We start from the raw sequence: 72089 nt of genomic DNA, 5'->3' as shown, positions 1-72089 counted from the left end.
TGAAATGGTGGAATTTGTTGCCACACGTGGCAGTGGAGGCCAAATCATTGAGTATATTTATGGCAGCTGTTGATAGAATCTTGATTAGTCAGGACATGAAGGGATATGGGAAGAAGGCAGGAGATTGGGGCTGAGAGGGAAATAGATCAGCTATGATGAAATGTTGGTGCAGGCTTGATGGGCTGAATGGCCTAATTCTGCTACTATATCTAAAGAAACTTCACTGAACACTATTGATATTTTGCTGCCTGGATTAGAGAATGTGTTTTATGAGGAAATGTTGTATGAACTAGTGGTTTTCTCATTGGAGCAACAGAAATTGAGAGGCAACTTGATAGAGCTGTATAAGATTGAGAGGCATATATAGAGTGGACAGCCAGCACCTTCCTCTAAGGTCAGCTATTACCAGTACCATTTAAGGTGAGTGGAGGAAACTTTAGGGGAAATGTCAGATGTTTTTTCACATGGAGAGTGGCTGGTGCCAAGAACATGCTGCCCAGGGAAGTCATAGAGCCAAATCTAACAGGGACACTTTAGAGATTCTGAGATTGACACATAGGTGAAAAAAGTATGGAAGGCTGTGTGGGAGGGAAGGATTAGATTGATCTTGGAGTAGGTTAAAAGGTTGGCCTACATATACGAGGGGTGATTGATAAGTTTGTGGCCTAAGGTAGAAGGAGTCAATTTTAGAAAACCTAGCACATTTATTTTTCAACATAGTCCCCTCCTACATTTACACACTTAGTCCAGCTGCCGTGGAGCATACGGATCTTGGACCTCCAGAAAGTGTCCACAGCAGGGGTGATTGATAAGTTTGTGGCCTAAGGTAGAAGGAGATGAGTTATACAGCTCTCGTTACATGCACATGCAGTACAACTCTTTGAGAAATTGTGCAGAAAGTTTGAAGTTAATAACTCATCTCCTTCTACTTTAGGCTACAAACTTATCAATCACCCTTGATGAGTTATTAACTTCAATTGGAGGATTTCTGGGTGGCGTAGCTAGAAGGTTGCCCTGGGTATTACTCTAAACTGCAACCAGAGATGAGGCTCTGATTGGGGACTTTCTGAGTTACTGGCATGGGAGATTTAAATGCTAAAGTAGGACAAGGTGCTGATGGAAATACCATAGGAAAATTTGGACTAGGGGAAAGAAATGAAAGAGGTGAGAAATGGGTAGAAGGGTGCAAGGTGAATAATCAGGTCATTATGAACACCTACTTTAAAAACCATCCAAGATGCTTGTGGACCTGGAAAAGTCCAGGTGATAACACTAGAAATCAAATTGACTTTATTACTATAAGCCAAATATTTAGGAACTCAGTGACTCAATGCAAAACATATCCAGGTGCAGACTGTAATAGTGACCATAACCCAGTAGTATGTCATGAAAAAGTAAAACTTAAAAAACTAAAGAAGTAAAAACCTGAACAATCCCTTGACTACTCACAATTAATTAAAGAAGAAAACTTAAAGACAAAAATTTACAGTTGAAGTAAGAAATAGATTTAAAAGTCTAGAAATAGAATCTGTTGAAGATGATAGCAATCATGTAGAAATAAAATTTAACTCTCTAAAGGATGCCTTGGTAGAATCAGCAAAGCCAGTGATTCCTAAAAAAGAAAAAAAAGCACAAAGAATAAATGGATGACAGATGAAATCAAAAATCTAATGGAAGAAAGGAGATAGAAGAAAGCAAATCCTATAGAATATAAGTCCTTGGATAAAAAAAAGTTAAAAGCTTATGTCAAAAAGCCAAAGAAGAATAGTTAAACCAGGAATATGAGCAAATAGAAAGAATCCCTATTACTGATCCAAAAAGGTTACAACAACAAATCAAGAATATCACTGGTAAAAAGCTCCTCTGTTCTTCAGGTAGATGTTTGAAAGCAAAGGACGGTACCATTATCATGGAAAAAGATGAGATTATGAACAGATGGACTGAGTATATTCAGGAATTGTTTGAAGATGATTGAGGTGAAAAACCAGAAATTAAGAAAAACATTGAAGGTCCAAGAATTTTAAAATCTGAAGTTTGTAATGCAATAAATAAGATGAAGAAAGGAAAGGCAGCAGGTCCTGATGAATTAGTAATAGAACAAATTATCGCCCTTGAAGATTATGGAATTGAAAAACTTACTGAATTAATCAATGACATTTATGAGACTGGAATAATACCAGAAGAGATGAAAAAATCGGTACTTATCACTCTTCCTAAGAAACCTGGAGCAATAGAATGTGAATTACATAGTACCATAAGTTTAATGAGTCATATCACCAAGGCACTTCGAAGAATTTTGATGACTAGAGCTAAAAGTAAGATACAAGCTGAAATAAGTAAAGAACAATATGGTTTTGTGAAAGACAAAGGTACAAGAAACGCAGTATTGATGTTAAGGATACTATCAGAACAAACTATTCAAGTGCAAAAAGATTTGTTTGCTTGTTTTATCGACTACACAAAAGCATTTGATAAAGTGAAGCACAGTAAGTTATTTGAAATATTACAGAAAATTCTAGATCTAGATTCGAAAGACCTCCGCCTAATCAGAAATCTGTACTGGGAAGAAACTGCCGCTGTAAAAGTGGATAGAGAAGTGAGTCAGTTTACGAAAATCAAGAGAGGTGCTAGACAAGGGTATGTTTTCTCCCCTGATTTATTTAACATGTACAGTGAAACAATATTACAAAAAAATAAGAGACATCTTGGGAATCAAAGTTGGCAGTGAAAACATCAATAATTTCAGATATGCAGATGACACTGTGTTAATTGCAAGTACGGAGGAAGAACTACGAAACGTAATTGATATAGTTGTTGAAGAAAGTGCAAAAATGGGTCTATCTATTAATTACAAAAAGACAGAATGTATGGTGATATCCAAAAAGAAGGAGAAACCTATCTGCAGACTGAGAATAAACGGGGAGGACATAAAACAAGTACAGAACTTTTGCTACTTAGGATGCTGGGTGACATCAGATGGCAGGTGCAACATGGACATCAAAAGAAGAATAGGGATGGCAAAAGACACCTTTACGAGAATGAAGAGTATACTGACCAATACTAAACTAGGCATGACAACCCGCCTCAGAGTACTGAAATGTTACGTTTATCCAGTAATGTTATATGGCTCAGAATGTTGGACAATATCTAGTAACATGAGGAAACGAATTGTAGCAGCAGAGACGTGGTTTTTGAGGAGGATGCAAAGAATATCATGGACGAAACAAATATCTAATGAGGATGTCATGAACAGAGCAAACACAAAAAGAGAAATAATGTATGAGATCATGAAAAGGCAATGTAACTTCATTGGACATGTGATTAGGAAAGGGGAGTTAGAATGCACGGTAATTATGGGAAAGATTGAAGGGAAGAAAACAAGAGGAAGGCAAAAGCAAATGATGATGGAGACAGCAGCCAGAGAACTGGAAATGAATACCAATGAATTGATCCACTTTACCCGAAACAGGAGTGTGTGGACCACAGCAGTCAAAGCTCAAACTGGGCACAGCACCTGATGAAGATGATAATAGCTAGAAGGACCTATTCCACACTGTATCTCAATAAATAAATAAATAATAAACCTGATTCTGATTCTAATGTCCATTTAAGAATTAAAGATATACATGGACTAAGATGTTAACTGTCCTGTGCTATCACCAGTAGGATCATCAGTTGATCTGCCACCTGTCTTCAAGAGTTTCGGCCCGCTTATGATCAAGACTCCCTCGAGGTGGTGGGCCAGCAGTGCTAAAGCACCACCTCCCACTGGTGAGCTTAAAAACTTGGCATCTGCCTCTATCAGAGTTGTTGGTCACTTCTATCTTGACCCAGCTTTTGAACTTTATTTTTCATATCATTATCATTAGATCATTTGTCGTTCTTTTTGCTCATATCTTTGTGTAGAACTACTGTGCCATACCAATGGAAAAATATTTTAACAAAGTTAATGGTTTCACTCCAAGTAAGAACTGGAATTCAATTGTAAAAAAGGTGCACTAACCAATCAGGAGGTACGGACGATAAGCGTATCAATACCACTGGACTAGACATGGCCAGGTATCACCTCTGCTGAGGATGGCAGATTTTGTCATTAAAACATCAGTTAAAATTGAGACCTATATCTGGCTGGAAGCCTGAGAAGAGTTTATTCAATATAGAAACCATTTTGCCAAAAATCTGATTCTCCTTTCTTGTCCCAGCTGATCTACTTGGTTTGAGTGCCATGCTAGATTAGAATTTTAACCTCAGTTAGTTGAAATAAAGTAGTGAGTACACTATGTATTACACTTCTGAAATTCTGATTTGTAAAGGTCAATATCATTAGAGAAATAAAATTCTATACAGTACTGTGCTAAAGTATTAGCTATATAGCATATCTAGCCAGGGTGCCCAAGACTTTTGCACAGTACTGCAGTAACTTTACGTATTGCACTGTATTGCTACTGCTACAAAAAAACAAATTTCATGACATATGTGAGTAATGATAAATCTGATTCTGATATGGGTCTTTATTGTGGACTGAGAGTGGGAAGGGGGCAGGGAGAGGGGAATCATGGTTGGAAAAAGGGGAAGGGAAATGGGAGGGAGCAGGAAGCACCAAAGAGATATTCCGTAATAATCATTAAACCAATTGTTTGGAATCAAATGACCTTGCATGGTGTCTCAGGGCTGGGTGTGTCAACACCAACACCACCCCAACTCCTGGCATTCCTCCTCTGACATGTGTCCCACACTCCTCCCCCAGCACTGCACCATTGGAATTCCCAACATCCTTTGCTCCTGCCAGATTTACAAACTCAGTCTCCGCTCCCTGCAGACAAATAAAAGACTCTGCAAAAGTCTTAGGCACCCCAACTAAATACATGTGCCTAAGACTTTTGCACAGTACCGTTTTGTACAATTCAAAACACCAATCATGTAGATTCAGAATGAAGACAGAAAATGCTGGCAATACATAGCGGGTTAGTGCATTTATTAAGGCAGAAATAAAGTTAATATTTCAGATGCTTTCAGAATTCGCCTCCTTAAAGGACAGTGGTGGTAGAGTCTTTGAGTATTTTCATTACAGAAGTAAATAAATATTTCATAAGCAAGGAGTTGAAAGGTTACTGCAGATTAACGAGAGTACTGAATTGAGGTTTCAACTGGATCAGCCATGATCCTATTATATGATAGAGCAATCTTGAGGGAGTAAGTGGCCTATTACTGTTCTTAATTTGTATGTTATGACTTTTTATTATTGAACTGAAATGTCAACTCTGTTTCTGTCTCCAGAGATGCTGCTTGACCTACTGAGCACATCCAGCACTTCTTGTATTATGATGTTTATGTTTCCTATTACTTGCTTCAGTAATGAAGTGGGTAAAGCAAATGTCTAACCCTCTACTAGTCAGCAACACGCATAAAATGCTGGAGGAACTCAGCAAGTCAGGCAGCATCTATCAAGGCATTTTGTGACAAGACCCTTCATCAGGATCTGAAACACTGACTGTTTATTCCTCTCTGTAGGTACTGCTGAACCTGCTAAGTTCCTCTAGCATCTTGTGCATTTTGCTCAAGATTTCCAGCAACTGCAGAATCTCTTGTGTTTAATGATTCTCTACTACTCTTCTTCCATCGCAATGAAACGTCTCTCCAGTTTTGTTTCTCTTTGCATCCTGCTAATTGCCCTTTCTGCTTCTCTTCATTGCCATCCGGTGTCTTTCTCATTAATTCTTGTCAGCGTAAATGCATAAGTGAATATGGACATCAGAATTAGGTTTACTATCACTGACATACATTGCGAAACTTGTTGTTTTGAGGCAGCAGTGCAATGCAAGATATAAAAATTATAATAAATCATAATTAATTAATAAATAAATAAAAACAAAAGAAGTATAGCGGGTTAGTGTACATGGGTCCATGGATCATAGAGAACCTAATGACAGAGGAGAAGAAGTTGTTCATAAGATGCTGAGTGTGGGTCTTCTGGTTCCTGTCCTCATGGGTAGTTATCAGAAGAGGGCATGTTCTGGATGCTGAGTGTCTTTTATGACCAATGCCACCTTCTTGAGACACCACCTTTGGGCCGAGTCTGCAAACAGGGCCGGACTGTAGGCAGGGCTAGGCTGGGCTGCAGCCCAGGGGCCAGAGCTGCAGAGGGGCCTAAAATAGGTAGCTATCATCATGGTGGACAAAAAAAAATATGAGAGTGGAGCACAGAAAAGAAAAAAGTAACAAGAAAAAGAGGACCATGAGAAAGAAGCATTAAAAAAGACAATGAAATTGACAGAATTTTTTAAACCTGTTCTCGATGATGTAGAAGTACCATCGCTCTTGTCACAGTCTGAGACCGGTAGACAAATGGAGACTTGTTCAACAGCTAGCGCTAGCACAGGACCACCGTCCTTGCCATAGTCATTAGCTAATGTTGAAGAGGCAGAGAGCATGACTTTGGGATTCCTGACCGCAGAGACCTCCGAACAACCAAGTGGGGCGGCCATTAATGTTAACGTTACCACTACTGAGGAGCCTCACAGCACTGATCCTGCTCGCCGGAGAAAGGAAACGTTAGATGATTCAGTACGAGCATACTGGGCTAAGAAAGGGTCGGAGTCCTGCCAGAATATGGATGTGGATATCAAAGCTTCAGAACAAGTATACAAACAGCAGAGATGATTTTTCTCCAAATTTCACTTCAAACTCAAGCTCGTAAATGGTGAGTACACATCAAGGCAATAGCTCTTATACTCCTCTTCCACCGGCTGTGTGTTTTGTTTTGCATGCCGCATCTTCAGTGATGGTAACTGTCAGTCCATTTTTGAAACTGGCTTTAGCGACTGGAAACATGCTGCTGAGCGCATAGGAGAACATGAAAATAGCAAACACCACAGGAAAACAATACTGACCTATGTTACACTAGCGTCTGACAGCGGAAGAATAGATGCAGAACTGCAAAAACAGTTCGAGTCAGAGTGTGTCCACTGGACCGACATATTGAGAAGAGAGAGTGGTGCCGGTTGTGAAGCTTTTGGTCGATTGGACTGGCTATCTGAGGCTCCAGTGACATATTTGGCAGGCTTGATAACGGCAACTACATGGGCATTCTAGAGGTAATAAGTGAGTTTGACCCGTTTTTGAAGGCGCACATACAGAAATTTGGAAATGCAGGATCAGGCTCCCCTTCATATCTTTCATCTAAAACATGTGAGGAGTTTATTGAGCTCATGAGCGATTGAGTTCTGTCAGAGATCGGTCAGAGATTCTTCAGTGCTTTGAAAGTGCAAGTGTTGCATTGCAAGCTGTAAATCTAGACCTGTGTAATGCTGTGGATTTGGTGAGATCACTACGGGGATACATACCAAGCTTGCGTGATTAATTTGATACTTTTGAGACCCAGGCTAAAACTATGTCTCCAACAGTCTCACAAGCGTACAAAGAAGACACCCAATGACAAAGAAAATGTGAAGCTTTTCTGGGTGAATCCACAACACCTGATGTTGGCTTGTCAGCCAGAGAAAAATTCTCAGCTACTGTTTTTTTGGTTGTGATGGATAGATTACTTGCAGAAATTGATTGCAGATTTGCATCATATAATGACCTTAACAACACATTTGGCATCCTAAACAATATCCCTTCTCTCTCTGTACAAGATCTGCGCAAGAGAGCATCTGATCTCCAGAGTAGACATTCAGCTGACCTGGAGTTAGACTTTGACGAGGAGATTATCCATTTCAGGGGATTTGTAAGTGGCAAAGGTATTTCATCCGCAACAGATTTTTTATGCTTCCTCAGAGCAAAAAAACTTGCAGGTCATCTTCCCAAATGTAAGCATTGCTTTGAGGCTTTACCTGACTCTCCCTGTCACAAATGCAAGTGGTGAGCCATCTTTCTCCAAGCTCAAGCTAGTGAAGAATAGGCTCAGATCCACAATGGGACAGGACAGGCCGAGCCAGCTTACTTTGATGTCACTTGAAAGTGATCTTGTTCGGAAACTGGATTTTATTGATCTGATCAAGGGCTTTACTGAGAAGAAATCCAGAAGAACTAGGCTTTAATTTTGAAAAACACGCATCTGACTTTGTAAATATCTAGGCTTGTGTGTTAGTGTTGTTCCTGTTTTTGTGGCAATAGACTAATAGTTGACTGTTTACAAACCTAGCAAGTAATAAGTGGTCTTGGCTCTTCAAGCCACACAGCACAGAAATAGGTTAGTATGAACTAGATTTCAATTTTCATAAAGATTGTTGGAGTATTGTCAAGTTTCCTAGTTTGCCATAGTGCCATCTCTCTTGGCCTTTTTGTCTCTCATTTCCATTTTACTTTCTCAGAACACACGGTTGAGAAAAATATCTAGATAAAAATGCTTTGGCATGGTTAGAGAACTAAGGCCTATGGCATTTGCAGCAATAACTAAATAAAGATTTAAGATTGGGTACATCATACTTCCTCTCCCTCATAACTATACTAAGCCAACTAAGCCTAGATTAATTTTTGAGTGCTTTAGATGCTGTCCTTCAAACTAAGAATCTGCATTACTTTCTGTCCTCCCTTTGAAGACCTGTAAGTTTATAGCCTACGTATTGTACTAAGCCAATGTCTTGGTCCACAGCTTTGATATTTAGAGCAGTATGGCCATTGCTCTTGTTCTTGCCTTTTTTTGCTTGGTACAGCAGCATTTTATGGTGTCAGCAGGGGCCCATCAGGGCCTCCAGCCCAGAGGCCCTGGCCCCACTAAGTCCGGCCCTGTCTGCAACCCTCTGCAGCCTCTTTCAGTTCTGTGTTATACTTCATTCGGGGTTTGAGGAGATTTAGTATGTCACCAAAACTTTTGTAAATTTCTACAGATATGCAGTGGAGAGCATTCTGACTGGTTGCATCACCATACCAGGTTGACATAATAAATCTTCTCAGACCCCTAATGAAGTATAGCTGCTAGGACAGCTTCTTTATGATTGCATCAATGTAGGGTAGATCTACTGAGATTTTGATGCCCAAGAATTTGAAACTGCACACTCTTTCCACCAGTGATCTCTCAAAAAGCATTGGTGTGTGTTGTCCCCTCTTTCCTTCCTAATGGTTACAATCATTTCCTTGGCCTTCTTGACATTGAGTGCAAGGTTGTTGTTGCAACAACACTCAGCCAACAGATTTATCTCAGTCCTCTACACCTCCTCATTGTCATCTGAGATCCTGCCAACAGCACTGGTACCACTGGCAACTTATTGATGGTATTTGAGCTCAGTCACACACTCATGCGTATATACAGAGAGTAGAGCAGAGGACTAAGCATAATGTTTGCGTTGATTATCAGCGAAGAGATGTTATTACTTAAGCACACTGACTGTGGTCTCCTGATGAGGAAACCAAGGATAAAGTTACAGAGGGAAGTATAGCGGCCCAGATTTTGCAGCTTGTTTATTAGTAGTGAGATGATGACGGTGTTGAATGCCAAGCAGTTACTGATAAACAGCAGCCAGACATAAGCATTTCTGTTGTCCGGGTGAGCTAAAACTAAGTGGAGGATCCAATGAAATTACATTGTAGAGCTGTTGTGACAGTAGGGAAATTGCAGCAGGTCCAGTTCTTTGCTCAGGTAGGAGATTATTGTAGTAAAGACTCGAAGCACATTCGTCATAATAGGTTTGAGTGCTATCAGGGACCTCAGACTTGTTGGCCATTCTTCATCAGGGTTTTTCAAAATGCATTGGATACCGTATAGAGATTTGCAGGCGAGCAGAAACTTGCACACTTCCCCAGAGTTCATCCCAAGGAACCTATCCCCAAATAGTTTGCTTGATGAGATCAAGCATAAAAATAGTAACACCGTTTCTCTGAAAGGAGAAGTATTTCAGTGCAGGATTTTGCTTTTGTCTGTTTGCAAATCAGGAAATACAACCATGCAAGTCAGGAGCTGGATGTCTATAGCAACTAGACCACTCCTTTCCATTCTGCTCCATGACAGAGTTCATGAAGACTCCATTTTAAATATCACACCACAAATATCTTTCTGATCCTTGTAACAAAAAAAAGTAAAAATTGTAAAATAGGATATAGCAATTGATCAGCTGAGGGGCCTATTTCTGTGTTGTGCCGTACTATTCTATATTTCCATGATTCTAAAATGTGTGCCTTTTTCTCAAGACTCTATATTTTTTCACCTGGTTACATAAATTGAGGTTTGATGTCAAGTATAAAGATCCCAAGGGGAGATGAGGTATTTCCAATAGTTGGAGAGTTTCAAATACTGTAGTTGCAAGTCATCTAAAACTGAGGTATTTCAAAGTTTCTTCTCACAGACAATGGTCAATTTCTGGAATTCTCTACTCTTTTGGATTATGGATGTAAGATAAGTTGAAGTACTCAACGAGGGGGGTAGGTTAATTTTTAAAAGTTTGGAAAATGAATGCTAGTGGATCTGGGACAGAGAGGGAGTAGAAGTTTGTTTTGTGAATCTGCCACTATCATATTAAATAACAGGGGAAGCTTGAAGGGACAGATAGCCTACTCCTATTGCCATTTTCTTGTTTTTATGCTATAAATTTTGGAGATATTCCTCAATGGGTAGTCCTTTGTGTTCACTCTTTGGAGTCATGGAGTAATAAAGCATGAAAACAGTCCGTTTGGGCCCAATTGGTCCATACTAATCATAGCATTTTCCCTGCTAGTTTTAGTTGCCTGCATTTGACCCATAACACTCTAAGCGACTCCCTTGAATGCACCAACCAAATGCCTGTTAAATATTACAATGTGCACCCACCTTAACCACTTCCATTGGCAGCTCATTCCAGATACCTGCTATTTTCCGTATAAAAAAGTTACCTTTCAGGACCTTTTTAACCTTCTCCTCTCTTCTCTGCCCTCTAACTAACTAATCCTGTGGAAAGTCTGTCCATTTTATCCATTTCCCTCAGGCTTTTTGTAAACTTTTATGAGGTCACCCGTCATTATCCTATGCTCCAAGGAATACAGATGCAGTGTGGCCAACATCTCCCTGTAACTCAGGCCCCCTAGTCTAGACAGCATCCTCATAAATTCTCATCTGCATCTTCTTTGTAGGACATAGAATATAAAACATAAAGCAGTGGAGTTCAGGAACAGGATATGTGTCCCATCATATCTGTGCTGATAATGATGCCAGGTTAGCCTATCTGCCTGTACATGATTCAGAACATTCCGTTTTCTGCATATTCCTTGGAACATAGAAGATTGATAGGGAATTTGATAGAGGTCTACAAAATTATGAGAGGTACAGATAGGGTTAATGCAAGCAGGTTTTATCGACTGAGGCTGGGTGGGACTACAACCAGAGTTCATGAGTTAAGGGTGAAAAATGCAAAGTTTAAAAGGCACATGAGGGGAAACTTCTTCACGCAGAGGGTCATGAAAGTGTGGAAGGAGCTGCCAGTGCAAATGGTGCATGTGAGTTCGATTTCAATGTTTAAGAGAAGTTTCGGTAGGTACTGGGTGGTAGGGATATGGAGGGCTATGGTCTGGGTGCAGGTTGATGGAAGTACGCAGTTTAAATGGTTCAGCACAGACTAAATGGGTTGAATGGCTTGTTTCTGTGCTGCATTTTTCTATGACTCTGACTATTTACCCTATATATTTGTCTAACTTCTTCATATAGCTAATACTCTCTAAGCTAGGCAGCATCATGGTGAACCTCATCTGCACCTTCTCTATGCCTTTGCATTCTTCCTATGAAGAGGCAACCAGAACTACATACAGTACAGTACTCCAAATGGGGTGAGCTAAAGTTTTATACAGCTGCAATATGAATTCATGACTACGCTATGCCCTGACTGATAAAGGCAAGGTTGCCATACACCATTTACACATTGTTTGCATGAGCTCAAATCAGCATGAAGTAAAACAAAAGATACAAAAATAATGTGATGTTTTAATAGCTGCTACTAGAAATCAGTAATCTGAGGAGCTAGTTTTCCTCCATATTTTTAATAGCTGCATTTATAAGGCACTGGAAGGCAAATAACAGTAAATACAGACTACTGACTAAATAGATATGTTATTGTAAAAAAATTAATGGAGATTGTATTATTATGTATTCCTAGAACTCTTGCAGGTAAAGAGATAGAAGCATATTGAAAGGCGATAATCTATAAAGCAGATTATAGTAATTTGTTTCACATTTTGCCACAATATTGAGGAATATCTCTGACGTTAAGTGGGGACTTGTTGACAGCTATTCATTATATGCAAATCACTAGCCATACTTGGCGGTAATGGTATTGAATCGAAGTGACCCTGAAGTTAAGAAGGAAAAGAAAGTAAGAGCAGGAATATGCCATGCAGTTATCATGTCCGCTCTACCGTTTAACCAGAGGATCGTCTTGCCGTGGTGGAAAGGCTTGTGAGTACTTTAAATCCTGAGAGTGATGCTGTCCAGAATTTAGCTTAGCTCCTGGCGGAGTCACCTGTGGCAGTAATGTCAAGGAGAAGGTCCCAAACAAAGAGGGATCCAACCACAACCTCAGTGCTGGAGGTGGCAGAAGATGTTGACACATCACAACAGTAGTGAAGGCAGGGAAGGCTGCAGCGGGAAGGGCCCCCAGTAGTCTTTCATGCATGCCACTGGACCCTGACCACAATATGTCATGGACCGTGTAGTAGCTGCCTGAGTATCAGTCTCACCATGTTAAATGAAGTCATGCACAGGCGTTCTCTATTAAAGAATTCCACTCGACTTGTAATGAAAACCAGGATGAGGGAACATATCATTCCTGTAATAGTTACACTGCAGCAGCTTCCTGTATCTTTTAGCATTGATATTAAAGTTCTCTTACTTGTTTTCAAAGCTCTTAATGATCTTGAAGAGTACATCACAAAATCATTTTTGCTTGATAATTCTGCTTAAGCTCTCAGATCTTCTTCTGCCACTCTCTAAAAATTGAGCAATATCCCTCAAAAGATAATTGGCAGATCAGATTTCTTGAGCGACACTCCTAAACAGTGCAACCCAGTACCTAAAACTTTAAAGGATGCAGACTCAGTGGACACTTTAAAATGTCAGCTCAAAACCTATTTATTTAACCTTGCTTTTAAACATCTTTTTGTCTTTTATTTACATCTTTATTTTTATTTCTTATTTTATATTCACATTTGTACTTTTATCCCATTGTGAAACACTTTGAACTGCATCATCTCTATGAAAAGTGTTCTGTAAAGTTAATATTACGAGGGGTGATTGATAAGTTTGTGGCCTAAGGTATAAAGAGTCAATTTTAGAAAAACTAGCACATTTATTTTTCAACATAGTCCCCTCCTACATTTACACACTTAGTCCAGTGGTCGTGGAGCATTTGGATCTTGGACCTCTAGAAAGTGCCCACAGCATGGATGATTGATAAGTTTGTGGCCTACAGTAGGAGGAGATGAGTTATACAGCTCTCATTACATACACATGTAGTTCAACTCTTTCAGTAATTATGCAGAAAGTTTGAGGTTAATTACTCATCAGGGGTGATTGATAAGTTCATGGCCTAAGGTAGAAGGAGATGAGTTATTAATTTCAAAGTTTCTGCATTATCTCTCAAAGAGTTGAACTGCACGTACATGTAACGAGAGCTGTATAACTCATCTCCTTCTACCTTAGGCCATGAACTTATCAATCTCTCCTGCTGTGGACACTTTCTGGAGGTCCAAGACGCCGACTTCTACAAAGAAGGGATCCATATGCTCCACGACCGCTGGACTAAGTGTGTAAATGTAGGAGGGGACTATGTTGAAAATAAATGTGCTAGGTTTTCTACAATTGACTCCTTCTACCTTAGGCCACAAACTTATCAATCACCCCTCGTATGAACATCCCAGATCCCTTTGGAGGACGTCTTATTCGACTCAGATGATTGGACTTCTGCTACCATCCTTTAACTAAATCAGAATTGATCTCCGCACTTTCCTGATTTTTCCTTTTACAGTACTGTGTGAAAGTCTTGAGCACATATACAGTATGTAGCTAGAGTGCTTAAGACATTTGCACAGTACTGTATTTGACACCATGGAGCGGAGAGCCAGTTCGTAATTTTGACAAGAGCAGAGGATGCTGGGAATGGCAATGGTGGAGCATTGCAGGAGGGGTGCGGGTAAGGTGGCAGAGAAGGAGTGCCGGGGTGGGTGGTGGCGAGGGTGTGGACACACCTGGCCCTGAGACACAGGCAAAGTCATTTGATTCCAAAGAATTTGCTTATTGATTACTACAAAATGTCTTGCTGGTGCTTCCCGCTCCCCCTCCTCTCCCTTCCCTTTTTCCCAATCATGATTCTCCTCTCTCTACCTCCTTCCCACTCTCAGTCTACGAGACAGCCCCTTATCAGAATCAGGTTTATCATCACTCACATGTAATGAAATTTGTTATTTTTTGCATCAGCAGTACATTGTAATACATAAATTTACTACAGTACTGTGCAAAAGTCTTAGGCAACCTAGCTGTACATATGTGTCTAAGAAATTTGCACAGTACCGGTATTTCATAAAACAAAATTGTTCTCCATGTGTCTAATATACTCATTGACAACCATCTATGTAAAAAATCCCAATGTTGTGCAGCTCATTGGGAGAAGAAATTCTTTCTGATCCACCACTGAAGACTCTTCAGCCAAGGGAAAGTACTTTAACATTGGGCTTAGAGGCCCTGGATTGTACAGAATTTCTGCAGTTGGTATAGAGGACCAGATGCCAAGAAGATCTTTCGCAAATTTTGCAAGTTTTCTTTTAGATAGACCTTGGCTGTCTGAAGCACAAGATAGCATGCTTCATTGTCCAACCACTGCATTTAAAACCAACACAGATCAGTTGGCTCTTCAAAAGACATGCTTTATCACAAGATGTTTTTGGGAGGTAATCAATGGAGACGTGTCTCTGTTCGCTGTCAGATGCTGCAGTTTATGTGATTCAAGAGTTTGGAATGTTGACACAAAAACAACGTGCATCACATGGTGCACTGTAAACCATGAGAAAATGTTATACTGTAATTCACTGGGAGCTAAACACATTCAAACAAGCAATCCGACATCCAACAGCAAATTAGCTTGCAGAGAGGAATGAAAAGTTTAAAAAGTTCTTACGAATGACATTCTAATATTAATCAAATCAATTAAGGGTCATTTGGAGAATTTTTTCTGCGGTCTTTAGAGCCAACTGTACGTGAGAATGTCAGCTGCTGGTTTGGTTTGAAAGATGTCAGAGGAGTAAAATGTGCTGAATTTAAGGCAACTGACGGCTGCTTCCATCCTACATATTTAATACCAGTGACCAAAGATGAATTTGTCCCCTGAGTGGTTTAAAATATTGCTCTGTGAGTTTTGCTTGCCTGAGGCAAGTGGTTGTGCACTTAAAGTTCAAGTTCAGTTTATTGTCATTATTCCATACACATGTATACCGCCAAATGAAACAACATATCTCCAGACCAAAGTGCACAACACAGTACATATAACTCACACACATAACACAAAGTAATATTACCACAAATAAATTAGCAAAAAATAATGTGCATGTACGATATAAGTTAAAAAGTAAGTAGTTTTTTTTTCGACTGACGCTTCATACGTGATGAAACCTGGGTGGTGACAGAGAGTTCAGTAGTTTTATGGCCTGGGGAAGAAGCTGTTTCCCATCCTAATGTTACAGTACATTCTGCCTGATGGTACAGGATCAAAGAGATTGTTGGATGGATGGGAGGGATCATTAACAATGCTAAGGGCCCTGTGTGCACAGTGCTCCTGATAAATATCTCTAATGGGAGGAAGAGAGACCCTAATGATTCTATCAGCAGTCCTTGTAATCACTTAAAGGGCCTTGTGGTCTGATGCCTTACAATTCCTGTACCAGACAGTGATGCAGCTTGTCAGGACACTCTTAATGTGCTCCTGTAAAAATTGATTAAAATGGGTGTGTGTGTGTGGGAGAGGGGGAAGATCCTCATTTGCCTCAATCTCCTCAGGAAGTGAAGACATTGCTGTGCTTTCTTGATCGAAGAGGTGGTACTGAGGGACCAGCTGAGATGATCTGTTATGTGCTTTTCCCAGAAACTCGGTGCTCCTAACTCTCTATGGAAAAGCCATGCATGTAGAGTGAGGAGTGGTCAGAGTGCACCTTCCTAAAGTCCACAATCATCTCTTTTGGTCTTGTCCACATTGAGACTCAAGTTTTTGTGCTTGCACCATTCTACAAGCCATTCTACCTCCTCCCTGTGCAGCATCTCGTCGCCATCGTTGATGAGGCCAAACATTGTTATCTCATCAGTGGACGATGATTTGCTTTGAACTGGATCTAGCAGTATAGTCATGTGTCAGAAGCATGAACAGCAGCAGGCTGAGCATGATGGAGCTAAAAATGTTTCTGCCAACACAGACTGACTGTGGCCTTTCTGACAAGAAGTCCACAGAGGGAGATGTTGAGACCCAACAAGGACAGTTTACCCACCAGCTTCAGAGGGACAATCATATTAAACTTTTGAGCTGATGTCAATAATCAGCATTCTGGCGTACCAGGCACCATTTTCCAGGTGAGACATGACTGAGTGGAGTGAAGAGGCTATGGCTTCATCAGTGACCGATTTGAGCGATTCACTTGTGTGGAAGCAAAAGTTGGGGGTGAGCTCAAGTGAACCGGAAAGTGAAATCCAGCAGGAAGATAGGATTTGATGTGATACATAACCAGCTGCTCAAAGCACTTCATTATTGTTGAGGTCAGTGCCACAGGACAGTAGTCACTGAGATAGGTTACTGTTGCCCTCTTGGGCACTGGGATACTGATAGCCACCGTGAAGCTGAAAGGGACAGTGGTTGAAGGTATTTGCTATAGCCTCCATTAACTGGACTGCGCAGTCACTCAGCACCCGACCAGGTGTGTTATCAGTCCTCACGGCTTTACTTTGGATTGAACCTGGTTGGGAATCCTGTCGGCCCAAAAAGAGATGAAACCTTCTAGCTGGATGGCCACTTCAGCGATGGTATCCTGGAGCCACATATCCATCAGAATGAGTGTGTAGCAGCCCGTCATCTCACACTGATTCAGTCTCATTAGGTAATCTAGTTTATTTTCTAGTGACAGAACATTTGAAAGCAGAATCGACGATCGTGCTGGCCCGATGGGTTTAGCCTTTAGTCTCACAAGAAGAGCAGCATGCTGTCCTGTTTTTGTTTCCTTGCACACCATTTCCAAAGACTTCTCCCCTGGATGGCAACACGATGCACAGTAAGTCCATGCTGTGGGACTCATCTGCTGTTCAACAACTTGCTGGTGAGGTAGACTTGCAGCAATTGGTGTTAAATATCAGGCAATGTATTGCAATTTTAGGAAAGACATAAAGAATGATCAATCACACCATTAGGTTGAACTGGAGTGGCCACTACGACAGGATGCGCTGCCATCTTGAAATACACTTCAGCAGATAGGATTAAAAGAGACAATGGACTCTAAATGACGCAAGTCAACTATTCATTTCCCTCCACAGATTCTGCCTGACCCACTGAGTAGTCCTGACGAAGGGTCTCGGCCTGAAACGTCGACTGCGCCTCTTCCTATAGATGCTGCTTGGCCTGCTGCGTTCACCAGCAACTTTGATGTATGTTGCTTGAGTTCCTCCAATGGTTTGTCTTATCTTTTCCTCCAGCATCTTGTGTCTCCAGCTATAAGGAGTCTTCAACAACAGAGGGGCCTGCACAGACATGGAAGTGGAATAGCAAGTTGAAAAGGAATGTTAGTACAGTGTAGGGGATTTGAGAGTTCATTAACAGGTGTAGGCAGGGTGGCTGTTCTGCATCTTTACAAAACACTATAGGCTACAAATGAAGTGCGTGCCCATTTCTAGCCACCACTCTTGAGGAAGGTTGTGAAGGATCTTACAGATGATGCAGACAATAAATTGATTAGTTCCCAAGATTTCAGCTACAAGGTTGGATTAGAAAGGCTAAGGTTATTCTTAGGTGGCGAAGTGGAGATACATCTCTACCAAAGGAGGTTTAACATGCTCCTTCCCTCTTCTAGCCTGAAGATCGCCCTTGGGCAAGGTGTAACACCTGCTTCTTCCCCCTCCTCCCACTGATCAGTGTCATGTGAAGCCATGGGAGCAGGTGGTGGATGGTTGTACGAGCAGCTGGTGCATATGACAAGTCCTGGTTATGCGACCACTGACACTAGGCAGACAATCTTTGAAGGGTATTGACAATGACTGGTGTTATCCATCTTGTAAAGACAATGCACCGCCCAGAAGAAGGCAATGGCAAACGACTTCTTTGGGGAAAAATTGCCAAGAACAATCATGGTCATGGATAAGACCATGATTGCCCACGTTATATGAAATGACATATAATGATGATGATAAAGGTTATTCTCCCAGAAGGAAAGTTTGAGAGAAGCATTTGCAGAAGTACACAAGATCATAAGTGATTTAGAACTGTGGTTTACAATCAACTAGTGATTTTACAGCAAGGGAATCATAGATTTAAACTTTTCGATGTGGGGATGTGGGGATGATGTTTCCTATGATGAGTGAGTCTAAGACCAGAGAACACAGCCTCAGAATAGAGGGATATCCATTTAGAAAGGAGATGAAAAATTTCTTTAGCCAGAGAGTGGAGAATTTGTGGAATTTGTTGCCACAGGCGGCTGTGGTGCCCAATTCATTTTGTATATTTAAGGCAAAGGTTGTTAGATTCTTGATTAGTCAGGACATGAATGGATACAGGGAGAAGGCAGGAGACTGTGGCTGAGACCGAAAATGGATCAGCCCTGATGAAATGTCAAAGCAGACTCGATGGGCCAATACCTTATGGTCTTATGCTCCTATATCTTACGGTCTTAGGTCCTATGATTTTTTTAAGCAGAAAATACAAGGAAATGTGCTTCTGTTTAGAGTTCACAGCCTGGAATGATTGCAGAAATGGAATCAATCAGTTTCAGAAAGAAATAGAATAGATATTTGTGAAAGAAATATTTGCATTGTGGGATGTAACATATACAGCTGGATGATAGGACTGATGTAAGAATGTAAGAAATGAAAACAGTAGTAAGCTTTTCATATCCTGCTGTCAGCTGTGCCAATAATATCATGAGAAATCTTTTACTTCGGCACCATTTTCCTGCACTAAGTCCAAATGCCATGATTCCCTTAATACTGAAAAGTCTATTGATCTCTGTTGGGAGAGCATAGCCTTTAAGCAACTGGCACAGGTTTAATGGTCAAGTGGCTTCATTCTGCACCATTACAAATCTATTATTTTAAATTATTTACTGTTCAAGAAGTCAATGACGGCAACAGATTGAGGGAATTAGTTTGGTAGCGTCACTTCACCTGACTGTGTGATGAATCTGCATTATAATCAGTTAACGTAATTATTAAACCAGATTTTTTTCACATTTTACTACAGCTGTGCATATTAATTCATTTTCCTCATGTTCCCAAGCACAATAATTCCTCTAAGCCAATTTGCTTGAGGATATCATTTGCAGCGACTGCTAATAGAAAAGAATCTGTAAAAGAAATTAGCTAGAATACGAATTGAACAACAAAACTTTCCAACAGCTTGATTCTTCCGCTGGTTCCAATAATCAAGGCTACCCCTTGCATCTGGTGGATGTGTTATGTCATTAGAATCACTGCTATTTGTCTTTCATTAAGAATTAAACGTTATTAAATTTGAGAAGAGTTCATGGTGGCTGCTGAATATGTGTAATACAGGACCTGTAATGTGCCTCGCAGTGTAGGAACCCACTGTTCCTATACTGAGAGATGCAAGGGTTAGGGGGAGGGGAGTCTGTTGCTAGCCACCTGCGTTACAGCTGCAGCTGCTGTATGAATATTTGGAGAGGAGCCTTCCTAAGACTTTGTATGGTTTCACTGATTTGTTCGGATAAAAATGCTTAACAAAAGGCTGTGGGTGCAAAATTAAAATCAGAACCTTTCCTGGGAGCAGCATCACTATTGCCTTATCTGATGGATCTCCACTTCCTTGGGTCAGATTGTCCACTGGAAAGTTTTTCGAAAATTCTGAGTGCGTACTGGTCAGCAATCACTGTGTACAGTCTTGCTTTCTGGTTGATAATGCCTGCACACAGTATTGCTTTAACAGAGGACAAATTAACTTGTAAAGAAATGGACCAAGTGGACTGGGAAAAAGTAACGCAGTAAGCAGGGTGGTTTTTCTGGTTGGCATGTTATAACAAATAGCATGCTGCTGGGATTGCAGCCACTGCATTGGCTTTTTAACTAAAGCAACACACACAAAATGCTGGAGGAACTCAGCAGGCCAGGAAAAGAGTAAAACAGTTGATGTTTTGGGCTGAGAAACTTCTTCAGGACTCTTTTTACTAGTGTTTTTACTAGTAGAAAAAAGAAACTCCTAGTAGTAACTTTTTCACTAGTTATGCACGTGTCTTGGACAAAAGTACCAATGATATATTTGTCGATTTTGACAATGACCTGGATCCAGTGTGGACCTGACGGGTAAAAAAAACCTCAACTTCATAAGGAACCGTGAGAAATATGATATGGGTTGGAAAGTAAATTATGAAGAGAATATAAGGGGATATGGATAGACTAAGTGAGTGGGAAAACATCTTGGAAATGCAATGTGAAGTGAGGAAATATGAGATTATATATTATGGGATGAAAATTTTAAATAAAGTATATTATCTACATGATGAAAGATTGTAGGGTTCTGGGATAAAAGGGAATTAGGGTGTCCCAATAGCTTAGGTATGTAAGTATAACAAATAATTAGGAAAGAGAACATAATTGCTTATTGCTAGGGAATTGAAAAGTATGGAGGTTATCTTTCAATTATATTATCATTGGTGAGACCATATCTGCAGCATTGTTAGCAGTGCTGGCCAAAGATAGGATGTTAATGTGTTGGAAACAATTTAGAAAAGTTTTATTACACAAACTGAAATAGGCAGGTTGTCCTGTGAAGAAAGTTTGTTGTATCCATCGGAGTTTCAAGGAGTGGATGCTAACAGGATTTCGTCCTGAGACGTTGACCGTACATAGATGCTGCCTGATCTGCTGAGTTCCTTCACCATTTTGTGTGTGTTGCTTGGATTTCCAGCATCTGCAGAATTTCTCTTGTTTAAAATATACCATCCTGTGCAAAACTTTTAAGCACATATATATAGCTGAGGAGCTAAGACTTTTGCACAATACTATATTTGTCAACGTTGAGTGGAGAGCTTCTTTGTAAATCTGGCGGGAGCAAATGATGTTGGGAATAACAAGGGCAGAGCGCTGCAGGACAGTGCAGGAGAGGTGGCAGAAAAAGAGTGCCAGGGAGTGGGGAGTGCACAGTTGCAGACACACCCAGCCCTGAGATACCAGACAAGGTTATTTGATTCCAAACAAATGGGTTATTGATCATCACAGACTGCCTCTCTGGTGCTTCCTGCTCCCACCCATCTCCCTATTCCTTTTTCCAAACATGATTCCCTATCCCCTACCCACTCTCAGTCCGCAAAAGAGACCCATTTCAGAATCAGATTAATGGTCACTCACATATGCCATAGGAGTTGCTTTTTTTTTGCGGCAGCAGTACAGTGTAACACATAAAATTACTACAGTACTGTGCACCCTAGCTATATATATGAGCCAAAGACTTTTGCACAGTACTGTATAGAACTTTAGTGTTTCGACAAGCTGGAGACAAAGAGGAAATTTCTTGTGGGACAATCAAAAATTAGGGGTTAATACATAAAAATATAGGCTTACCATTTCAGAGGCAGACAAGGTAAAGTGGTTAGGAATGTTTGGAACTATCTTTTTCAAAGTAGAGTAGAACCACTGACCTTGAATATTCTTACGGGAGAAGCATACAGTTTCTTGATTGGAGGTGGATGGCGGCTTGGCTAGATGCAAATACAGGTTCTTCCCGGACCTCCTGTCCCATGATCCTCTCGTATCCCCTTCTGCCTATCACCTGTCCAGCTCTCGGCTCCATCCCTCCCCCTCCTGTCTTCTCCTATCATTTTGCATCTCCCCCTCCCCCTCCAGCTTTCAAATCCCTTACTCACTCTTCCTTCAGTTAGTCCTGACAAAGGGTCTCGGCCTGAAACGTCGACTGCGCCTCTTCCTACAGATGCTGCCTGGCCTGCTGCGTTCACCAGCAACTTTGATGTGTGTTGCAAATACAGAGCTGAGTTTGCATTTAGTTATGATTATTATGAATGGCAAAGGACTGACTGGTCTGCTGCAGCTCCTAATCCATATATACTCATATACTTGACAACAAGATAAGCTTTCTGTCTGTCAAAATGATCAGGGTATCCATTCATAAACATTCAAAGCCAATTAAAGAGTCAATAGCACTTGAAAATGAGATTACTAAAAGTCTTTATAAAAGGAGTTGATATTCTTAAAAGAATCGGAAGAAGATAATAACTAACAAATGAAATACATTTAAGTAAATTGAATTAATTTAAAAATTATAAATTTGTGTGAAATGATCCTTCCTCATTCACTGCCAGCTTCCTGATTGAAATGACTGGAGTTATCTAACCATGTCCAGCTTCAGCCACCAGTTTGCCCAGCTTAGATGTAGATTATTGGTACTTCACTGTTGGAATCAACATCAGAAAGTAGCAAGCAGAAACTTGTCACAAAGTCTCGGAATTCTGTATTTATATCTGAATCTCAAGCTTCTTGACTGATTTGGATGAACACAACAGCAGGAAGATCTGTGTCCGGTGCTCCCGATGTGGCCTTTTATATATTGGCGAGACCCGACGCAGACTGGGAGACCGCTTTGCTGAACACCTACGCTCTGTTCTCCAGAGCAAGCAGGATCTCCCAGTGGCCACACATTTTAATTCCACATCCCATTCCCATTCTGACATGTCTATCCACGGCCTCCTCTACTGTAAAGATAAAGCCACACTCAGGTTGGAGGAACAACACCTTATATTCTGTCTGGGTAGCCTCCAACCTGATGGCATGAACATGGACTTCTCTAACTTCCGCTAATGCCCCACCTCCCCCTCGTACCCCATCTGGTACTTATTTTTATACACACATTCTTTCTCTCACTCTCCTTTTTCTCCCTCTGTCCCTCTGAATATACCCCTTGCCCATCCTCTGGGTCCCCGCCCCCCCCCGTCTTTCTTCCCGGACCTCCTGTCCCATGATCCGCTCGTATCCCTTTTGCCTATCACCTGTCCAGCTCTTGGCTCCATCCCTCCCCCTCCTGTCTTCTCCTATCATTTTGGATCTCCCCCTCTCCCTCCAACTTTCAAATCCCTTACTCACTTCAGTTAGTCCTGACGAAGGGTCTCAGCCTGAAACGTCGACTGCACCTCTTCCTAGAGATGCTGCCTGGCCTGCTGCGTTCACCAGCAACTTTTATGTGTGTAGCAGGAAGATCTGTGTATTTCTCATTGATAAAGTTAACTCGTCCAGTTTCTTAATGGCGAGACCAGGCAGGATGCAAAAACCCTTTATCACCTTGATGGAGGCAAGTGATTCAAGGTGCTTATTTTATACCCAACTATTAAATGCTTTATCTTTGCAAAGATGAAGTTCCCCCCTCAAAAGGAATAACCCTACAGGGAAACATTTCCACCATGTTATTTAGACCGTGGTGTATTTCCTGTATTTATCACGGCCCTCCCCACCATGCTCACATCTGCCCTGATCTTTCTAGTTTTCCCTCACCAGCCCTTCAAGCACAGTCAGTCGTCACCTGCTGAAACTAGACAGAATGGCCGTAACTGCATGTCTCAAAGTACTTCCATAGCGCCAATAGAAAGCCCCTTCCCATCACGATTAATGGTTTTCAATCACAAGACAGGAGCAGGAATATTCTTCAGCTTCTGCGAATCTACCCTGGGTCACGTTCCACCACCAAGTGCTGATTGTAAAGCTTCCACCCCCTGACAAGACCCACTGAAGCTGCCTTTGTGAACTTGGATATAAGCATGCCCTGTTGCTGAAAGGAAATAAGAAATGAAAGCTAACAAAAAGGCAGATGCTGGAAATCTAAAACAAACAGAAAATACTAGAAATACTCAGCAGGTCAGGCCACATCTGTGGGAAGTGAAACAGAGACAAAGTTTCAGGTTTGACACCCTTTCTTTAGAATAGATGAAGCCTTTCCATGCATCAAACCATAAAATATCAGATATTCATTCTTCAGAGTTACCCTCATACTTGAGAGTTAACAGACATGTTTTGGGGCATAAAACATGTCTCTGATATACAGTTTCTGAGGCCCAGCAACCAAGTCGCCTACTCTTCATGGTCAGTCAACCACATTTGACAAGCTATTCCACCATTGTCCTCCAATGGTCATATGCTTAGTGGCACTGATTTACTCTACGTAACCTCAAAAAAAATTGCCTCAATGTTGAGAGCTCAAGGAGGTGGGAAGTGTTGGTACGGGGAATTGGTTCTTCGTGGTAGGGAGTGAATCACAACTTCCACACCCTAGTTTTGTGTGGTATAACTGCAGATCTTTGGGATCTTTTTAATAAGGATTCTATCCAATGAGATTTTTTTTTCCCTAGATAAGGACATGTTACGGGGAAGATGAATTTCGAGGTTGTATACTGCATACATACTTTGATGATAAATGTACTTTGAATCTTTGAAAGTCTTCTTAATAACATATGGATCTAGTTGTCCAAAACTGTCAACTGGCAGATACTTACCCATTGAGTTGTTTGGAAGGTGGAAATTTGAAAATCAGCCACCTTCAGATGTTTTTTTTCATTAACAAAGCTAGTTTCTTGCCAATGCCAGAGGAAGGTGGATTCTCTGTCCTTTACATTAGTTGGTGACCGCCAGCATTCAGTATTCCAGCTTCTTTGAACAACACTGAATAGTTGAATAGTGGGAGGCATCCAGCTGAATGAAAGTCCAGCTTTTCCAAGAATCTAGAGTGTTGGAAGGAGCAAAGTGACATTTCTAGACAAATAATTGTTTGCTCATGATAACAGGCCAGTGAGCAGATAAACCTGGGCCCTTTTTATTTTTAAAAAATGTTTTAGAATTCTTTAAACTCATCCTTCCTGCTAATTTATTGACATGGAAACCCCAGTGACTCTTCTCAGGTGTATCTTTTTTTGCTGTGTGGATGGGCGACGACGTGGAGGCACAGTATGAAGTCACACCCCACTTCCAAAAAATAATTAACAGTGTCATCACTAGAAGGTTCTAACTTAATCACCTGTGAAATGAAGAAAGTGAGTGTGATGGCTGGTAGGGTGACTTCTCCCCGTAGAGGGAGAAGTAGGGTCAATGACAGATTCATTCCAGCACTTAGCAAGCTCACATTGGACTGCATCCTGCTGCATTGTGACCACCAGCTCTAGGGGAGTCATGGGTAGATATCTACAACAGGCATTCCCACCCAATTACTTTACGAGTATTTCTAAAATGTATTTTCTTTTGTTCAACACAGCTCAGTATGCCCATATTGCATTAAGATATTACTACCATATAACCATATAACAATTACAGCAAGGAAACAGGCCATCTCGGCCCTTCTTGTCCATGCCGAACTCCTACTCACACCTAGTCCCACCGACCTGCACTCGGTCCATAACCCTCCATTCCCTTCCTGTCCATATAGCTATCCAATTTAACTTTAAACGTCAACATCGAACCTGCCTCGACCACTTCTGCTGGAAGCTCGTTCCACTCAGCTACCACTCTCTGAGTAAAAAAGTTCCCCCTCATGTTACCCCTAAACTTTTGCCCTTTAACTCTCAACTCATATCCTCGTGTTTGAATCTTCCCCACTCTCAATAGAAAAAGCCTATCCACGTCAACTCTATCAATCCCCCTTATAATTTTAAATACCTCTATCAAATCCCCTCTCAACCTTCTATGCTCGAAAGAATAAAGACCTAACTTGTTCAACCTTTCTCTGTAACTTAGGAGATGAAACCCAGGCAACATTTTAGTAAACCTCCTCTGTACTCTCTCAATTTTATTGACACCTTTCCTATAATACGGTGACCAGAACTGCACACAATACTCCAAATTTGGCATTACAACTTTTTAAATATTTATTAAACCATTAAGAGTTAAGTTCATAATACTTTTTAAAACTTTATCACAAATTCTAAAATTTTATGGACATTTCTAAAGTATTGAAACTTTCAAAAGGGTTGTATAAGGTTTTACATCCTTTGGCATTAATAAACCTTTAAAAATTTTTTAAAGGCGATGAGAAATTTTCATCTGCTTACCTCAAGAAGCAATGCAGGAAGAGCCAATGAGTGTATTTCTACGGCCTGCTGTGATTTATTTTGAATGGGCTGGCTTTGTGCACCATGAAATGTTTTATACTGTACATTCTTGGGCTCTTCGACATGAAAGAGCTCACTGCTGAGGTGCTAGTTAGATTTCCCTGTAAAGTAATCACTTGGAAGATGGCTTCAGCCAAGCTTTTCGTAGGTGCTTCAACAATGACCACAGATACTGCTCCATGCTGCTGCAGTTTTACTTTGATCTATATTCCTCCAGCTGATTAGAGTACCTTCCTTGTCAGCCTCATGAAACAAATCAGTAAAGGACATTAATTTTCAACTTCTATCTGCTTTTGTTTTAACTGGCAGATTAACATTTAAAGATTTTGAATAATAACACCTTATCAGCAAGAAAAGACTCTACCATTCTCTGTGAAATTTGAGAATCTGCTTGGAGCGCATTACTATAGATCAGTTTCACATGATAAACAATTTGGAGAATAGTTTTGGAAGTCAAAATACTTCTACTGTATTTGATGTTATGACTAATTGGTACTAAAAACTAAGTTATTTTCCCAGGATTTTCCTCTAATTTCCCAGGAATTAGAGCATATTCAACTGTAGTTTTGAAAGTATTTACAAGTGATTGAAAAAGAATAGATTCTGGGAAACACAGCCTAGTGCATTTGTGAATTTCCATTACCCAAAGGTGACTTCATTGTGAATTCGAAAACTATTATTCCTCCCTTGTTCATAAACATTTTTATACCTTACCTCTGGATTCATTTAAAAGACACCTGTTACATGTGAATTATTTCTTCCGTATTCAGTCCAAATGTGGAAATTCTTGGATGTTAATGGAGTAAATTGTTACACTGGATTCATTAAAAGACACCTGTTACATATGATTTCTTTTTCCATATTTAGTTCAAATGTTGAACTTCTTGCATGTCTTGTTAATGGATTAGAGGCACACAAGTATCACTACGCTGCTGTTTGATCTTCACAATCACCAAACATGAAGCTTACATTAGTTTTTAAACAATACATGCTCAAATTTGCATATTTCAAATATTTTCATTCACACCCACTCACTCACAGAGACAGGCATAAGATGTATTTTCTCTCTCTCTCTCCCTGATTTTCTTACCATCTTGCTACTTTTCTTCCCTTCTTTGGTTTTCTCTCTTTCTCATCGTTTCTGCTCTCTCCCTGTTCCTTCTCCTATTCAACACCCAGCCAGTATACACGAGAGAAATTGCTTGCATGTTTACAATGCCTTTCAGAGAAAAGGGCACTAGAAGTTCTTCACAGACAATAAAATGTTTTAAGCATATAGTATTATCGCTATTACACCAGAGAAAATGCAGCAGGAAACCTTCCCTGAATGTAACTGTGTTAATGACCACTGAACTTACTTTCTTTACTGACACTGAGTGACGAATATACTGTATATCAATTAGGTCATGATGGCTAATTCTGCTGCCTTTCAAAATAAATGCCCTCAAGACAAATATGGCATTCAGTAGCATAATGGTCAATATCATAACTCAGGTCTAGTTTTCTGCCATATTTGGAAATCCATCACTCATATAGCATCCAAAAATCTATCGCACTCTGTGTCAGCGATCAATAAGTCTCTTTTTTAGAGATTTACAGTGATAACCTTCGCTTTAATCACAAGTTATCAATCCTTTTCCTGGAGACATTCTAGCTCAATCTGGTCTAACCAGAGAAAACCTCTTAAGAGTTTGTATCATCAACCTCTTCAGAATGCTATATGCTTCACTAAGATCATCTTAATCTTCAAAATTCCATGCGAGAATAGGCAAATCTCATTTAATATCACTACACAGGATAGCTTCTACATAGTAGAGATCAATCCACTGAATCTACAACAGATTACCCCTAGGCAAGCGTATCTTTTCTGCAAATGTGATTACACTAAAGTCTTACACAATGGCAAGGCAAAATGTCCTCCATTTTGCCACCCATTACATCTGTAACCTTTATGGACACTTGTTGAAACATGGGCGTCCAAGATAATTTTTGAGATCACTGACAATGTTCAGCTTTATGCTAGTGCTGACTAATATCAATACATATTTGGGTAGCCTAGCATGGTGGCAATACGCTTGGAGCTGCTAACTCACAGCACAAGAGACCTGGGTTCTGTCATGTTTCGTAGATTCAAAATATTAAATTAATTCGAGGAAGATACAGAATCCAAAAATACAGGTGTAACTTCATCTTTACTTTAACTGAGGCGTGTACATATCATGTGGTAACATGATGACATATGCAATTAATGTATTTTTACGTATATACCGTTATTAATTGATTAAACAAACAAAGATACTTAAACAATATATGTACAAGATTCCTCAAATATTACTGAAATATTAAATACACAACAGGTTCAATCCCAAACTTTGGCGTTGTGTGTGTGTATTGAGCTTGTACATGCTCCCTGTGATCACATGAGTTTCCCAGGCACTCCTGTTTCTTCCCTCATTCCAAAGATGTGCATGTTGTTGGATTAATCATTCACTGCGAATTGCTTAGCTTAGATAGGAACCTTGTTCAGGCTTACCTGGGAATTTTGATCAGTGTGACCAATTTGGGCCTGTTTCTGTGCTTTAAGAGTCAATGACTCTAAGACTCTACAGCAGAGCTAAATCTCTAATGTAGAAGGGTCATAATAAGAGTTACACTGTGGAAGGCATCATGTTATTCTTTGAGATAAAAAGATAGAAGCCATTGCTGAAGCTGTTACACGATCACTGACCGAAAGGGTACAAAACGAAGACATTAATTTAACGTGAAACTCTACAATAACAATGTCAGATATATCACACCACCAAAACAGGAAGAACAGCTGAGACCACCAAGATTCCAGTGTCTGTGAACATGAAATAAAATACACAGCAGAGGTACAAAGAAATCAAAGAAAGAAAAAGAAACAGAAATTCTTGGCAGTCTCAGAAAAACAAAACAAGGAAAAAGGTGACATAATTATTCAGAAAGACTACATGGAGAATGATTAAAGAATGCAGGGCAGTGCAGAATGTCACCCGCACCCTACACACGCAGGGCTGAATAACCTGAGAGGCAGATTTTTTTCGCGAAAACGACAGGGAAAGCTGGCTCCAACAGTTAGCCCGCACTATTCAGGAAAGTATTTGCCAGGATCAACAGACACCTAAAAAGACTTCAGCACATTCATAATTCAGCGACAGGCAAGGGAGTTTAAAGAGAGGTGAAGTTGTGTTAAGTACAAACAGAAAGATCCTAAGTGACTGGGAAGAGGTACCAAAGAAAATAACAGCTGACAAAACTGTATGGTGAAACCATAGACACTTTGCATAGTACAGAACCAAGCCATGTACCCATCAATCTGAAAGCCCATCAATGCAGTTCTGTTAAACCTTGAAATTCAGGGGCTTTTTGAGTAGTAAAAATGAAATCTGGAACAGATATTAACATTAAAGGCAAGTAATCTAAGAAACGAATAAGCAACAACTAAAGAGACAAAACAAAGCTGTGGAATCCAAATTTTGGAGTGGCTGAAATGGGAAGATTTAAACTACACAGAACCCAGAATCTAAACAGATATGTATCAGATCTGTGCAAAAATGCACAAACTATACAGACAAAGAAAACATTTTGCATAAGAATAAACAAAGACAAGTCCAAATGGAGACAATAATGGTACAAAAATCCTGGAGATTAACAAAATATGAAAAGAAATCTTAGAATCCAAAGAAGTAAAAAGCCAATATAAATACAGACAAAGAAACCTAATAAATATTTAATAAAGAATTTCATTTACAGCAATATTCTACCAAACAAAAAGACAGCATTAACATTTACAGCATACTTACAAAAACGTATATCAAACATTCTTATCTTCAGAAGACAAAATCGATAATGGAGAAACAAATTGACGGTAACATTATTCACAAACCTTAATACTAAAAGGATATCAAGCTTACATCGGTTAGAAACATCTAGCCCCTTTGCTTAGTAATATATTTTGAGTTTAAACAGTATAAATAGGTGGTATAGATGGCCCGGACAGCTGATATGATAGTGAAATACTCCAGTGTGCCATTTTACCTGACCTAACTAATCATACAGGTATTCAAGACTAAGGAAGTGTTTTACAAGGCAGCAGAAAAAAGCAAAATCTTTGACTCAACTATCTGAAAACCATTGTATTTATAAGACATTATAATGTTTAGCTTCTTTATGCTAGACTCAAAACAGTTACTTTCCCCAAGCAGTAAGACTGATCAACACCTCCACCACTACTCCACCACACCACTCCTCTACCCTCACCACCACCACTTTATCACTTCACCTTATGCACAGATGCTCCTGTGCCTAGTGTTACCTTATGGAGTTACTGTCAATCTCTGTATGTAAGCTAGATTTTATGTATTTATATTTATTGTGTTTCTATTACTGTTTCTCTATCGTGCGCTCTGCCTTTTGAGCTGCATTGAATCCAGAATAACAATTATTTAACTCTCCTTTACACTTGTGTATTGGAAATGACATTAAACATTAAACAATCTTGTCCTTTCTCCACAGCATCATGTCCAACTCTAATCTTCTACACAATCAGACGCAAAGTCAGTGCTTTCAAGTATAAGACTGATTGCAAGATAATGCACTCCTTTGATTCATACAAGGAAAAATTAGACAAAGACCTATTAAATGATATAGAATCAGAATGTCCTACGAGATCTCAGCTTGTCGAGCAACAGCACTACTGATGTTCTTGACCTGCTGAGTACTTATTTAGTGACTGAGACACAACACGGAATAGTCCCTTTCAGCCTTTTCAGCCGTGCCGCCCAGCAAGCCCCTATTTAATTACAGAATAATTTACAATGACTAACTAACCTACCAATCAGTACATCTTTGGACTGTGGGAGGAAACTAGAGCACCCGGACGAAACTCATGAGGTCACGGGGAGAAAGTACAAATTCTTTACAGGCAGCGGCAGGAGTTGAACTCGGGTCACTTAGCATTACACTAACCAATACGCTACCATGCTGCCTAGCCAGATTTTATGATTTTGTTTTGGATTTCCAGCGTCTGCAAGTTTTTTCTACTTTAACTTGTTTTATAAACTGACTGAAATTTCCATTGTGATTTTCTGAACTCCATGAGTATCAACCACTCGGGGAATTATCTTGTGGTACCAACATTTAGGTTTGCTTAAATTTCAAGGTGCCAAGCCTTGGTTTCTGTTGGGAGAAATGGATTAGAATAAACACATATTCTAAAATTCAAACAGATGTATTCTGTACAAGAAGCCAGCATTATTAAGCACAACCTTTTGCAACATTTTTATGTCAATATTTAAACTTGGAACTTATTTCTTTTTTTAAAACAGGTGGTTTCTTCAGTAAAAAAAATTAAACTAGTCCGATTAGACTGGTCTTACAAAAAAATTACAATTTAGCAGTTGTGAAATTACTATTTAATCTGAAAGGTAGTCTGTTTTTGTCAACAGATTTTTTAAAAATTACATTACACCTTAAGAAGATCGCTGTCTTTAAAATCTGAGCTCAAATATTAAAAAGTTGGTTTATTGAGATATAACCTCTTTGATCTATGTGAGAGCTTTCTGTTCTAGATTATGATAATAAAATATTTCAACAATATTCCCTCGATTGTATGGCATTTTTGAAGTCATAGAATTGCAAAATGCATTTGATAAAAACAGGGTATTTTTTTCAGCTAACAGAAAGTACTAGTGTCCAAATTGAACTTCAGTCAAAATATATATTGATAAAGCAAAAGAAAGTAGTGGTACAGTTTCAGAACTTTCATTTCAGATAATTGTTTTGAATTTTTTCAATTCGGTTCAGTTCAGATGCAATGCTGAGGCTATTTAAGGCATTGTTCAGATAATCTTTGGAGTATTGTGAGCAGTTTGGGCCCCATATCTAAGAAAAGATGTGTTGGCATTGGAGAGGGTCCAGACTAGCCTTACGAGAGTGATCACAGGATTGAAACTGTTAATATATGAGAAACGCTTGATGGTTTTGGACCTGTACTCGCTGGAGTTTAGAAAAATGGTGGGGGTGGCAAAGGGAATCTCATTGAACCCTACCAAGGATTGAAATGTGGAGATAAAGGGGATGCACAGAGGATGTTTCCAGTAGTGGGAAAGTCTAAGATCAGTGGACACAGCCTCAGAATACAAGGGCATCGCTTCAGAACAGAAATGAGGAGGAATTCCTTTAGCTAGAGGATGGTGAATCTGTGGAATTTATTGCTACAGTTGGCTGTGGAGCTAAGTTATTAGGTATATTTGAAACAGAGGTTGATAAGTTTTTGATTAGCAAGGCCGTCAAAGGTTATGGGGAGAATGCAGGAAAATAGGGTTAAGAGAGAAAATAAACAGAATGGATTATGATCAGCCATAATCAAATAGCAGGACAGCAGGCTGAGTGGCCTAATTCTAATTCTATGTCCTACGGTCTTCTTCAATGCTCACATCTATGTAAAGGGAACATTTTGGCTAGACTTATGAATTCCGCAGGAATGATTGTAATAAAATCTTTCATTTGTCAAGATTGGATTTTGTGTCTTAACAAGAATCAGTTTTGCTTCGGTCAATTATAGAAGAAAATTGAGTGGTATATATATTTCTCAAATCAGCTCTGAAATTAAAAACTTGAAACTGTATAAATAAATATCATTTGTTCATTTTACGAGGTATTTTTGTTTAGTTGTGGAATTTTAAGGTCATAAAGAGTCAGAGTTCTGGAGGATCATCAGGTTAGTTTTAGCATCCAAGATGTCTGACCCTTGACTTCAACTCCATTTGTCCACATGACTCCATGTGTCTCAATTCCTTGAACCCAAAAGCTATTGACCTCAGTTTTGAGTATACTTTACTTCTGCCACAGTTCTCTGGGATAAACTAATCTAAAAGCACACAAACTTTTGCATGAATTAGCTCCTCCTTGTATCTGTTCTAAATAAACAATAGCTCATCCTGCAACCATGACTCCGACTGTGGACTCTGTTGTCAAACCAAACAGTGTTTAATTGTCCTCCCTTAAAAATTCCTCTCTGAAACTTTTACTGTTGTTTTTATGTTTAATTTATTGAAGTGCTAAGTACACTCAGTGGTCATTTGATTAGGTACAGCTATGCACCTGCTCATTAACATAAACATCTAATCAGCCAATCATATGGCAGCAACTCAATGTACAAAAGCATGTAGATGTGATCACGAACTTCAGTTGTTGTTCAGACCAAACATCAGAATGGGGAAGAAATGTGACTTAAATGAATTTGACCATGGAATGTTTGTTGGTGCCAGACGGGGAGGTTTGAGTATCTCAGAAACTGCTGATCTCCTGGGATTTTCAATCACGACAGTCTCTAGTGTTTACAAAGAATTGTGCAAAATACAAAGAAACAGCTGGTGAGTGGCAGTTCTGTTGGCAAAAATGCCTCATTAATGAGAGGGGACAGAGGATATTGGCCAAACAGGTTCAAGCTGACAGGAAGGTGACAATAACTCAAATAAACACGTGTTACAACACTGGGTGTAGAAGAGCATCTTTGTATCCACAGCACATTGAATCTTGAAGTGGATGGGCTACAGCAGCAGAAGGCTATGAATATACAGAAATCCACTCACTGGTCACTTTATTAGGTACCTCCTCTACCTAATAAAAGGGTGTCTTGTTCATTTTTGCGCGGTGTGCTGCATCGGGTCCCATTTTGCTGTTTCCATAGTATTTAACTGCTTTTTACAAGGCCGAGTTGCTAACTTGACTCTCAACCCAGCACGGACGGAAAGCGTGTCAGGAGCTGGCCAGATTTGAAAATCGGGACCCCCTCGCCTCGAAGCTTGGTACTGATGCCACTACACTACTGGTCAGCACAAGAGCACGTCTGAGTGTACGGAATTCAATTCAAGCCCCCATCTAACCACAAGCAATTTGCAAACTGACCCTTTACAATGCTCATTAGCATATATACGTACAACAGCAGAATAGAACATAATAGAAACACTTCAAAAGAAAATGATGACGGGAAGAACAAAGTGTCTAAAATTCAGTTTAGTCCATATCTAATATAAATTAATAATGTTCTTTAATTGTGTTTCTTTTATTGATTTGTTACTGTATATATGAAAATTGACGAAAACATTTATATAAATAATGGACCACTTCTAGAAAGCTTTTATTCTTTATATTTTTGGGGGTGTTAAACTTTGTTTCAGAAATATCTGTCAAGAAGGAAAATGCAAATCTGCATTGGTGTTAAAGCATCACCGTACTTTCATTAATTACCTACAACTATAATAACAATAACTTGCATTAGTATTGCCATTTTTACAGGAAGAATTATTAATCTCAGTTTGACAGTGAGATGAGGAAACCTGTATTTGGACAAGTGGCCAAAGCTCAGTCATATGAGTATTGTTTAAGGAGGAGAGAGAATTAGAAGCAGTGAAGTTTAGCCAAGGTTTTGCAGAGCTTAGGGCTAAAATACAGCAGCCCTTGGTGAAACTACGATAAGGCCAGTATTATTGATTTTTGTGAGTCACAGGAGGTTTCAGAGAAGGACTTTCAAATAGATGGACAATCAAATTAAAGGCCAACTTTCTTACATCATATACAAAAATGTATTTGTTTCTGCAGGTCTGGTACGTAAGGGAGCAAATGTATTGATTTATTTACCTGTCTGTAACAGATGAGCATAGCAATATAGCTTATCCAAAAGCAATCAAAAAATCTACTGTCTTTGCTGTACTTTTTATTCTGGCTTATTTGCAGAGTGGTCTTTCTAGCTTATACTTACCAGTGAAAAAATCTCTAAATAAGCGTGAGCAAGTCGATTTGTTGCAAATAATGATTCAGCCTAACTTGATAAAACTAATACTCAACAATTTATATAAAAATATATAAGAGATGTCATTAGGACAATTTATGTTTGGATATAGCTGACATCACTGCCAGATTTTCATAAAACTATCTAATTATTACTAATGTCCTTATCTACACTGCCTTATCAGAATCAGGTTTAATATCACCCACATATGTCATGAAATTTGTGGTTAAGCAGCAGCAGTACAATGCAATACATAATAATAAAAACTGTAAATTACAGTAAGTAAATACATATATTTAAAAAGTTAAATTCAATAAGTAGTACAAAAAAGGAATGGAAAGTAGTGAGGTTAGTGTTCATGGATTTAATGTCCATTCGAAAGTCTGATGGCAGAGAGGAAGAAGATGTTCCTGAATCATTGAATATGCGCCTTCAAGCTCCTGTACCTCCTCCCTGATGAGAAGAGAGTATGTCCTGGATGATGGGGGTCCTTATTGATGGATGCTACCTTTTTGAGGCATCACTCTTTGAAGATGTCCTGGATGTTGAGGAGGCGAGTGTATATTATTTCTCACCTTACCTATATTTAACTTCAATATTCTCTGAAATAGCCCGGTAAATCATTCTGTTCAATAAGTATCTGGAGATGAAGTATCAATGCCAGTAAAACCACATACGAAAATAGTATGGGTAATTCATGCAATTTGGATGTTACAAGATATGGAAATTATGACCCTATCTTAATTAAAACAATAAGCTATATTTAACAGAGCTGATGGTAACTAGGGTGGTTTAGAGGGTGCAGAGCACAATTTTCAAATTCATGTGAAACATACACTAAAATTGTGTTTTGAACACATAATGGAACTGTCACTTTTGACAGAAGAAATTTAAAAAAATGAACTAAATTTATTATTCTTCTGACCATTAGAAGCATTTCCTTGCATTAATTCGTGTTTAATCCAACCTTTTCTCTTGATAATATTTGACATCAATGTATCTTTTAACTTAATGCATCTGAATGAAATATAAATTCCATTGTGTTTGAGGGATATCACTTCTAAATGCTTCAAAAATTTGCTTAAAGTAATTCTTAAAAAATTGTATTACAAGCAAGCAACAGGCTATAAAATTTGTTGCAGTAACCAACTTAAAGTTTCCTAAAAATATTAGTAGTGAGTGCTTTCCACCTTTCCCACAAGATACCATACCGACTTTAAAACTGCAAGTTCCTTGGCTGCAAATTCATTTTCCTGCACACAGAATAACCCTGTGGCCTCATAACCGCACTCTGTTATACAGATCGTAGTGATACTGGATAAATTGCTTCTTATGTATGCATACTAGAGTTTAAAATTCCTTTGAAATTTTAACATTTCCCATGGGAAAGCAAAACATAAAAGTTGCTCTCCCTCTCAAAGAAACAACATCATATTTTCCTGTTGACTTTTACTGTTGGGAATTCAAATCTTTCTAAAATTTTCAACCAAAAATCTTCTACCCTGACCTAAGAGACAAACGTTTACAACATAACTCAATTTTCTTTATGTCTTTGTAAGTTATTGAAATACTGAGTCCTTCCTTATGAAGTTGTGTTTCATTTGGGAATGTTGCCCCAGTTCCTTGTACTTAAGCTGTATTTAAAACTAAGTATAAAGAAATGTTTATATTGTTGGCAGGCTCTGTTTCACCACTTAACAAACTAAACAGCCCCCAAATATAACCTTATAAATATGATATCCAAAGCATTCCTTTTAAATTTTTAAGACAGCAAAACAAAATAGTATAAAATGATACAATGAAAGCTGTCCACAAATATCTGTTCCTCAAGTTACTACTATCTTTATTTGAGGCAAAAGAAACCTTTCAAATTAAAAATGACATCTGAATCAGCTCTAATATGAATATTTCTGTCCCCTTAGTTTTGAGATGTGACAGTAAGATCTCAGTGACTTCCATTATTGTTTTGTGAATCATTGGGTTCGATGGCTGAATGTAGCTCTGACCAGAAGCTAATCAAAATATAAACACAATTTTGTATTCCCCACTGATGATGTTCCCCTTAAATATTGCTTTTAATTCTTAATCTAATACAGGACAATGAAGGCATTTTTTTCTGTAACATATGTCAGCAATTAATTCCTAGCACAAACACCATTTCTAATCATGGCCAATGATTTTTTTTGATACCCTGAAGCTTTGTTCAGCAGCTTCCCTGACACACATCTCATAAAATGGACTTTATCCTCCAATTGCTTCCTTTAATTGTCTCCCTCCTTGCTATTTCCTCAGCCAACTAAATCCCCAATGGATCTTCTCCATCATCGATCCAGGGAATCCCCAGCAGATTTATTAGGAATGCTTCCTCTCTTTCTTCCAGACTCTTCAAATATTGTTTCTCTAACCAGAGCACAATAGCTTATGACTTCCCAAAAGAATTTAATTCTGCTCCATAAATATTTTGTAAGCTCCCAGTTAAAAAAAGACTTGCAGTGAAGGACTTCCATTGAGTTCCCAATATAGGCTTTTAAGAATGATTCCTGACTTCTAGGGTAAAACTATAAGAAAAAAAATACAGAAACTAGGGCTGCATTCTTTGAAATTTACATGATTAAGTAATTATACCGAGGTTTTCAAGGCTTCAAAGGAAAACTGCTGGAGTTAATAGAGAAACAAGATTCTCAGACAGGGTCACATGGTGTCTTTCAGGAGTGAAATTAGGAAAGTCTTCTACATGCAGGGAGTGATAGGAATTCAAAATTCTCATCCGCAAACGACAAAGTTCATTTCATTATTAGCTTTAAAATTGAGGTTGATACATTTCTGAACTAAATGTAGTTAGGACGGAGGAGAACTTGAAAGTGTATGGAGTTAGGTCACAGGTTGTTGGATGGCATAGCAAGCATGAGGAGCAAGTCAGTGTTCTTACAATCTGACAATAGCATTTATATTAGCGATTTTCTCAGATAGTTCATTAGCCATTTGTTCTTTGGCAGTCAATGAACAAATCTTATTCACCTCACTGTGGGCACTATTCATTTTTGATGTGATTACAACAGCATAATATTTCAGCTTAATCTCTTCATTTCTTAAAAGACCAGAAAACAAGCTTTTCTGGCTACTTCATACAGTTCCAACTCTGATTGGTTCACCTTGAATTTTCTAACCTGTATCCATGCTTATCCCTGTTCAGATTGTAATAGGTATTTACTTTCTCATTTACATACCCAGAAGTAAAACATCAAAGGCTACTTGAAAAATGGATAATACCGTGAAGTATAAACCTCTGGGTCAGAGTAGCAGTATTTTCACTGCATACTTATCTCTGTGACCTTGCCATCATTTTCAGAATTCCCCACCCCCTTGCTTCTAAAGCATTTACCCTCCTCCCTTTTCAGACAAGAACTCTTCATTTCCACACAGAATATCATCACATAGCCTGGGTTCAGTGACAGACATTCTGAGGATTTATGAGCTTATGATTTTCTAATAAGCAACTCAAGTGCTTGAGGTACAAGGATGTCAAAGGCACTTTTGAACTGAATTCTGTTACCAACTTTGGCTTTGAAGTTACCCTTGGGAATATTAGGTTAATATGATGCTACAATGTTCCCTTGGTATTTCAGCAAAGATCTTAAACTCATTCATTGACAAACCAAAAGGGTTCATTAACATGAAATAAGTATTTTTTATGTGCATTAAGTTTGCTGAACTAGATTTTTTATGATGCCATTCTGGCCAGTTGTTTGCAAATTTACATCCTACCTTATTAATGGTACAAGGAGTACTACTGGAAAGGAAACATCTGCATTACAATGCCAGGTCCACAGGAAGGGACAAGAAAGAAAGGAAACTGCTGGCAAGAGCTGAAAAGACAATCTCAAACTGCCTAGGTTGTAACATTTATAGTTCTGCAAGCAAATACCGACACCAATAGTCAAAGCAAAGATATAAATACTCAGTGGTTTCCCCGGTGTTAAATACAACTGGAATGATGCTTTCATGAAGGATTAACAGCACGTCAATGTAGCAGTGGACCAGTTGCACAAATAATATTTATTCATTTGCAGTGGAGTGCAAGTCAACAGGGGGAAATAAGTACTGCACAGAAGGAATCAGCTAGTGGACAAGCACTAGATTAAGATGTTTGATTCAGAAAAATAACCCAGCAATGAGAACAGTGCGCTTGCTCACCAGACAGGTGATTACAGGGTTATGTACCAATTTCAATCTGTCCATCACTTTTGAATGAGAAACATGTCAGTGTTGAGCTGAGTCAGTAAATGGACTGTCAAGCTGAAGCTAAACAAAAGACTTACTTTGACTCTCTGAAAAATACAACCAAGAGCAAGGAGATATTTTGAATTTGAGTGAACTATGGCCTGCTGTTCGTGTAGCCAATACATGCAAGTAGTAAAAACCCTGAGATACTGAGACAGCAGAAACAGTTGCTTCCATCCACTAAAACTGAAATTATCCAATACAAAAGGGGGTGTCCCACTACTTTCTAACAGTAAGCTGTCATCAATGTCCAACAATCTACCTCACAATATAAACCCAGTACTAAAACACAAGATAGGGTAACACAAAAAAGTATTCTACGATCACTAAATTAAAAGATACAGGTATTTTTTTTTAAATTTTAATTGACTTGCCTCTGTAAAGGGCAGCACAGTGGTGTGATAGTTAGCACAACTCTTTACAGTACCAGTGATCCAGGTTCAATTCCCACTGCTGCCTGTAAGGAGTTTCTATGCTCTCCCCATGACTGCATGGGTATCCCTCGGGTGCTCCGGTTTTCTCCCACAGTCCAAAGACCTATTGATTATTAGGCTAATTGGTCATTTTAATTGTCCAGTGATTAAGCCAGGGTTAAGTCGGGGGTTGCTGGGTGGCACAGCTCGAAAGGCCAGAAAGGCCTATTCCAGATTGTATCTCAATAAATAAAACGTGATTACAAACTGACAGGATCTACTCTCTAGTCGAGCAGAAAGATGCCACGAGACCAGAAGACACTGAAGCATAATTAGATCATTCAGCCCATCAAGTCTGCTCTGCCATCCCGGCATGGCTGGTTTATTATGCCTCTCGACCCCATTCTTCTGCCTCCTCTCCACAATGTTTGATGCTTTTACTAATCAAAAACCTATCCTGCACAGCTATCTGTGTTAATGAATTTCACAGATTCACCACCCTTTGGCTAAAGAAATTACGCTTCATGTATGATCTAAAGGGACATTTTTCTATTCTGACGCTGTGCTCTCTGGACCTAGACTCTCCCAATTTTGGAAACATCCTCCCCACATTCACTCCATTTTGGCCTTTCAATATTCAATTGGAGTCAATAAGATCCCTCACATTTTTAAAACACTTCAATTACAGGCCAATAAACGCTCCTCATATGTTAAGCCTTTCTTTCCAGAGACTATTCTCGTAAACCTCCTTTGGGTCCTCTCCAAGCTCAGGACATCCTTTCTTAGACAGACCAAGTTTTATATTTTGAAGGAGATTGTTTAATCAATCTGATTAAACAATCTGACTGTCTGATCAGGGACAGTCAGCATGGCTTTGTGAAGGGCAGATCATGTCTAACAAGCCTGATAGAGTTCTTTGAGGAGGTGACCAGGCATATAGATGAGGGTAGTGCAGTGGATGTGATCTATATGGATCTTAGTAAGGCATTTGACAAGGTTCCACATGGTAGGCTTATTCAGAAAGTCAGAAGGCATGGGATCCAGGGAAGTTTGGCCAGGTGGATTCAGAATTGGCTTGCCTGCAGAAGGCAGAGGGTCGTGGTGGAGGGAGTACATTCAGATTGGAGGATTGTGACTAGTGGTGTCCCACAAGGATCTGTTCTGGGACCTCTACTTTTCGTGATTTTTATTAACGACCTGGATGTGGGGGTAGAAGGGTGGGTTTGTAACTTTTCAGATGACACAAAGATTAATGGTGTTGTAGGTAGCGTAGAGGATTGTCGAAGATTGCAGAGAAACATTGATAGGATGCAGAAGTGGGCTGAGAAGTGGCAGATGGAGTTCAACCTGGAGAAGTGTGAGGTAGTACACTTTGGAAGGACAAACTCCAAGGCAGAGTACAAAGTAAGTGGCAGGATACTTGGTAGTGTGGAGGAGCAGAGGGATCTGGGGGTACATGTCCACAGATCCCTGAAAGTTGCCTTACAGGTAGATAGGGTAGTTAAGAAAGCTTATGGAGTGTTAGCTTTCATAAGTCAAGGGATAGAGTTTAAGAGTCGCGATGTAACGATGCAGCTCTATAATACTCTGGTTAGGCCACACTTGGAGTACTGTGTCCAGTTCTGATCACCTCACTATAGGAAGGATATGGAAGCATTGGAAAGGGTACAGAGGAGATTTACCAGGATACTGCCTAGTTTAGAGAGTATGGATTATGATCAGAGATTAAAGGAGCTAGGGCTTTACTCTTTGGAGAGAAGGAGGATGAGAGGAGACATGATAGAGGTGTACAAGATAATAAGAGGAATAGATAGAGTGGATAGCCAGCGCCTCTTCCCCAGGGCACCACTGCTCAACACAAGAGGACATGGCTTTAAGGTAAGGAGTGGGGAGTTCAAGGGGGATATTAGAGGAAAGTTTTTTACTCAGAGAGTGGTTGGTGCATGGAATGCACTGCCTGAGTCAATGGTGGAGGCAGATACACCAGTGAAGTTTAAGAGACTACTAGACAGGTATATGGAGGAATTAAAGGTGGGGGGTTATATAGGAGGCAGGGTTTGAGGGTTGGCACAACATTGTGGGCCGAAGGGCCTGTAATGTGCCATACTATTCTATGTTATATCTATGTTCTATAAATTTAATAGACTGGTGAGAGAAGACATGAAGGATCGAGCAGAATTATAAAATCAAAGTGATTCTGTGCTGTACTCCGTGCGTGGTCTCAAACCATTAATACCTTTAAAAACAAGTAAAAAAACTTTAAAATCCATTCTAAAAGATATAGGAGGCAAATGCAGAGTAGCTAGAATGGGAGTGATATGTTTCCTCTTCTTGGTTTTGGTTAAAAGTCTAGCAACGCCATTCTGAATTAGTTGAAGCTTGTCAATAGATTGGAATTTTCAATAAAATTTTGTATCTCCTTATTTGTCCAGGTGTTTCTGCAAACTCCTGACTTCCTCAACACTACCTGCCCCTTTACCTATCTTTGTATCTCCTATAAACCTGGCCACAAGGCTATTGATTCCACTATTCCATCATGCACTGCCACATAGGGAAGGATTGATCTATGTGAGCCAGGCCAGCCCAAGGTTATTATGTACTACCTGCAGAGTTGTTCAAACTTAAGTGGCCACGAGTTCACTTAGGTAGGAATGGAATAATTTCATGGCTCTCAATAGGTAGTACTGGCAGTGAAATGTGAATGTGAAGAGAAAAAGAACCGTTCTTCAAGCCCTTAACATCCAAAAAGATGGCTGTTAACAAGGAGAAGTAGAAAAGTTGTCCTTGCAATAGACATCCTTCAGTTTCTGCTAACCTTCTTTTCTATTGTTTCCACCACCCTACCAACCCTCATTCCTACCTGTGCTGAGGGTTGTGGTCCATGTTCAAAGGACCAGAGCTCAAGCTTGTGTATCGAAGGCACAATCTCTCCAGTCTGGTACTGCACCTATCATTTAACACACATCAAAGTTGCTGGTGAACACAGCAACTGCAGAATTCCTCGTGTCTGCACCTATCATTTGTTTGGAGGAGAATTTGTTGGAAGTTAGCTGGGTTGAATTTTGGACCTGCGAAGGTTGTAAGTATTGTTAGTTTAACATTGGTTAAAAAAATCCATTTTACTAAATAACTGTTCTTTGGGTGAAGTAGGAATGTGAGGAGGATGGTGAATACAAGGCTTCTTTCTCAGTGGAGGCAGAAATGGAAGAAGGAAGAGCACTAGCCAGAAAGTCCTCTTCTCAAAAAGCATCAGTGGTCATAGACAATGATGAGACAAAGCTACCTTTGTCAGGCTGCATGCCAGCCATCCATCCATGACTCAAACAAATATCAGTACAGGTGAACGCCACTTACACACTAAACAATTTTGCTCCCAGATCATTCCAGGTAGCCATAGATGATTTGTATCATTCAATCAGAAAGATGTAAAACACAGGAAACGGCCTTTGTCCCAACATCTGTGCCAGCTACAATAAACCCATTGGCCAAGATAGGCCCATATCCCTTTGCTCCTTCCCTATCCAATTACCTACTCAAATGCCATTTCAACATAGAACATGTAACCACCTCTACTACCTTCTCTGGCAGCTCAGGTCATATAACTACCAGCCTCTAGGTGAGAAACTTACCTCTCAAAACTCCTTTATATTTCTGCCCTCTACCTTAAACTTTTTTTTCTTGTTTTAGACCCTCTTACTCCAGCAAAAAAGACGCTGACTGGTATTCCTATTTTGATTGATAATCTTATAAAGCTCTAAAAGAGATTGCACTCAATGTCAGTAAGACCAAAGAACTGATTGTGGACTTCAGAAAGACACACACCAGTCCTCATAGAGGGATCAGAAGCAGAGACAGTGAGCAATTTCAAGTTCCTGCAGAAATTTGTGAACTCAGACAGCTCCATCATGGACATTGACATCTGTAGTATGCAGGACATGCAAAGGGTGATGCCTCAAAAAGGCAGCATCTATCATTAAGGAACCCCATCACCCAGGTCATGCCTTCTTCTCATTGCTACCATCAGGAAGGAGGTACAGAAGGCTGAAGGCACATACTCAGTGATTCAGAAACAGCTTCTTCCCCTCTACCATCCAATTTTTGAATGGACATTGAACCCATGAACACTAACTCAATACCTTTTATTTCTATTTTTGCGCTACTTATTGAAATTAACAATTTAATTTATATATGCAGTTACTATAATTCATGTTTTTTCTATTATTAGGTGTTGCATTTTACTGCTGTCACAAAGTCAACAACTTTCACAAGATATGCCAGTGATATTAAACTGATTCTGATTCTGAAGAAGACCCTCCAACCTTCTAGACCAGTGAAAATAAACCTAGTCTATTCAACTGCTTCTTATAACAACTACAACTTCAAATTCAGTTCCTTCTTCTTTCTTTCAGGATCGAAGATGCGTAGTTCCACCTTTATTCTGCTGGTTTTCAGCTGTAGTGGGATACTCTGCCACAGGTGAGGCAGAGTATGGGTGGGAGGGAGATTAGCTGGTGAATTCCTCCCATCATTTACACAAGGTTTCTGCCTGCTCCCAATAAATGGCCTTATGTTTGTCCATGTCACCTCTTATCCTTTTTGATTCATCTTAAATTAGAGATTTCCAAGAGCCAGTGTCTCTGGTATAATTTTTAAGGATGTTTTTAGAGTGTCTTTCAAATGATTTTTTTGTCTACCTACTTAATTCATGGATCTTGGAGTAAACACTAGTTTCAGGTGTGTAAATGAAATGGTTTGCACAATGGCATTGGTTGGTCTTCACTAAAACCTCAGTGATGGGGATGCTGCCCTGAAAATGGACATTGATTTTAGTTCTCTTCTTCTGCCAGTGAATTTGGAAGTTTGTGCATAGAAGGCATTGGTATTATCCTTCCAGTGCTGTGAGGTGATTCTACAGGGAATTCAAATCTCAGAAGCATAGAGGAGGGTAGGGATGAGTGCCGTCTGATAGACTATGAATTATGTGCAGAATTTAACCTGCAAGCCTCTGTTTTCTGATTTCTAAATCTGTGCTGATGCATTGATGAGTGGTAAATTTCAACACAGATGTTTATGTTGAGAGGTGCTTCCTGAAGTATTGGAAGTATCTTTGATTTATTCAAAATGTTGTCATAAGTAGTCATAAGGCAGTGTTGAACAATAGGGGCAGGTGGATAGAGGTGCCATGTTTTCCTGATATTATATCTAATATTCTTTCTCTCATAACTTCAGTGAATGAGTTGCCCAAAATTTGGAGATTATCTTCTGAACAGACAAATACACAGCATCATCTGCAGTCTGAAGTTGATAAATGAAGTCAGGCTGATTTGGGTTCTGTATTGGAAAGAATGGAGATTGAATTTTTCTGCTGTGGCTTAACACTCAGGTGGAAAGCTTTCTCGAAGACAATGTGCAGCATTGTGTTGAAAAGATTAGAATGAAGAAGCAGCCTTGCTTGTCGAATTGCACTGTGTCAGCTGTGGTTACCATCTCCGCTTGCATGTCATCATGTAGAAAAAGTGTGATGGGGACATGAGAAGGTAGCTCCACATTTTCTGTTAATTAATGGAATCAAAGATGTTATAATAACCCAGTTTAGCAGTTGATGACTTTAACTGCATTTCTCTTAGGGAAGTTGCATGGTGAAAATCTTGTCTAAAGATCAACTCAGCTGCTCTTCTGACTCTGAGGAAGATCTTGTTGATAGCTTCTCCTGTGGAAGATAGAAAGGAGACCCTTCTGTGGTTTTGGCAATTGGACTTGTTTCCTTTCTTGAAGATGGCCACTATTATGGCATTCCTTAAATACCCCTTGTGTTTCCCTCTTTGCACGCATAAAAGGTAAGCTGTGAATTTGTGACTGATAATCATGTCTGCTAGCTGTTAGAACTTCAACAAGGATACCATCTGCTCCTGAGGCATTATTACTTTTGATTTGGCATTGGCCTTTACAACTTCCTGGAGACTCAATTCACACATCTGTTGCAAGAGCTGATAGGAGATTACAAGAGACTCAACTACTGACCAAAGACTTTCCATCATTTACTAGGAATGTCAGATTTACAAACGCAGTCTGTGGAGCTCTGAAGTTCATGAAGAACAGTTTTCCTTTGGATCTAAGTGAAACTTCAAGGACAATGGATGTCAATACCATTTTTCATCAGATTCAGCTCAGTGACAGCCATGTTGTTTCAGAAGTCCGTTGGTTCAAATCCTTCTCCTGTGTAAAGGCTGAAATATAGTTGTAAGTGAACACAGCATGATTGGAATTGCTGAATTGTTGTATAGGACATAGACCCTGTAGCAGACATGAAGACATCCCAACTCACCTTTCAAAGCAGAGCAGGGGAATTCTCATGATGTCATGGCCAAGATTTAGCCTGTGACTCACTTCAGTTAAATGGATTATCTGTACAATATGTCATTGTTATTTGTGGATCCTTGCTCTGTGCTAATAGACTGTATATTTCATAATTTACAAGTGCACACTCCATAGAGTATTTTATTGGCAGTAAAACACTTAAGGACTTTTGAAGGTTATGAAAGTCAGTATATGAAATTTAAAGCATTACAATATACTATTCTAACTGCATGTGGTTGATCACTGTAATGACAGTGCAATGCTTTCTTCAGCTGCTGAACCATGAATGGTCACGTAAAAATTAAAATTAACAATAGAAGCAGGGATAAGACATTCATCTGCTCAAATGTGCTCTTCTGTCCAACAAGATGATGGCTGATCGTTTGTCTCAGTTCCACTTGTCTTTCCTGTCCCAAGATCCTTCAGTTCCTTTAATATTCAAAAATCATTCGATGAGTACAGTATTTTAAATACATCCATTAGACATTGTCATTCAAATGGCTGCCAGGTTGAGGACCAGTTGTCGTTTTTTCAGAGGTAACGTGCAGTGTTATTCTCAAGGAGTTTGAGAAAGGGTTTGAATGAAAGGAAGAGCTTTGCTTGACCCCAGTCTGCAGTCGGATTGAGTCAGCTAAGGAGATGGTAGTTATGATCACAGCTTACATTGTATCATGTGAGACAGAGATAAGAGAGATATGGTTGGGTTGAGTTCTTCTCCCGACCTAGGCAATCCATTTGTAAACGTTTCATCACCATATGAGGAGACATCTGAATGCTCGGCTTTTATATACTTATCGATCAGTTGATTGGTTGTGAACAGAGCACTGATGATGGCGGAGATGGCTTCAGGAAGAGATGGCTGAGGAAGACCCTGTTAATAGTTTTTCCTGTGAATATCATAACGTACGTAATTAAGGCAGCACAGCAGGGAAAGTTTCCAGCTTGACACTAGAAAATGACACCTGCAAATAAAACCAAACCAGAAAACATGCATGGAATAAAGTGCATTGCTGCAAGTACCGTGGTAGGGCGTCCAGTAATAAATCTGAGTAGACATTTATATTATTAAGCTATTTCTATTTTACACAGAAGAATCTTCCATACACACACAAAATGCTGGAGGAACTCAGCAACTCGGGCGCCATTTATTAAAATAAATAAACAGTTGATGTTTGGGCTGAGACCCTTCTTTAGGACTGGAAAGGAAGGAGAAAGACGCCAGAATAAGAAGGTGGGGGCAGTGGAAAGAAGCTCATTATAAGGTGATACATGAAGGATGGGAAAGGTAAAGGGCTGGAGAAGAAGTAATTTGAGAGGAGAGAGGAACATAAGAGAAAGGGAAGTAGGCAAGTGAGGTGAGGTAAGAGGCCAGAGGAGAGAATAGAAGAGGGGAAGGGGAAGGAAAATCTTAGAAATATGGGAATTGCTAAATGAAGAAAGACTAAAGTACATATAATTCACCAATGGCAATTTAGTTAACTAATTTTGTACACCAAAACGATGCAAAACTCAATTTGTTTGGGAGAGGGTTGGATGGAAAATTTCAGGGACCATGATAATAGTTGGGGAGAGAATCAAGTCATTTTGTCAGTATCCAGCAGTCTGAACAATAACTGAACCTTGAGACCGAAATTTGAATCACACCAGCTGAATTTTTATGTTTAAATATTTAAATGAATCTTCAATAAAAACAAGCATCAGTCATCTACACTGTGTCTCTAAATAATCCACAACTGGTCAGGGTTGACCATGGCAGCTGTCTAGGTACACAAGCCAGAGCAGTACAAAATGGAGAGCAAACTGTTGCCTATGCAGCAGGCACCCCCTCTCCACACAACTGATGAATCCAAAGGAATAGCAGAGACCAAAACAGCTTGGCACCAGCAGGAGATGACAGTCAGCATTGAATTCAGCATAAGACTGCCTTAGGGACTCCAGCTCTGGAATTTTCCTCATGGTTTACTCCCCATAAGTGGGTATAGTCACAAGGCTGCAGAGGTTTGATTGAAATCATAGATGAGCTGCCAACTACAGCTGATGAGTCCAATTAACCCGAAACAACTGTTTTAAAGGTGCCAATAACCCACCTTTACCCTTCTTCTGTCAGTAGAAATGGTTCCACTGGGGTTAGGTCTCCCTTGAAGTCAAGGGAGACGTAGTTCCACTTCAATTTTATGATTTCTGAGGTGGTGGAGGTTGTCACTGCAAGAACCACAGACACTTTCACAAATGAGGCAGGAGATTTCTGACCAGGGCTGAGGTGGTTCACTCTTTCCACTACTTAGACAGGTTTCCCTGTGTCCCAGCAGATGGAATTGAGGTGCTTAATGCCATCCTAAATGCTCCTTCTCCACATTGATTTAAGTCAAGTCCAGAGATTCCTAAGAGTCTGGTGAATTTTCTTCTTGAAAGTTTCAAACACCTGCTTGAATTTTTTCCTGTGTCCATATGATAAAATGTCCCTATTTCTAAAAGCATTGCATCCTAATTTTTGTCCAGCTCTGTACCTGGACATTTAAATTTTCCACACTTAACCATTTTGCCCTTGCAATTTCCCATCTACAATTCTAACATAAACTGCATAAGATTTTATGTCTCCTGCTTCGGTTTAAGAGTTCATGTTGCTTTGTGTTCTCTGTTACCTGAGGTGCTTAGTCATACCTATTTCAGTATCTGATAAACACAAGAGATTCTGCAGACACTGGAAGTCCAAAGCAACACACACAAAATGCTGGAGGAACTCAGCAGGTCAGGCAGCATCTATGGAAATGAATAAACAGATGATGCTTCAGACAAAGATCCTTCTTCAGGACCGGAAAGGAAGGATGCCTGAATAAAAAAAAATTGGGGAAGGGGAAAAATGTTCACTGGAAGGTGATAGGTGAAGCCAGGTGGGTGGGTGTGGTAAACCATGTATATATGTTGTAACTCGGTTACCTGTCTGGACCCACCCCTCTGCTGACTGCCCCTGTGGCTCCTCCCACAGAGTCCTGTATAAAGGTGTTCGCCTTGCCCCTCCCCCTCAGTCCGGGGGCAGACACTCACCGTGGAGGTCGTATTGTACAGCGAATAAAAGCCTTTCAGTATTTTACCAAACCTCAGTCTTTTGGAGTAATTGAAGGTGCTTCAATTTTATTTGCTGTACATTTTAAAACATGGAACAGGCCCTGAGACCAGACAAATTAGACCTCGGTCCGCAAATGCCTGATGCTGGAAACGCTTTCGAACTCTGGCTGGCCTGCTTTGAAACGTATCTAGAGGAGATTAAAGCGACCGACCCCGTAGCGAAGTGCAGAGTTCTACTATCCAGGGTCAGTCCACGGGTTTATTCACTGATCAGAGACCAGCCGAACTACGATGGCGCGATGAACGCACTCAAAAGACAATACCTGCGGCCGATAAACAGCGTCTATGCTCGGCATCGCTTAGTGACACGGCAACAACGGTCCGGGGAATCGAGTGCTGAGTTTGTCCGGGCCCTACAGACACTTGTGCAAGCCTGCAACTGCCAGGAGCTGACGGTGGCGCAGCATGCAGAACTCCTAGTGAGAGACGCCTTCGTTACGGGGACCAGGTCAGTGTACGTGCGCCAGCGGCTGCTGGAAAAAAACCGATCTTACCCTAAGTTCAGTGATCGAGCTGGCTGATACGTTGGAGGCCGCTCTGATTAACTCCGAGGCTACCAGGCACGCGATCCCCCGATGGCCTTGTGGGCGCCGCAGACCCTGCAACCCGTCGGCGAATCGACCTCGTCTGCCGCCAGTCGTGAGTCCGCGAAGTGCTACTTCTGCGGACTGGAGAAGCACCCCCAGAAACGCTCCGTGGCCTGACAAGCTACCTGTTCCAACTGCGGAAAGAAGGGCCACTTCGCCAAGGTCTGTAAGTCAAAACCGTGAGCGGGATCGAGCAGCGCCGCGTGCGAGACGTGGAGGTCGCCATCTTCCCTGCACACTGCCACCACGTGCAAGACATGGGGGCCGCCATCTTCCCTGCTGCCATCTTCCCTGCACGCCGCCACCACGTGCGAGACATGGGGCGGCCATCTTGGTCGGCGCCACCTCCCACCACCTATGACCAACGGGTGCTCACGGGCCACCCCACTGCGACGGACCAAGACAGCGACCCCACCCTGGCTTCCGTGACCCTCGACCAAAGCACTCCCCACCAGCTCGCAAGGTCAATGATGGACATCCTGGTGGAGGGGCACAGGACAAGCTGCCTGTTTGACACAGGCAGCACGGAGAGTTTTATCCACCCAGCCACGGTGCAGCATTGTGGACTCATGATACGGCCGGTAAGTCAGAAGGTCACCATGGCCTCCGGGTCACATACAACAGACATCCGGGGGGGTTGTGTAGCGACGCTAGTGGTGCAGGGCACAGAATATCGGGACTTTAAGTTACTGGTCTTGCCTCAACTGTGTGCCCCTGTGCTGTTGGGGTTGGACTTCCAGAGCCACCTGAAAAGCGTGACAATGACGTATGATGGGCCACTCCCGCCAACTAATGTCATAAATCCCCTGTTTTGTAGGGATACGTCACATACCCCGCTACTGACCACACACACACACACTGACCCGCGCATCCCACCCAACATCATGCCAACTGCCACACTACCGACACCACTTGCGGCCTCTCCACCCTCAGGATCCCTCCCCCACCGCTGTTCGCCAACTTGACCCCCGACTGTAAACCTGTGGCAACTAAAAGCAGGAGGTACAGCGCGGGGGACAGAGCTTTCATTAAGTCGGAGGTGCAGCGGCTGCTCAGGGAGGGCGTCATTGAGGCAAGCACAAGTCCTTGGAGGGAGCAGGTGATCGTTGTTCGGAACGGGGAGAAGAATAGGATGGTCGTGGACTATAGCCGGACCATCAATTGGTTCACGCAGCTCGACACATACCCACTACCCCGCATCGCGGATATGGTCAATCAGATAGCACAGTACAAGGTGTGCTCGACCATAGACCTAAAATCCGCTTACCATCAGCTCCCCATCCGCCAAGAGGACTGCCCTTACACTGCCTTCGAGGCGGACGGCAGGCTTTATCAATTCCTGCGCATCCCCTTTGGTGTCACGAATGGTGTATCTGTCTTCCAGGGGGCAATGGACCAGATGGTGGACCAGTGCCAACTGAAGGCCACGTTCCCATATCTGGATAACATCACCATCTGCGGTCACGACCAGCAGGATCACGACAACAACCTCCAAAAATTTCTCCAAGCAGCCAAATCTTTCAACCTCACCTATAACAAGGACAAGTGTGTATTTGGGACCACCTGACTTGCTATCCTTGGGTGTGTCGTGGAGAATGGGGTCATTGGCCCTGACCCCGACCGTATGCGCCCCCTGTTGGAACTCCCTCTTCCCAATACCCTCAGAGCCCTCAAAAGGTGCCTGGGCTTTCTTTCCATATTACGCCCAATGGGTCTCTAGCTATGCAGACAAGGCCCGCCCCCTGGTCAAGTCCACCACATTCCCCCTCTCTGCCGAGGCCCACACGCCCTTTAACCGCATAAAAGGGGACATTGCCAAAGCAGCAATGCATGCGGTGGATGAGGCCATTCCCTTCCAAGTAGAGAGTGACGCCTCCGACTTTGCGCTGGCTGCTACCCTCAACCAGGCAGGAAGACCAGTGGCGTTCTTCTCCCGTACCCTTCAAGGCCCTGAAATTCGGCACTCTGCGGTAGAGAAAGAGGCCCAGGCCATAGTGGAAGCTATAAGGCACTGGAGGCACTATCTTGCCGGCAAAAGGTTCACCCTGCTAACTGACCAGCACTCAGTCGTGTTCATGTTTAATAATCAGCAGCGGAGCAAAATCAAAAATGATAAAATTCTGAGGTGGAGAATCGAACTCTATGACAACTATGACATCATGTACAGGCCTGGGAAGCTCAACGAGCCCTCCAATGCCCTATCCTGGGGAACATGTGCCAGCGCGCAGATCGACCGGCTATACGCCCTACATGTAGACCTTTGCCACCCAGGAGTCACCCGGCTTTTCCATTTCGTGAAAGCCCGGAACCTGCCTTACTCCCTTGAGGAGATCAGGATGATGACCAGGGACTGCCAAGTCTGCGCAGAGTGCAAACCACACTTCTACCGACCCGAAAAGGCACCACTCATCAAGGCCACCCGCCCCTTTGAGCGACTGAGTGTTGTCTTTAAGGGCCCCCTTCCCTCCACCGACCGCAATGTGTACTTTCTTAACGTAATTGACGAGTACTCGCGGTTCCCCTTCACCATCCCCTGCCCCGACACCACTACCACGTCAGTTATAAAAGCCCTGCGCAAGCTCTTCACTCTGTTCGGATACCCATGCTATATCCACAGTGACAGAGGGTCCTCGTTTATGAGTGACGAGCTGCGCCAATATCTACTGGCTAGGGGAATTGCAACCAGTAGGACCATGAGCTATAATCCCCGGGGGAATGGACAGGTGGAGAAGGAGAATGGCACAGTGTGGAAAGCCACACTCTTAGCCCTCAGGTCAAAGGGACTGCCGGTCTCCCGCTGGCAGGAGGTCCTTCCCGAGGCACTCCACTCCATCCGCTCCCTGTTATGCACGGCCACCAATGCCACCCCTCATGAGCGGCTCTTTTCTTTTCCCAGAAAATCGACCACTGGAACCACCCTACCACCTTGGCCAACGTCCGCGGGGCCAGTGCTGCTCCGGAGACACGCGAGGAGCAATAAATACTCCCCAACGGTCGAGAGGGTTCACTTACTTCATGCGAACCCCCAGTATGCCTATGTGGTTTTACCTGATGGGCGGGAGGACACGGTCTCCATCCGCGACCTGGCGCCCGCAGGAGCTCCGGGCCCCTACCCTGAACACTCCGTGGTGACTATTGACCCCGTACCCACCAATGTATGTACCCACGAGACACCGTGCACCTCAAACCCTATACAGACACCACACGACACTCCCATACCGGGCGCGATGCACACGCACGAGGGATTACCGACGCCTAATGTGCTGGCACCTGAAGTCAGGCCGGAGCCAGCACAACCGCCATCGCCGGTGCTACGTAGGTCACAGCGACGGACTCGACCGCCTGATAGACTTAACCTGTAAATATACTTCTTGTAAATATTGTCAGTCACTTCACCCCGCGGGACTCTTTTTAAAAAAAGGAGAGGTGAATGTGGTAAACCATGTATATATGTTGTAACTCGGTTACCTGTCTGGACCCACCCCTCTGCTGACTGCCCCTGTGGCTCCTCCCACAGTGTCCTGTATAAAGGTGTTCGCCTTGCCCCTCCCCCTCAGTCCGGGGGCAGACACTCACCGTGGAGGTCGTATTGTATAGCGAATAAAAGCCTTTCAGTATTTTACCAAACCTCAGTCTTTTGGAGTAATTGAAGGTGCTTCAGTGGGAAAGCTCAAAGGTTGGAAAGAATGGATTCTGATAGGAGAGGAGTGCAGATCATAGGAGAAAGGGAATGTGTTGTGGAGCTGAAGGATGGGGGTGGTGATAGGCAGGTGAGAAAGAAGTAAGAAGCCCAGACTGAGGAATAGAAGAGGGAAGGGGCAAGGAATTCTTTTTCCAGTGGGAAGAGATAGCAATATTCATGCTATCACGTTAGAGGCTGCACAGATGGAATACAAGGTGTTGCTCCTCCACCCTGAGGGTGTCAGCCCCCAACCAGCACATATTCCACTCTCCCCTCCTACCCCTCCTCTCAGACCCCACCCTGCTCTCATGACTATACCCCTTTCCCACATGAAACCACCATGGTGGGCTTCACAACTGAACAGGTGAGAAGACAGCTGAAACGTCTCAACCCAAGCAAGGCTGCAGGACCGGATGGTTTCAGTACCAAGGTGCTCAAAGCCTGTGCCCCTCAGCTATGTGGAGTACTTCGCCATGTCTTCAACCTGAGCCTGAGGCTCCGGAGGATTCCTGTATTGTGGAAGATGTCCTGCCTCGTCCCTGTGCCGAAGACGCCGTGCCCCAGCGGCCTCAATGAATACAGACCGGTGGCATTGACCTCCCACATCATGAAGACCCTGTAGATACTTGTTCTGGAGCTGCTCCGGCCTATGGTCAGGCCACACTTAGATCCCCTCCAGTTCGCCTACCAGCCCCGACTAGGAGTTGAGGATGCCATCGTCTACCTGCTGAACCCTGTCTACACCCACCTGGACAAGCCAGCGAGCACTGTGAGGGTCATGTTTTTTGACTTCTCCAGTGCGTTCAATACCATCCGCCCTGCTCTGCTGGGGGAGAAGCTGACAGCGATGCAGGTGGATGCTTCCCTGGTATCATGGATTCTTGATTACCTGACTGGCAGACCACAGTACGTGTGCCTGCAACACTGTGTGTCCGACAGAGTGATCAGCAGCACTGGGGCTCCACAGGGGACTGTCTTGTCTCCTTTTCTCTTCACCATTTACACCTTGGACTTCAACTACTGCACAGAGTCTTGTCATCTTCAGAAGTTTTCAGATGACTCTGCCATAGTTGGATGCATCAGCAAGGGAGATGAGGCTGAGTACAGGGCTACGGTAGGAAACTTTGTCACATGATGTGAGCAGAATTATCTGCAGCTTAATGTGAAAAGGACTAAGGAACTGGTGGTAGACCTGAGGAGAGCTAAGGTACCGGTGGCCCCTGTTTCCATCCAGGGGGTCAGTGTGGACATGGTGGAGGATTACAAATACCTGGGGATACGAATTGACAATAAACTCGACTGGTCAAAGAACACTGAGGCTGTCTACAAGAAGGGTCAGAGCCGTCTCTATTTCCTGAGGAGACTGATGTCCTTTAACATCTGCCGGATGATGCTGAGGATATTCTACGAGTCTGTGGTGGCCAGTGCTATCATGTTTGCTGTTGTGTGCAGGGGCAGCAGGCTGAGGGTAGCAGACACCAACAGAATCAACAAACTCATTCGTAAGGCCAGTGATGTTGTGGGGATGGAACTGGACTCTCTCACAGTGGTGTCTGAAAAGAGGATGCTGTCCAAGTTGCATGCCATCTTGGTCAATGTCTCCCATCCACTACATAATGTACTGGTTGGGCACAGGAGTACATTCAGCCAGAGACTCATTCCACCGAGATGCAACACAGAGCGTCATAGGAAGTCATTCCTGCCCGTGGCCATCAAACTTTACAACTCCTCCCTTGGAGGGTCAGGCACCCTGAGCCAATAAGCTGGTCCTGGAATTATTTCATAACTTACTGACATAATTTACATATTATTATTTAACTATTTATGGTTCTATTACTATTTGTTATTTATGGAGCAACTGTAAGGAAAGCCAATTTCCCCCGGGATCAGTAAAGTATGACTATGACTATGACTATTCACTTGGCACAAGAGAAGACCATGTAGCAACACATTAGGGCAGGACTGGGAATCAGAATTAAAATGTTTGACCACTGAGAAGTTCTGCTTTCGGTGGATGGAGCAGAGGTGTTCGATGCAGTGGTCCCCCAGTTTAGAACAGGCCACAGCAATGCAGAGAAGATCGCATCAGGAGCACCTGACCAAGTAGATGAGCCCAGCAGATTCACAGGTGAAATCTTGCTTCACCTGGAAGGACTCCCTTGGACCCTGAATGGAGGTGAGGGAGGAGGTGAATGGGGAGGTGTAGCACTTTGGCCGCTTGCAGGGATATGTGCCTGGAGGGGGATTAAGGGAAGGATGAATGGACAAGGGAATCATGGAGAGAGCAATCCCTGTAGAAAGTGGAGAGAGCAGGGGAGGTAAAGATCTGCTTGGTGGGAGGATCCATTTGCAAATGATAGAAGTTGCGGAGCACAATGTGTTGGATGCAGAGGCTCATGGAGTAGTGGGTAAGATCAAAAGGAACTCGATCCCTGTTAAGGCGGACGTTGGGAAATAGAGGAGATGCAGGGGAGGGCAGCATCAATGGTGAAGGGAGGGAAACCCCTTCCTTGAAGGAGGACATCTCTGATGACCTGCTAAGGAATGCTGTGCTTTAGTATCTGCCTTTTTGGAATGATTTGTGTAACATTCCACATTTTTAAACATATAGATTTCATTTGATGAAATGAAAAGGCCTTCAGCACCAGCCTTTTTGATAATCATTTGTCACGGTTTGACATTCTGTCGCTGTTTCCCAACATCTGACTTTCTGAGTGTTCAGGACAATTAGATAATTAATAATTTAATCTGCCCTTATAACCTATTTAGTAACAATCAAGGTGGTTCAGATTGTTTGATTGAGTTTAATGGATATTAGTGTTTAACTTTTCACTTTGGGGAGGAGATATGATTCTTAAAGAAAGTCTAGTATTGATTCTGTTAGGAAGGTAGCAAGCATCCTTGGGTTGTAGTTTCTGAAGTTAATAAGGTTAAAGTGTCTTGTGATTGAAATAATGAGGGATCATGACAGAAAACAAAACAGCCACTCCAGAATTCCATGATGCTCAGTCAAAATTTGTTTTAAGGTGGTTAAATTTAATGCAGAAAAGCATCTCATTAAAAGATAGCAGGAAAATATAATCCACAGTTCAATGCCAATTACAAACAAAAGAAAATCTGCTGATGCTGGAAATCCAAGCAACACACACAAAATGCTGGAGGAACTCAGCAAGCTAGGCAGCATCTACGGAAAAGAGTACAGTTGATGTTTTGGGCCGAGACGTCGACTGTACTCTATTCCATAGATGCTACCTGGTCTGCAGAGTTCCTCCAGCATTTTGTGTGTGTACAATGTCAATTGAAGTGTATAGCAGGAAATTGGTTATTTACCTCAGTATATTGAAAGTAAGGAATACAGTACCATGCAAATGCTAGAGACTAGGAATACCTGTAGAAAGCAGAACAGATATAAATGTTTCAGATTTAGGAACTTTTGTCAGAAGTGTGCTGAACCCCAAAATGTTAATTCTGTTTCTCTTTCCACCGATGCTGAGTGCAGCCCATATAGAGTACAGTGCAAAAGTCTTAGGCACATAAATATAGCTAGTGTGACAAAGACTTTTGCACAGTACTGTACTAGTTTTATACAGTGCACTGTACTGCTGATGCAAAAATAATCATATTTCATGACATATATGAGTGATGATAAACCTGATTCTGTTATGGGTCTCTATTGTGGACTGAGAGTGGGAAGGACGCAGGGAGTAGGGTATCATGGTTGGGAGAGGGGAGGGAACGGGAAGCACCAGAGAGATATTCTATAATGATCAATAAACCAAATTACCTTATCTGGTGTCTCAGAGCGGGGTGTACCTGCACTGGCACAACTCCCCCATCCCCGGTACTTCTTCTCTACCACCTGTCCCACACCTCTCCTATGGTGCTGCACCCTCACCATCCCCAACATCCTTTGCTCCTGCTGGATTCACAAACTTGCTTTCCACTCAGCATTGACAAACAATACACCTTTGCACAGTACTGTATTTTTAAAAATTTCAACTGTGGGCAGTGCCCATGTAGGCTACATCCTCCTCATTATGTAGATGGCATCCTTCTCCGAACACATCCATGGGATCCTCCAGATTTACCTTTGAGATTTTGTGTGTCCTTTCTCCTGGTCCCAGATTCATGAGGAAACTGCTTCTGTGTATCAGCCATTCCATTCAACATCTTCAAGCAAGTCTTAAAAAATGTATCCAATCAAAACTTCTATTCTAAAGCTGCAGATGTCTATGTACCAACAGATTAGTTTTCAGTCAATAATATCACACACACACACACACACACACACACACACACGCACGCACGCACACACACAGAGGAACGGCAGCAATTTTGTACTCCATATCCTGCAGTTAGTTCTATTGAAGTAAATGCCTCTGTTTTCAAATTGGACATCAAGAAGAGAAAGAAGTACAAGCTCATGCCTGCTCTATTCAAGATTCTTTCATGGCAGCTCTTAGACGTGGATCAATTGTCAGAAATCTGAGCCAGAAAATTGTGAGTTCAAATCCCTCAACCATGGGCATTTAAACACCAATAGGAAAGCTGATAATTCGCTACACTACTGAGAGGGTGTTGCAGCATTTGAAGTACTATTTTTTTCAGAGGTTTCTCCTCTGCTCCCCGAAGTAGTCCCAAAGCCTTCAACTGAAAGCATTAAACGAGATTGTCTGATCCTTAATAAATTTCTGCATGCAGGACCTTGCTATATCCATATTTTCTGCCGGATTTCCCTTTATAATATTGACCTCATTTCAAAAAGTATTTCATTGTCATCGAAAGCTTTGGGACACCTTGAGTGACAAAACTACTACACAAATAATGAATTGCTACCACAGAGATTTTTTTTTTAAATTCTAAATCAAATGGGAAATTGTTCCAGTGAGAATATTTTGCCTACCAGAGGCAATATAAAACAATAGATGTTTAACCATTGGTCTCACTTAACAGCTATTACTCCACTTCCACTCTGAAGAGGAATAAGAAAGAAAATACATACTTTCCACTTTTGGCATGTTACATTAGTACTAGTTACTGCCAGATCTAGTGTAGCCAAGGCCAAATGTGTGTTAAAATTGCTTCAGCACTCCCAGGTCAAGCATTAATGTTAAAATCTCTCAACACTCTGCTTTCACCTCCAAGGAATCCCCTCCCACTGCACTGGTGCGAATTTTTCATTTCCCACACTAGCTGTCCTCATGGTCTTTCTCAGTGAGATCACTTCTTCAGTGTCAATTGTTGCCAAGTTTTGTGTTGTTATGCAATGGTGATTTGGTCTCAAGTTTACTGGAAACTGGGCTGAAACGCATATGAGCTCTTCTCGCTAGAAAGTGGAGGAGACATTTAGCCTAATGATCAGGATTTGCATTCATACCAAGTTCACAGAAGAAAATTAGCAAGTTGGATAACCCACTTCTCTGTCAACAGCTACTGTGCTGTACAAATGCTTACCGTAATAACATTAAATTGCAAGAATAACTTCTCTGGACTGGGTTTTGCATGCATTGAAATAGTTGGTTCTATTATATTCTACTATTAAAATATTTGATCAATACAAAACCAGTAGCAGTACTGGACAGAGCTCTTATAAATGTTGCATCACTTTAAATTGGAGGGTCCTATGGAAGCCAAATCTATATTAATTGAAATCAGCCTACCACAATCTCTGTGATGTTCATAATTCGACAATCAGAGCCATCTCACACTTTGACACAATCCTTCGGTCGTGTACCGTGTAAGATCAACTTTGATGGTTCGGTGTCCTAATAAATCCAATAGGATGATCAATGGGGCAGCACGGTAGTGTAATGATTCGCGCAGTGCTTTACATTCGGGGCAACCCAGGTTCAATTCCCACTGTTGCCTGTAAGGAGTTTGTACATTCTCCCTGTGTCCTGGTGGTTTTCCTCCAGGTGTCCTGGTTTCCTCCCACAGTCCAAAGACGTACCAGTTGGCAGGTTAATTGTAAATTGTCCTGTGATTAGGCTAAAATTAAGTGCGAAGATGGCGGGGTGGCATGAGTCGGAGGGCTGGAAGGGCCTATTTCGCACTGTATCTCAATAACTAAATCATGCCATTTGGAGGGGTCATGGCATAAACCTTAATTCACCACCTGCTATCTGTGAGAAATGGGAATGACACCAGACACATACCTGTAGAATGTTACACACCACTGAGTTTGTATTGTAGTTCTTACACTAAGCAGTGCATTTCAAACAATTAAGTAAAAATCAAATTGCAATAAGTATCAATAATTCCAGAGATAACCTTCCTGCCTCCATTCACTGGATGTAATAAGGTTAACCAAACAACAAATTTCAATGGTTTAAACCTGACAATTCTGAAAAAGCAGCAACAGAAAAAAACAAACTTTCTCACTATAAATTCTCAAAGTTCTTCAAAGGAAAAAAGCGTGCAAGATTGGAAATGAAAAACCTCCTCACAGAAGAGAAAGGTTTAAAGTTTGTTGTATTTGTTACCAAGTAACATTGTTACCAAGCTCAAAATTTATTGTCCATCCTAAAAGAAACACTGAACGAGTGGTTTGCAAGGCAATTGTAGGGGAATTGTAGGCCTATGTTTTCTGACCAGCATTGTTTTACTTTCTTTGGAACAAATTTAAAATGACTGGATTACTGCCAAAGTTAATATAGTGCCAATCTGAAAAACTAGGCTCCAGAGTCCGTAATATGGAATAAATTTACAAAACATCTGGAGAAAAATGAGTTAGCACAATATTGTTATAAGATTATCTTTGGCCAACATTATATTTTTTTAAGTGTTAAGAAAAGTATGTAAAGGAAATACACCTAAACACCTATTTTGAATTATCATAATCATTTAATAATTTAATATACAAGAGGATTACGGCAAACATTTTAATCTATAAGCAAAATATCAAAGAGTTGCTGGTGGGCTGGGCTGATGTAAAGATTTAGATATGCAAAGAACATTTTGGGTTAGGAATTGCCAAGCCAATTTAGACCATAACACCATAAGACATAGAAGCAGAATTCGGCTATCTGGCTTATTGAGTCTGCTCTGCCATTCAATTATGGCTGATCCTCTTTTTTTTCTCCTCCTCAACCCCAGTTCCCTGCCTTCTCCCCGTAAACTTTGATGATTTAGAGAGGTTGAGAATGGTTTATCTGGCAGTGAAATCTAGGCCCAAAGCGAAACATTGGGTGGAGTGTTCTAGGCCTGAGCAATTTGCGATAGCGGAGCCCAGGTCCTGATCTGCTGTTCGGACAATTTAAATGCCAGCCAAGATAGACTGGGGTTCCTCTCTCTATGACACTGAGGCTCTGAGACTGCACCCGGCTGCTGTGCTTGTTATCGGTGAACTTTGCGACTATTTGCCCATCTAAAATGATGAACTGAATATCGAGGCTTTGGGCCTACTCTGGTTTGCTTCAGGGATTTGGATCTCAGGACTCAATTTGGTTCGGAATGCTGTTGTTGTTGCTTGCTTCTATTGATTTTCTCTGCGCATTGGGGGTTGGTCTTTGTTTTTTTTAATTAAGTTCTTTTGAGTTTTATTGCTTTGCAGCTGCCTGTAAGCAGACAAATCTGGGTTGTATAATTTATGAATTTGTTAACAATAAATGTACTTTGAATATGTGTTCAGTAATCATGTACAATACCTATTCCTGTTGATTATGACCTTGATAGGAAGGGTAAATCTTTAAAATTTTTGAGTGGTATCAGAATTAGAGTAAGACAAATTATGACAAGGTATTTGAAATACTGTAGGATTGCATATGAAGGTGAAGTTCAAGATGCAATTCAATTTTTTAAAAAAGTACAGTCAACCCTCCTTATCTGCGAGGGATTGGTTCCGAGACCCCCCAAAAATGCAGATACCAAGAAACCCAGAAACCCAGTGCAGGTGGACTTTAGGACCTAGGGCAGCACAGAACCCACCGCCCGCAGTGTTTCAGTTCTGTTGACTTATAGTACCTAATACAATGTAAATAGTTGTTATGCTGTATTGTTTAGGGAATAATGACAAGAAAAAAAAATCTGTACATGTTCAGTACAGACACAACCATCGTAGCTCTTCTGGGAACGCTAATGCCGCCTCGGCATCAGCCAATCCTGATTCTCCCGTGATCTTTAAGTTCTTGAGGCTGTAGTGCTTTACATAGCCAGCCAGCCATCCCTAGCACTAACACGTCCACGAATTTCAGCTTCTTTCGGCTTTATTGTGTGAATGCTCGATTCGTTCTGATCAACCTTACGGCCCACTTTGGAATACAACATACCACTTTTCAAAAGATCTACTCTTAGCCCTTGAGGAATTGCTTTGACCACATAATTGATTTTTAGGAGCCATTTTTTCACAGAAACAAAGTAGCGAACAAACGAGACGCGAGACGAACAATGCTCGAACACTGAGTGCTGGAGAGAGAACTTCCGGGTTTTCCCGAGTCGCGGTTGGTTGAATGTGGAACTTGCGGATAAGGAGGGCCAACCCTATTTTGGAAGCAAAAAATAGAAAAAACAAATAATAAGAGTAGGGTAAAACACATCAAAGTTGCTGGTGAACGCAGCAGGCCAGGCAGCATCTCTAGGAAGAGGTACAGTCAACGTTTCGGGCCGAGACCCTTCGTCAAGACTAGTTGCAGGTACACAAGTGATAAAAGTTGGGGGTACAAACAACTAACTAATGAAACAATGGAATACTTGAGGACTAGTTCTAAGACAGCCTTCTCCATGGTCAGCAGGATCTGTGCATTATTTAAAGAGAGAGTGAATTTTTCCCATTCTGCTCCATCATTTTTACTCACCCAAGTTCATACCGATTAACCTAGTGGAGGGGAACGGATTGCAAGAAACAGGAACATTTAACTCTTGAGACTGAATGTCCCCTCTGTTTCGAATTTACTTAACTGGTAACAGAAGGTCCAAGCGCTGGTAAATGACATTTATTACGATTTTTGTATCTTGCATTGCACTACTGCCACAAAACAACAAATTTCATGATATATGCCAGTGTATGTCCGGTGGTACAGTGGCATACTGGTCAGTGCCATGCTTTATAGTACCAGCGAACTGGGTTCAATTTCTGCCACTATTTGTAAGGAGTTTGTATGTTCCACCTATGACCATGTGGGTTTCGTCCGGGTGCTCTTATTTCCTCCCACAGTCCAAAGATGTACTGATTGGTAGGTTAATTGGTCATTGGAAATTGTCCCATGATAAGGTTAGGGTTAAACTGGGGGTTTTGGGCAGTGCAGCTCGAAGGACAGAAGGGCCTATTCCATGCCGTATTTCAATAAATTATTAACCATTCAGATATATTTTTTAAATTTCCTCATGGTTATCCTCATAAGGATTTGCATGGTTTTCACTGCAACTGGATACCAACCTTCAATTTTATTTCTGTGATAGAGACATCATCAACTTCAGCCCACCACTGTCAAATTAGACTGCTGATCCCATTGCCATCTCCCCAGGTTGTAGCCAGAAAGTAGAGACAAGACACTGAAGGAGCATTTAAAAGTTGTCAAATTTCCAGCTCTGGGGATCCAAATGGTTTACAGCTTGCCTTAATGCACACACACCTGATGGAATAACTGTGTTAAAATAAGTCCTTTGATTTTGTAGGCAAAGGCATGTGATACATGAAACTTAAAACCTAAGCTTGTACAAGATATTGGTGAGCTTGAAGTTGTGATACCAAACGTACAGCACAGTACAAGCCCTTCAGCCTACTAAATAGTGCCAACCTTTGAACCTCTGTGATTATCTAACCTATTTCTCCCACATAGCCCTCCTTTGTTCTTTCATCCATGTCCCTGAGAGTCTCATAAATCTCCATAATGTATCTCAAAGCACAAAGTACATTTATTATCAAAGTATGTATATTTCATACAACCTTGAGATTCATCTTCTTACAAGTAGCCACAAAAAAAGGAACACAGTAGAACTCATTAAAAAACAAGATCGTCAAACACCCAATGTGCAGAAAGAGAAAAAAATCGTGCAAACAATAAAAGTAAGCGAAATGCATGCAGAACTGAAGTTTACGAAAGTGAATCCACAGACACGAAACCAGGCATCACTGCAGCTGATACAGGAGCAGGCCGGAGCCTTAGTTCAGCACAGGGCTGAGTAAGCGCCACAAGGCAGCGAGCTAACCAGCCCATTCCTCACCTCCGGCGTAGACACCTTGACCTTTTCAGTCTGACTCGCCTCTTAAGTCATCCAAACCTCGGGTCGTTCCTTCGCCTCGGACCCGGGACCTGTCGCTTTGATACGCTGTCAGGCCTGAGCCCCTCCACCCTGATTCAGCTTATATCTGCCTCTACCAACACTCCTGAGAGCGAATTCCATGTTATTACTACTCACCCTGTGTTAAAAAAAACCTAATTGTGACACCCCCTTCCCCTATACTTCTTATTTCCAATCACCTTAAAATTGTGCCCTCTCTTACCAGACATTTCCAGTTTGGGGCTGGCTGCCCACTCTATCTATACCTCTTATCATCCATCAAACATGCTGCAAGGAGATTGGTCCTGCTTGAGTTTAGATGTAACCCACATAATATGTGAATAATTAAGGAAACAATATTTTTTAAAACATTAGTTTATAATATGAATTTGATCCAGTCAATATACTTGAGAAGGCTATTTTGTTGAGCAATTAGAAACACAGAGAAAGGAGTTTGTTCTATTAAAATAAGTACAACTCTCATATCCCTACTGCTCGTGGAGACTGCTTGTAACAGCAAATGTAAGAGTCCTTAATAACCCTTGATACCACTTATGACTACAGTTCAAAAGGGACCACAGTTCTCAAGCAATACAGTACTCTCAGATTCCTTCTGCTGTTCTTCACTCCTGGCAACAGCTAACGGAACTGTTATGGCTCTTGGCACCACTCAGAACTCAAAGACCAAATGTAGAGTCCCTTCCACTGGGACCGGAGGCGAGGTTCGGGCCAATTTTGCTCACGCCCCGCAATGTTCACTCCTCTCTCTGCGGCACTGAGACTGCGAGACTGCCCCAGCTGCTGTGCTCCAAGTCTGTGAGCAATTTGCCCCAATAATTTTCCCTTCCCTTCTGTTAAACCTACCAACCCCGTATACCTTCCTGTTTACCCTAAATACTTTGGAATTTAGGTACAACACTGGGTCATATCATCTGCAGAAATTCTATGATGGCTGTAGTTGGCTGTATAAAGGGAGGATGGGAAGATGAATACAGGGCCCTGGTGGAGGACTTTGTCAAATGGTGCAAGCTGAATCATCTACACCTCAACATCAGTAAGACAAAGGAGATGGTGATGGACTTTAGGAAGACTAAGCCTGCACTGCTCCCTGTTATTATTAATGGTTTGCATGTGAATGGAATGTGGTAGAATAAATAGTCCTATGGAAAATCCTGGCAATTCTGGACAAAATGTTTCTCACCCTCTTCATGCCACATTGGCTGAACAGAGGAGCACTTTTAGTAATAGACTAAGACAACAGTGCTGCTTCAAAGAGCACTATACGAGGTCATTCCTACCCTTGATCATTAGGCTCTATAATGAGTCAACCTATAGCTGGGGAAGTGATGATGCTCCTGTTAGACTGTTATTGTGCTCTGTTTACCAGAACTCTGTTTACCACACCCTGTGCGATACTGTGCAATACTACCATCACTTCTTATCTGGACGGTGTCAATGTGCACATCTTACTGTATAATATTACGATAATTCTTGTACTACCATTTTATCAGTGTGAACTTGGAAATCTTGTAAATCTTTGACTTTTACTTCTTATTTTTAAGGTAACTTATTTTTTATTCTTTCTTCTCTTCTAATATTTGTACATCTGTGCACTTGTAATGCTACTGTGACACTGTAATTTCCTTTGTGATCAATAAAGTATCTATCTATCTACCTGATGTGAAGAATTGAGATTGAGTCTTTGGGCCTTCTCCAGGCTGCTTCAGGGATTTGGATCTAAGGAGTCAATTAGGTTTGGAATGCTGTTGCTCGCTTCTATTGTTTGCGTCATTTGTGTTTCCAAGTTTCAAAGATTTCAAAGGTACATTTAATGTCAGAGAAATGTATACAATATACATCCTGAAATTCCTTTTCTTCACAATCATCCATGAAAACAGAGGAGTGCCCCAAAGAATGAATGACAGTTAAATGTTAGAACCCCAAAGCACACCAGATACCCCCTCCCACATGTAAGCAGCAGCAAAGCAACAATCCACCCCACCAGCAAAAAAGCATTGCCCCCCCCCACACTAAGTACCCAAGCGTGCAGCAAAGCATCAATAAAGGCGCAGATTTGCAGTACCCCAAAGATTACTCGTTCACCCGGTATTCAACATACCATAGACACTCTCTCTCCATAATAAGGGAAAAAGAGATGTCCCCGTTTCACAGCGAGAGGTGACATAACAAACAACTCACTGATTTACAATGTTAAAAGTCTGTTGCGTCGCTTTTTCCAAGCTCTGTGCTCAAAGGACTCGGGTCTCTGGGTACACAGCTAACAGCCAGCTTGCTGCTTTCAATCTTCCATCTCCCACAACACACCAATTTCCTATGGAGGCACTGACCTCAAGTCCGCCCACCTCCAGAGCCATGAAAACTCGGAACCCAGAAGGCTTGCTCGCCTTCTAGGCCGCTTCCTTTGTATGTTGAATAGCGGCCAGTCATGAAACCCCGAAAGCAGGTCCCATTCCCGCAAAGGACCAAAGTCAGGGTGTGACTCCAGGTCAGGGTCTTCAATAGAACCCTGAAATGGAAAAATAGAGATATTACAGATACAAATAGAGCTGTTTCTGATGATGCAAGCAAAGGAGTCGCCGTTAGGCGCCATCATCTCCTAAGTTCTTTTTCTGTGTGCACTGGGTGTTGGTTTTTATTTTTTTAATTGGTTCTTTCAGGTTTCTTGCTTTATGGCTGCCTATAAGCAGTCAAATCTCAAGTTTGCATAATTTATAGATACTTCGATAATATATTTTCTTTGAATCTTTGAAATCTTCTCTTATATACATAATTAAACATCTAGTCATGTGACAAGCCCTTCCTGTCACATGACAAATTACAAGAGCAAGCCAGTTTTAATTAACCTGTTTCGAACATTAACCATTTTAATGTTAGTTGCACACATCACAAAGTATTAATAAGCTAAGTAAAATGTATAACATCACTATTCTAAATCAATTACAATATTTGGTTATTTTCAACATCACACCAGACAATACAATGCAGTTTCAACATAATTATCCTCTAACTAAATTTGTTTTGTTCACTGGATCTATGGCTAGCATGAGATCTAATTTAGATCTTGACGATGATAAAAGTGTATTAAAAGGCTGTGTGTAGAGTAAACAAACAAGAAAGAATAAATGGAAAATAACACAGGTAAATAATTATAAGATTTTGGAAATGTGGAGGCTGTGTTATCTATCACTTTAGAGAAAAATATAATATTCTTTTGAAAAATGAATTCTACATAATACAAAGGTTTATCTATTATCAAAGTCTATATGCAATATACAACTCTGAGGGTCTTCTTCTCCAGATAGGCACTAAACAAAGAAACACCATGGACCTCAATTCAGAGAGAAGCAGCAACCCCACCCCCTTCCCCACACAAAAAAACAAACAAAGATGCTACAAGAACATTGACCTCCAAATCCCTCCTGCCCAAAAAAACTAACAAAATCGCAATGAGAACATTGTCCTCCAAATCCCCAACCCCACACACAAATAACGAGAAAGAATGGGTGAAAACACAGAATATAAAAACCATAAGACTCAAAGTGTAGACTGCTGAGAAGTGGTCAGATTAGACAAAGTAGATCGCATCATGGATATTGCCGTATTCTGATTCTGAATGTCATAGGTTGACCCAAAAAAAAAAGCATCAATGATAATCAGTTGCAGAAACGATTATGCAGATGCTGGAAAGCCAGAGTAACACATACAAACTGCTGGAGGAACTCAGCAGGTCAGGCAGCATCTATGGAAAGCAATAAACTTGTCGACGTTTCGAGCTAAGGCTCATCAGGATGCTTCACCACTACAATCAGTTCCAGTATGCTGCGGTAATCTTGCAACCAATAATTTTTTTGCTCAAGTAGACCGGAATATTTTAATCTTTGAGCATCTCTTCTTATTACTGTGAAAAAAAATCTATCAAGCTCCAGACAGTCCACTAGTTGTTCTGCAGTAAAATCTACTGTCATACTTCAGAATTCCTCAAAGTAATTAAAGTTGTTGAGGTGAAGTGCTGTTTCTGGTATCTGTTTGATCCCACCGTAAACTTGTCAGCTCATATCCTCACACAGAAAGCACTGCTATATTTCACATCGCTGTATCTGTTTAATGATCTTCACTTTTATGCTATTTTTGCCATCTCAACTTTTTAAAAAATTAAATAGACAATACATTCCATGGCTGAGTGTTAAAATTGTTTATCTTTATTTATTCATTCATAGATATGAAAATTGCAGACAAGGCCAGTGTTTAAAGTCCATCCTTAATTGTCTTTACAGAGCTAATATCTGCAGTTCATATTCTCACAGTATTGTTAAGTGCAAAGTCAGGCAGCATCTGTGGAGAGAAATGAACCTTCCTCCAGTTCACCAACTCCTTTGCTTTATTCCATGGTTCACTGTCCTCTCCAGACAGATTCCATCTTCTCCATCTCTTTGCCTTTTCCACCTATAACCTCCCAGGTTCTAACATTGTCCCCTATTTTCTCTCTTCCCCACCCTCCTGCCTTCCCAGAGTTCCAAAGATTTCTACATAAATTTCTACAGATGTACCGTGCAGAGCATTCTAACTGGCCGCATCACCATCTGGTATGGGAGGGAGGGGTGGCTATTGCACAGGACTGAAGTAAGCTGCAGAGAGTTATAAACTTAGTCAGCTCCATCGTGGGCGCTGGCCTCCGTAATATCTGCCGTACTGGTGCCTCAAAAAGGCGGCATCCATCATTAAAGATCCCCATCACTCAGGCCATGCCTTGTTCTCATTGCTACCATCACGGAGGAGGTACAGAAGGTGAAGACACACACTCAATGATTCAGGAATAGATTCTTCCCCTCTGCCATCCAATTTATAAATGGACATTGAACCCATGATCACTACCTCACTACGTTTGTATTCCTATTTTGTACTATTTATTTAATTTAACTATTTTATATATATCTATATTTGCATAACCTTTCCTTACCATTCTGCCCTTCTGAATCTGCAGCTTTCAACCGACAATGTGCAGCCCACCTCAGTGTTGAAGAAGGAAGGAGCAAGGTTTGCAGGGAAACATAATGTTTTCATAATGTTACGGGATTTCGGAGAGAAGAATGAAAGTGCTGCCTCTCAGATTCCCTAGGACAACAGCAAACCCAGCAATTGTTGCCACTTTATGGGGGAAAGGTGCATATTTTAAGGAGCATATGAAAGGGAGGCTTTCATTCAAAAAATTGGCAACCACTGTTCTAGATGATATAAGCCATGAGCTTACAAGTGCTGTCAAAAAAAAGTCTTGACATCTTGTAGATGGTTCACACATAAAGTGGATAAAGTAATTACTTAAGCGGTGGTTTCCTCTGGGTGCTCTGGTTTCTTCCCACTTTCCAAAGACTTAGTTCAGCAGTTGTGGGCATGCTATATTGATGCTGAAAGTGACACTTGTGGGCTGCCCCAGCACACCTTAGGCGGTGTTGGTTCTTGACGCAAATGATGTATTTCACTGTATGTTTTGATGTTTCGATGTACACTTGACAAATAAAGTTAATCATTATCTTTAAAATCCTTTTCCCGCATTATCTCCAATGAATCTTTTTAAATTGAAATTATTACTAAGTAAAAACATCAGTGCTAAATAGTGGAAGGCTATATGCTATGCTTGGTATAGTGGCATATATATATATATATATATATATATATATATATATGTATATACATATATATTGTAGTGTATAATCTGGCATGTTAGCATAGTGAACAATGCTCTACAGTACCAGTGACAGGGATTCAATTCCCACCACTGTCTGTATGGAGTTTGCAGGAATGTAGTAGGAAACTCCAGTTTCCTCCCACATTAACATTTGTAAGTTGTTGGCATGCAATGCTGGCACCATAAGACCATGAGCTACAGGAGCAGAATTAGGCTATTTGACCTATTGAGTCTGTTCCACCATTTCATCATGGCTGATCCATTTCCTTCTCAGCCCCAATCTCTTGACTTCTCCCTGTATCCCTTCATGCTCTGACTAATCGAGAATTTATCAACCTTTGCCTTCAATCTTCCCATTGACATGGTCTGTGGCAACAAATTCTGCAGATTCACCACTCTCTGGCTAAAGAAATTCTTCGTCATCTCCCTTCTAAATGGATATCCCTCTATTCTGAGGCTGTGTCTGTGACGTTAGACTCTCCAACCATAGGAAATATCCTCTCCACATCCAAACTACTGAGGCCTTTCAACATCCGATCGGTTTTAGTGAGATTCCCTCCCACCCACTAAATTCCAGTGAGTAGAGGCCCAGAGCCATCAAATGCTCCTTTCAATCCCAGAATAATCTTCTTGAACTGTCTCCAAGGTCAGCACATCCTTTCTTTGATAAGGGGCCTGAAGCAATTCACAAAACTCCTGTGGGCTGCCCCCAGCTCATCCTCGGACAGTGTTAGTCTTTAACGTAAACAATGCATTTCACTGTATGTTTTGATATTTTTATGTGCGTGCAACAAATAAAACTAATCTTTAATCTTTAAAGCTGAGAATTATGCCCAGGAGTTCCTTATGGTTTCAAGAACACCACAACACCTTATGGATGGAAGTTAGGGGTAGACAATAAATGTTGCTCTTTTTCTGGACACACACATCCTATGAAGAAACCTAAAGGAAGTTTGCAATCTTACAAACAAACTTCAGAAAAAAAAATGACAACAGGATTTTGCTTTAAGTAGTGCCATATCATGTCCTGAGGACATAAGTGAAGGCTTCATGATCTATGAGTTACTATTGATGTGGAATCATTGCTAATTTGTAGGTAAATGCGGCAACCAATTTGCATCCCAGGGCTGATTTTAATCTCAAAATGCAGCTGCTTAGAATTTAGGCTGCCCCTTTAAGATCACACGGTGCAATTTCTGTGCCTTCATGGGTCAAATAGAAGCTGATTACTCTCAGCCTATTCTCAGGTCAATTAGAGGTCAGCCAGGCTTTCCTTTTAATACACTTGTGACTTCTGAAGTCAATTAGACGGCACTTTCTGCGGGTGATTTTCTCTGTTCGTTACAAACGAACAGCTTTTTTTTATTTTTGAAGTGTGAGGAAGGAACTTGAATGTGTGGTACCTGATATTGGTGAATGTCCCTATTTAGCCGTTCATCCCCAACTACCTGTTAGAGGTTAAAGTTCAGAAACTTGAGGTTTCTGATTTGGAAGTCATGCCTTCATCCTGTGAAGTCTCTGGGTAATTAATTCTTTTTCATGGATATTTTGCTCCTCACTAGATAGGTTCTGTTGAAGAAGACTTCTGATCTCTGGTCATTTCTAACATATTCTCATACAGAATATAACATTATTATTAAACGTATCTTGCTTTCATACACAATAACCTGTGAAGCAATGGAGCTCCTTGACCTAAACTACATTCACTAATCACCGGATGCTTCAAAGGTAAAAAAAAGTGCTAGTTTATCCCCTTTTCAATCAATAAAGTATGTGAAACATCCAATATGTCTGAGCTAAATGTGTTAAAAATTAGTTTGAATATTGGCTATTCTTTGACCAAAAGACAGAATAAATAGACAACCACTTTTAAATATCATATACAATCTATATATAGTTTGAAGAAATTGAATTATTGGAAAAATTAAGCTCAGTGGGTTCTATCAACCTATTTTGGAAAATAGATAACACTACTAAAACAAGGTAGAGTTCTATATGATGATCTTAAATACACTAGAATTATTCAGTCTAAATGCTACTATTCAGAATCAGAATTGGAATCAGGTTTAATATAAAAGTTAAATTCAATAAGTAGTACTGAAGAGTAGAGGGGTAGGGTTCATGGGTTCAATGTCCATTCAGAAATTGGATGGCAGAGGGGAAGAAGCTGTCCCTGAATCATTGAGTGTGTGTTTTTGGATTACTGTACCTCCTCCCTGATGGTAGCAATGAGAAGAAGACATGTCCAGGGTGATGGGGGTCCTTAATGATGGTTGCTGCCTTTTTGAGGCATCACTCCTTGATGCTGGGGAGGCTAGTGCTTGTGATGGAGCTGACTGAGATTACAATTTCTGCAGCTTAGTTTGATCCTGTGCAGTGGTTCCCCTTGCCCCATACCAGGCTGTGATGCAGCCAGTTAGAATGATCTCCATCTGTCGGGATTTGTGAGTGTCTTTGGTGACACACCAAATCTCCTCAAACTCCTAAAGAAATATAGCCATTGCCGTGCTTTTGTTGTAACTACATTGATGTGTTGGGCCCAGGATAGATCGTCAGAGATGTTGACACCCAGGAACTTGAATTTGCTTTCTTTTGCCATTTCTGATCACTCTGTGAGGACTGATGTGTGCTTCCTTGTTTTACCCTTTCTGAAGTCCACAAT

The sequence above is a fragment of the Mobula hypostoma genome, chromosome 5 (assembly GCF_963921235.1).
Source record: "Mobula hypostoma chromosome 5, sMobHyp1.1, whole genome shotgun sequence".
NCBI lineage: Eukaryota > Metazoa > Chordata > Chondrichthyes > Myliobatiformes > Myliobatidae > Mobula > Mobula hypostoma.
This window is presented reverse-complemented; position numbering follows the sequence as displayed.